The 59,336-nt window shown below is 43.5% G+C and overlaps 2 protein-coding genes across 7 annotated transcripts; one reads left to right on the top strand and one right to left on the bottom strand.

Annotated features, from left to right (window-relative positions):
• Positions 1 to 977: 977 nt before the first annotated feature.
• LOC119241610 (zinc finger protein with KRAB and SCAN domains 1) lies at positions 978 to 49,557 on the top strand. Of its 5 annotated transcripts, XM_054693660.1 has the most exons (10): positions 978 to 1,110; positions 9,058 to 9,126; positions 9,541 to 10,056; positions 10,581 to 10,734; positions 11,399 to 11,490; positions 11,775 to 11,901; positions 14,802 to 15,631; positions 19,972 to 19,983; positions 26,818 to 26,836; positions 37,971 to 49,545. In XM_054693660.1, the coding sequence occupies exons 3-10, from the start codon at positions 9,631 to 9,633 to the stop codon at positions 38,618 to 38,620; spliced, it is 2,310 nt and encodes a 769-aa protein (XP_054549635.1). In that variant the 5' UTR covers positions 978 to 1,110; positions 9,058 to 9,126; positions 9,541 to 9,630; the 3' UTR covers positions 38,621 to 49,545. The 5 variants fall into 5 exon arrangements, with proteins under 5 accessions (XP_054549635.1, XP_037362910.1, XP_037362911.1 ...); XM_037507013.2 differs by lacking the exons at positions 19,972 to 19,983; positions 26,818 to 26,836; positions 37,971 to 49,545 and having other exon boundaries at positions 14,802 to 15,766; XM_037507014.2 differs by lacking the exons at positions 9,058 to 9,126; positions 19,972 to 19,983; positions 26,818 to 26,836; positions 37,971 to 49,545 and having other exon boundaries at positions 14,802 to 15,766.
• Positions 40,660 to 56,602, bottom strand: ZNF3 (zinc finger protein 3). Of its 2 annotated transcripts, none has more exons than XM_037507037.2 (6): positions 56,514 to 56,602; positions 54,677 to 54,793; positions 52,099 to 52,235; positions 50,627 to 50,718; positions 50,209 to 50,335; positions 40,660 to 48,325 (listed from the first exon to the last, which is right to left on the bottom strand). In XM_037507037.2, exons 3-6 carry the CDS (start codon positions 52,151 to 52,153, stop codon positions 47,259 to 47,261), a joined length of 1,341 nt encoding a protein of 446 aa, XP_037362934.1. In that variant the 5' UTR covers positions 52,154 to 52,235; positions 54,677 to 54,793; positions 56,514 to 56,602; the 3' UTR covers positions 40,660 to 47,258. The 2 variants fall into 2 exon arrangements, with proteins under 2 accessions (XP_037362934.1, XP_037362933.1); XM_037507036.2 differs by lacking the exon at positions 56,514 to 56,602 and adding an exon at positions 56,343 to 56,488.
• Positions 56,603 to 59,336: the final 2,734 nt, after the last annotated feature.

The raw sequence follows: 59,336 nt of genomic DNA, 5'->3' as shown, positions 1-59,336 counted from the left end.
GCTGTATAGGTTTCAGGTATACAGTTTCTAGCTCAGCAACTATATAGAACATCCCACACCCACTACCAAATGTCCTCACTCTCCATCACCAACCTATCAGGCCCCTCTTCTTTGTCCTGCCACCCTAATTTTGAGGCATTTAAAAAAATAATCATCTCCCCAAGCAGCCGGGATCCTACTTAGTGCAGTGTCTTCTATGCACTTGTCTTGAAGCTACAGCAAAGTTACAGCCGTGAAAGCCCAGCCGCCCTCGCACGGAGTTGGAACACACAGAGTTGGAGCGTTATTTCTTAGCTCTCAAAAGACAGGTGAAGGTGAAACCACAATTGCAGGTTGTGAAAGCCCCTTGAGGGCAAAAGTGTCGGTTATTACTCTGAAAATTCCTTTTAAACTGCCATAAACTGCTATAATACCATATGCCATATGAGCAAACGCACAGAACCTTATAACTAGCTTGTTTGTGAAGAGCTGTCCTTTGTCCACAGGCCAAGTATTTGAAAATACCACCCACTCCATTGGCAGACATCTCCAGGGCCCCAGAGAAGGTACCACGGTAGTTTTGTGAAACCAGCCACCCCTTCTTCACTTTGATCTTCACTCTGCCTACATTTTTGTTTCATTTTCACCGCCACAGACATACAATTACTACATATTATTATTGCTCGATAATAACTATAATTACAAAAACTGCCTGGGATGGGAAAGAGGAGGAATTATAATATGGACTGGTGTCCGAGCTGAACAATCTGTTTATGTCATGTAAAGCGTGACCCACCCCCTCTCGTTCCACCCCTCGCATTAATTAGGGGCGCTGAAGTTGAGGGCGAGAACCTCAATGCTGCAGGCTGGACCCCCGCGGGGCAGAGGCCCAGCCTAGCGATTCGGGCACCGAGATGCAGAAGCCTCCCGCGTTCCTAGAGAGGACTCGGAAGCGCGGCGCAGCCCCGGAAGGCGAGGTGCTGACACACTTCCGGCCTTTGTGACTCATTGTGTCTGTGTCGAGACGTCGGGAGGGCCTAGGTCCGTGCGCGGCGCCCTTCGGCCGGCCTGAGCCCCAGAGTCAGCTCCCCTTTCTCGCCCAGCGCCCCCAGGCCGCTCCCGGGGCTCACGGTGAGACTTGGGGCCGGCCTCTGGGGAGGGCGGGCGGAGCCGCAGGGGTGCGTGCTGGAGGGGGGGGCTCTGTAACTGCGGCCCCGGGGTCCCCCACCGGCGGCCCGGGCGGAGTGTGAAGAGTCCATGCCCTTGTCCCCGCCCCAGGCCCGGCCGTAGGAGGCGCCGTCCCGCGGAGACACGTCCCCATCCCACCACCGGGTCCTGACGGGCTGGGGGCGAGGGTCTAGTGGCCGGGGGTGCTCGGAGACCTGGAGAGATCAGCTGTCTGCGGGGCCCCTCACCCGCAGTGTCGTCATCGTAGTTTGACGTTTCTGAGCTTCTGAGAACCAAATCTCGAGTGAACCGACCCCTGTCTTATTTTTCTGTCCCCTGGTCGCCATTTGCTTTGATTCCAGAGAGAGATTGTTTTCTGGGTCCTACAGGACCTCGAGGTGAAAGATGTGGAGGACTGGAAAATAGACGTTTTGAGGTGCCGTATAGATGTGTCCAGCTCCGCGGCTTCTCACCCCACCCCCACCACCGAGCGGTGATTACAGTATTTGAAGCCTAGTCAGAGAGGATAAAGAAGTGATGCGGATCTAGTGGAGATAATATACACTCCACACTCTTCCGGTTTTATGGAATATTTTGAAGGCTTTTAAAAATTAACTGTCCTGAAGATTAAGTCTTTGTTTTTTTTGTTTTTGTTTTTTTTTTTCAGTTCTGGGTAGTTACTCTGCTTGACTTGGAGTCGGTGAAAAGTGAAGGGAATTTGTACTGGACAATTAGGAAACTATCTGAGTGACCTTGGATAATACAAGACACTCACCAACTCAACAATAAAATTAACTAGATTTTCTCAAAAGCCTCTTCCAAAGTTGAACGTATTTGATTTGGTCAATGTATTTGGAAAATTCAGCTACAATTTAGCCTGACATGCTTCCTCCCCCTCCCTTTCCTGCTGTGCCTCCAGTACACAATAAGATACTTTCATTATAGAGAGTGGCAGTTACATGGCCGGGGACCAAAGAAAGCATTTATTGTACAGGCCAGTGCTAGGCAGATTGGAGGTGGTCAATAAATACTTGTTGAATTGAATTGTGGAGAAGTCATTGTAACGCAATCAACAAAGCACTGTTAATATATTTGCTGCCCAAATGTGAAGAAATAGCTTTATTCTATAGGGTACCTTAATGAAGATTTGTCCCAGAATGTTTCCCCAAGTTAGTATCTCTGAATTATGCAAAACTCTTGTTCATTATTTCAGGCAGTTTTCACCTATTTTCAACTACCAGCAGGGATGCTAGCTACTCAATAGCTACATAATCTTGCTGATTATCTACTTGATCAACACACTTAAATTTTTTCTAACTTTTATATTGTATGTAAACACAGATTTAGTATGTTAAATCTTACCTTTTCACTGAGGTACTGTCACTATTCTTTGAGCAGCCAGCTGTCTCTTAAAGGTAACATCTTCATATTAAAACTTTTCATAGCTCTGTTCAAAAATGGGAAGGGGGCAATTTATTTAAATTTTTTGGACTGTGCCCTGGAAAAGATACTGCCCTGTTTAGAAGATAGTCTTTGGAATACACTGAGCTTGTAACTCCAAGCCCTTTTGGTGAGAAAGTCATTGGTATTTATTCTTGGTGAGAACTAGTTGCTGGGGGGTAATCTTATCTAAAATTGTCAGGATGTTTTTCAGCTCAAAGGGACCCCAGAGTTACTTTTCTGCTCCTCAGAAGTATTACTTGCCACCTCTCCCATTTGACAGAGGAGGATACTGTATGCCAGAGAGGTTAAATAATTCGCTCAGGGGTGGGTCTCTTATTTGTGGGAAACTATTCAGGTGTTCCAACCTGTGCTACTTTTTACTATCACAGAATTTTACCCATTACTTAATTTTTAAATGAGAAAAAACAGTTCATATCTTAGGTTTATTGAAAAAAATTAAAACATTTCTATAGGCCAACTAAATGCCAGACACTGTTTTAAGTGCTTTATATATTTTACCTCCCTATGACTCAAGGAGTAGCCTACTCTTTAAAACTGTGGCCTAGGTGTGGACACAAATCAAAATTTCTTTATTGTCCATAATAAATATTTTACCTCTAATCATCACAACAACTCTGTGAAGCAAATACTTTTTTTCATTTTACAGATGAGTAAATATGTGTGGAGAGATTAATTTAACCTAAAATAATCAGCTAGTAAATGCAGTAGCACTTTAATGCTAACATGAAATTCTTCCAAGTAACCTATGGTGGGGTAAATTTCAGCACTATATGATGGGCAAAAAAGAGTTACATTTAAATTTGGTTCTTTTGAAAAACTAATGCTTGCAAGGAATCAAAAATGGTCTCAGAGATACAAAGAAGCACACCCTTAACAAGAGTCTCCTTAAGGAGGAAGGCATGAGAAATTAAAGAGAAAGAAATACCATAAGAACTTCCACAGCAAATGCTTAGTGGAGACCATTCAAGCCAGGGGTTAGAGGAAAGAGAATAGATAGTGTGCACAAGTCATCTGGGAAGCCTGAAATAAAATTCAGCCTTTTTCCTGTTGTGACTTTTTAGTCTTTGCTCCAGAGTAGGAACAAAGAAAATATTGCAGGGGGGTGGGGGGGGAGGGGGGTGGAGAAAACCTTCCCTATTTAGGTGAAGAAGGAGTATGTACATGCCCCTGTTCTGTCCCTTTGGGTCTCACTACCTGTTCAGAGACCCTTAACTTTTGATTCCCTGTGACTCAAGGAGTAGCCTTCTCTTTAAAACTGTGGCCTAGGTGTGGACACAAATCAAGATTTCTTTATTGTCCATAATACATAATAGCTGATACAAGAACGAATTTCATAAGAATAGAGATTTATGTTGCACTACTGCTCAGCTCTCCTATTTGAAAGGTTAGATTTTTGGATGACTCCCACTTATATCTCCTGCTGTGCCTCCTTAGCCACATAACTCTGTTGAAGACAGTGGGTGGCAGATGAGGTCCAATCCTGAATGTCCTCCATTTAGAAGGAATCTGTATGCACACAGAAGCCCCTCCTACCCCACATCTTGGGACAGAATGAATTTGGGATGATGGTTAAAGAGCTTGAACTGAGGATTGGATTCCTAATTTCAGACCTAATTTCAGATCCTGAGTGCCATATCATTACTGTGTGACCTGGATATGTTATTTAATGTCATAAAACTCATTTTTGTCATTATAAATGAGACGGTGATTGTTTCTACCACCTACGATTGTATGAAATGCTTAATGTAATACTGGTACATAGAAACTACTCAATAAACATTGGCTTTCACTATTATACATACTAGAAGCTTCTTGAATGATGTTGGGGGCAAATGTTATTTTACCTTAGCTCTGAAAGATAAGTGGGTTTGAGAAGACTGGGAAGGGAGTCCTGGGCATTGAGTACAGTGTGAGGAAAGGAACAAGGCATATTTGGGAAATAACTGAGTAGACTTATTTTGCTGGTTGGAGAAGGTTCCTGGTGGGGCTAGAGAAGATTGCTAGGGAATGAAGCTTGAGAGGAAACTGGGACCATGTACTGGACTGTACTGACTGCAAGACTGTAGTATTTTAGGAAGAAGTATCTGAGAGAAAGGAAGGAAGTGCATTATAGTGGGTATAGAAGGGTAGGGAGAAAATGAAGGCAAGGAAACAATCTGGATTTCACGAAACTAGATAGAAAAATAAATGTGAACCAAGAAATAACTTCTCTGGTTCTTGGAGACTGCGTGCATATAAGGAGAGAGCAGTCAAGTGATTGAAATATTAGTAGAATAGCCAATCACTAGCTGCCACGGAAGACAATAAAAAGATGGCAGGGGGAGCTGTCATAATTTTTTTTTTAATTTATTTATGCATACAAGAACTGGGGTGCAGGCCAGAGGTGGGGGGGTGAGAGGATTCGTCAGAGACAGAGTGGGGAGCAGAACAGGCAGATCTACTGAAATACACTGCTGAGGGGAGCAGCAGGCAAGACAGGAGAGGTCTGCTGGGAGCTGTCATAATTTTAATAGTTCTAATTTCTGTTCAGTTTGACAGAATTAAACTTCCAGGTTCTTTGGGAAGTAAATACAAAGAAGAGTCCCTGTCCTTGAGGGGCTTGAATTTTAGTTGGAAGGTGGAGATAGGAACTACCCAAACAGAAGTACACAAGAATAAAAGTCATAAGAAAATAAAGTACTAAGGGTATTCGAAGGAGGAAGGTATCTTATTTAATCTGGAATGTCAGGAGACATTGCGTCTAGAAGGGTTGAGTAAAATCTTGACCAATAGAGTTGATAATGTGGGAGCTTGTTTATAGCAAAGGATGAAAATGAGCAATCACACCCTATGCTAGGAGAACATTAATGGGCCAGATGGGCTAGAGTATCGGGGGTGCTAGTAGGAAAAGTAGTCTGACGTAAGATGGGAAAAATAGAGTGGGGTATGTTGTGAAGGCCCTTAAATGCTATGTTGGTAGATAATTGGGGAATCAATGACAACCACTGAGGGGAAGAAGGAAATGGCCAGAAGCATACTTAAGTAAAACTACTGTGGAACAGGGGGAAATTGAAGCCAGAGAGACTGTTGGTGACTATGGCGCTAGTCTACCGAGACCAAATGTAAGGAGACATTAGGGTGGTGGGAAGTAATTATGGGAAGCATAGCAAGAAAAGACAAAAGCCCTGGGCCTCCCTGCTGGCACAAGGGGTTAAGATGCAACCTATGAAGCTATTCGCAGCTACTGCAGCACGAGTTCGATCCCCGGCCAGGGAGATACCCACGTGGTGCAGCAGACCTCTCCTGACTCTCCCACCGCTCCCCTCAGCACTGTATTTCAGTCAATCTACCTGTTCTGTTCCCCACTCTGTCTCTGGTGAATCCTCTCACCTCCCACACCTCTGGCCTGTACCCCAGTTCTTGTATGCATAAATAAATAAAAACTTAAAAAAAAAAACCAAAAGTCAAAGCCCTTCTTTTGACTTTCCAGAATAAAATGAAAGAAATCAAAGCATAGAACAATTATTTTGCTTATGGTTGGGAAAAAGTCAATGGAGTGATCTCTTGGACTGCCTACTGGCTGCCTGTGCCTGTAGAGGTCTAGGAAGAGGCTCAAGGGGGCCTCCTAGAAACTGCCTTAATGCTATCAATTATTCTCAGGGCTCTTCTCACTAGTTGGGAACCTTCTTATGTTGAAACCTTAAAACAGTTTGTACTTCTGCTTTGTACTGTAATTTGTGTAAAAACAGGAATCACCCTTCTCATCTTTTTATTCCCCTCAGGTAGGGCACCTTCCATCTTGGAGATAAACAGAAATGTTTAGGATATTGAATAATTGTAGCTGTAAGGACTTTACATGTGAAGCTGATTTGAAGTAGAAAAACCGATATATTTATTTACCCCAACAAGGATGGCATGGTACAAAACAGGTCTGAAGAAATCAAGAGGAAGAGCTACAGTTTATGGTTTGCAGTAGGACTTTACCAGTTGTGAAGTCAAGTTATTGGAGGAATGATTTAATTGCCACATTTTCTTTACAATTTTGTCAAAGCTTTTTTGCGTAATGTTCTTTATTGTTATAGGCTACTATTTTTTTTTTCTGAATAAATGGATTTTATTCTAAACCAGGCATTGGAAATAAAAATATAATGTAGGAACTCTTGAAATAGCTGAGAATTTATACTCTTAGGGAAAATGTAATAATGGTGACAGCTTTTAATTAATAGTATCTCACTAGTAGGTTTTTAGGGCCAAAGGGTTGGGAAGTATGAGGGAGGCAAACTCAGTCATTCCAGTAAATGTCCTTAAGGCACACACTTTATATTTCATTTTAGGCTGAAAAGTCACTTTTTATGGTGTGTTTGTGTGTGTGAGACACTACCACAAATTCACAGGTAAAGGAGATACTTTACTAGTAAGTACTCTTAAGGAGATGATAGGGTTGTGTAGCATTGGAGAAGTGTGGTTAGTTACTTTGAAGTGGGTGATCCTGATACCTCTTTATTTTATTTTCTTTTTTAAAATAAATTTTATTTTTATATTCCCCATACAGTTGCAACCCCCTTATTTTGACCCCAATCCCTCCCTAATAGGACTTCTGTTCTTCATTAGGGACAAAAAAATGAGGTAGAAAGAACTAATACTGATAAAGTTCAGATTAAAATCAGTCTTATTCTTTGTAACTAAAATAACTGTCTCCAAACTTTCCTGTTAGTAAAAACATTCCTATCAATAAAAACAACTAAGAATTAGATATGTACTATTTACCAATATTTTCTATAATAAAAATACATTAAATTGTGCTATTTAAAAGTAACTTTGTGCTATTAAATGCACATGATTCCTTTTCCAACAAAATTACTAATAGTTTTTTAGTGAAAGTCATGTCATTTAAAATTGCTTGCTAGGCCTCCCCGGTGGCGCAGCGGTTGAGTGCTGGGTTGCAAAGCTGCCTGCAGCCTCTGCAGCGCTGGTTCGATTCCCGGCTGCTCCCCGGCCACTGGAGGAGGGTTCCACATGGTGCGCAGACCTCTCCTGCTGCCCACTGCTCCCCTCAGCAGTGTACCTCGGTCCTTCTGCCTGCTCTGCCCCCCGCTCTGACTCTGGTGAATTCTCTCTCCCTCCCGCGCTTCTGACTGTACCCAGTGCTTGTATAAATAAATAAATCTTTAAAAAAAAATAAAATTGCTTGCTAGTTTAAAATTCTTGGCTTAACTCACTGATACAGCAGCTGGATGGTCTGTCTCTAAAACTTCAATTTGATGCTTAATTTTGGTGGTTATAAATGTGAATAAGATACTTCACAAAGATTTCTCCATTCATATGTGAGACGTGCATCACTGACTACCTGTTTGTAAGTCGTGATCGGTCTTATACACCAATAGTAATAAATTTTTGTTGTTGAAATTCATTTCCATTTTCCATGTCCTTAAATCACCCGTTCTTCAAAACTAATCAAAAGGTGTTTTATATTTTTAACAGTTTAAACACCCATTGAAAAATTCTTCATTTGGAAAAATTTTTAAAACAAGGTAAAATATTTGTAAGTTTTAAAAATGTGTAGATAATGACTTTTCCAGGAAACTTAGTATCATTTTTAGCAGTTAAAATTACATAATAACAGAAAATTTCCCAGCATACATCTTTTCCCATGGCAGTTCTTATCTCGTACTTTAAGCAGCTACTTTTTTTTTTTTTTAAGATTTATTTTTATACAAGAACGGGGGCATTTTATACAGATGCGCGGGAGGATGAGAGGATTCACCGGAGAAAGAGCAGGGAACAGAACAGGCAGACCGACGAAATACACTGCTGAGGGGAGCAGCGGGCAAGACTGGAGAGGTCTGCCGCTATGTGGGATTCTCGCTGGCTGGCAGGAATCGAACCCCACGCTGCAGAGGCTGCGGAGAGCTCCACAGTGCGGCGCTCAACCGCCCACGCCACCAGGGAGGCCCTTAAGCAGCTACTTTTTCATGCATTTGATTAACATCTTGTTTGACTTTGATTTTTATCCCCTAATCTAGCTGAGTAAAACTCGCTCTGAATAGAAACTTGAGCTGTGTCATTTTCTTGTTCACATGTGTTTGCATCAATAGTGTTTCCTCTCATTATAGTTTATCTGCAGAAACTATAAATCTGCTTGTCTCTTTTATGAAGGTGAGATTAGTTAAAACTAGACAAAATATTCCCTTATTCCACATAACTGACCTCAGATAAAATGCAGGATAACTCAGTTATCTTGTTTGAAAGTCCCATCACAATGCAGAGAAATAAACAAGTGAATGAGGCAGCCCTCTGTGCGAGAGGAGGGCTTCCATTCTTCCCTCAGGATAGATCACATACCCTGTGACTTGTGACAATTCAGCATCTAGAGCAAGAGGTGCTGGTGTCAAGTTGTACATTAAACATGGTGTAATCTCTCTCACTTTTAAAATACAAATGTATTCTTATATTTTCTTGTTTCCAAAGTGGGCCATCTTGTACTGTGACGCTCAGAGTTTCAGACTGACCAGTGCACCCTTAAAATAATAGAAACAGGTAAGTGGATTAGCAAGTTGGGCTTCAAATATGGCTTCAAATACGGCTTGAATGTTGACTTCACTAGGTAGCCACCTGCTACTGAGCAAATTACATTTTCTCTGCCTCAGTCTTGATTCCTGGTGCTTGCTTGGCACCCTGTTTGCATCAGCTCTCACTGGGCAGGGACTGTAAAGGCATGACATGGTAAACTGAGATCCTAGAAGTCAGGTAGAGTAGAATTCACCTCGTGGAGGTTTTTGTTTGTAAACCTTATTATAGAAAGTGACAGTGAAAATGCTGTGGCTCTGCAGGCTTTTTTCTCCCTTTGAGATCCAGAGGCACGCTTAGTACCTCAATCTGGAGCCTTGTATATCTGTTAGTAATACAGGTCACTTTTTATGAAGGTAATGATAACTTTTTTTAATCCTGCAGAAATAGTTCCAAAATAGATCAGAGAGCATCTCCTGGGTCAGAAAGGAGAGCACAGATCCTTCTTGGATCAACTCAGTTCCCTGCACCTGAATGATGACTGCTGAATCAAGGGAAGCCACGGGTCTGTCCCCACAGGGTGGCCAGGAGAAAGATGGTATCGTCATAGTGAAGGTCGAAGAGGAAGATGAAGAAGACCACATGTGGGGCCAGGATTCCAGCCTGCAGGAGACTCCTCCTCCCGACCCAGAGATATTCCGCCAACGTTTCAGGCACTTCTGTTACCAGAACACCTTTGGACCTCGAGAGGCTCTGAGTCGACTGAAAGAACTTTGTCATCAGTGGCTGCGACCAGAGATTAACACCAAGGAGCAGATCCTGGAGCTGCTGGTGCTGGAGCAGTTCCTTTCTATTCTGCCCAAGGAGCTCCAAGTCTGGCTTCAGGAATATCGTCCTGATAGTGGGGAGGAGGCCGTGACCCTTCTGGAAGATTTAGAGCTTGATTTATCAGGCCAGCAGGTAAGAGGTGAAACCAGTTATATGTGAGCAACCTCACGACCTTTGAGACTGGAACAAGGAGAAAGTTACTGATTTAAAGCTAGTATTAGCAGTCTTTGTGGTGGTCATTTTCCAGCTCTCATCAGATATTAAAAAAATATTCTGGCCTTGGGCCTCCTTGGTGGCGCAGGAGTTAAAGACAGTGCTATCAAGCTATTGCCAGCCACTGCTGCACAAGTTCAGTCCCCCGCCAGCCAGGAGCAACCCACATGGCACAGCAGACCTCTCTCGTCTCGCCCACTGCTCCCCTCAGCAGTGTATTTCACTAGATCCGCCTGTTCTGCTCTCTACTCTCTCTGGTGAATCCTCTCACACCCTGCACTTCTGGTCTATACCCCAGTTCTTGTATGCATAAATAAATAAATCTTCAAAAAAAAATTCTGGCCTTCTCACCCCTGTATCCACTGGGATATTTACATTTTTTTATTTATTTAAATTCCTGTTTAAAAAGTGATTTACCGCAAGTCCAACCTGTTTGTTCTCAGGTTCCAGGTCAAGTTCATGGCCCTGAGATGCTTGCAAGGGGGATGGTACCTCTGGATCCAGTGCAGGAGTCCTCAAGCTTTGACCTTCATCATGAGGCTACCCAGTCTCATTTCAAACATTCATCTAGGAAACCACGCCTTGTACAATCACGGGGTAAGAAGCAAGGACTGTGTGTGTGTTTGTGTGTGTGTGTGTGTGTGATCAAAAAATGGTCATTGTGGTCAAGTGAGGAAAAATTAGAGGGACAAAAAAAAAAACATGGCAAAAACTTATCCAGAGGTGAAAAGGCCCCTTTCCTATCTTGCCTTTCACAATTTTACTACTAGAGATTTTAAAGCTGTGTAGCTTTTTTTTTTTTTTTTTTTTTTTTTTAACCACCATAGCCGTAAACAGGATTCTGATGCCTTTGTACTGGAGAAAATTGTGAATCAGCCCTGAAATCTTGGCCTAAATGATCCCCAGTTGTAGCTGAGAGTAAGATCTAGATTCTGATTCTTCCCTGCCAGTCTTAACTGTGTGATCTTAGTCATGGTCCCTCTCAGGGCCTCAGGCCTCAATTTCCCTTTCTTTAAAATAAAGGGTTAGACCAGGTGATTTTTAAGGACCCATTTAGGACTCCTTGTGACTTTTGCTTAAGAGTAGAATTCTTCAGAAACAAGTCATGCTTCTTTTTGATATTCTCTGTAATTATCTATTCTGTAGTTAAACACTGAACCTTGAATACACGGGTACAGAAAAGAAAGTGCCCCTGGGTCCTTCATTGAGGGAGGCTCAGAATAGAGCTGCTTTTACTCACAGTCTCTTTCTTCTCCCTCAGCTCTCCCTGCCACCCACGTTCCTGCCCCTCATCAGGAGGGGAGTCCCAGAGACCAGGCGGTGGCATCTGCACTATTCACAGCAGATTCCCAGGTGAGCTGTGGGCCCCTCTACCCTCCTGTGTTCCTCCTATTGGCCTCCCTTCCTGGAGCACTTTTAGGAAAGGAATCCCCAGCAGGACTCTTATTCTTGATACCACTGCCCCCAGAGCCCCAAGCCCATTGTGAACCACCCCCCAGTCCTCCAGAGTCCAGCATGGTCACCTTTTCTTTCCCAGCATCCTCACGGTTTACAGTCATCTCTGTCCCTGACTCCAGGTTTGCGCAATGGGATTGTCAGTTCAGGGGGAACTGAGTGTGGGGGTCTCATTATTTCAGGCAATGGTGAAGATCGAGGACATGGCCGTGTCCCTCATCCTGGAGGAATGGGGATGTCAGAACCTGGCTCGAAGGAATCTCAATAGGGACAACAGGCAGGAGAATTATGGGAACGTGTTTTCCCAGGGTAAGACTGATGCAGGATTATTGTCTGATATGATTACTTGCCTCTCTTTGTTCTTGGCTATGGGATCTCTGACAATTCAATTGAATGTTGACAAGGATTTAGAGATTACTGAGGCCCATTCTTCAAGCCAATGGAAACTGAGAATATCTATGTTCATTTAACCCTCAAAGTCTGATATATATAAAAATCCTGATTCCAGGTAGATTTTGTTTTTTACCAATAGGTGGTTTTTGCTGTTTGAAATCAGAGTGTTTTGAATTCTCACCTCTTCAACCACTCTGTTACCCAGGAGGATTCTGCTCTACTCCCCTTGGGTTACAATTTGGGTGCCTCTGTCGTATGGAGGGAGAGTGTATTTCCTAGTACAGAGGACCAGTGGGCATCATTTGAATCCTAACCTGGCACCATGTTTCCTCAACTGCCGCACATTCCTTCTTGCGCTTTTTGTCTTCTTCCTTTCTGGGAGTACTGCTTGCCAACAGCTTTGTGTATTCCATGAACTTGGGCCTGTACCTCGCTTACAATCAGGATTCCCATTTTCCACACCTAATGGTAATCCTTCATGAGGAGTTCTGGGTCCTGGGTTTGTAGGAAGATTAAGAAATTCTAAGAGGCACCAGGCCAATAAGACAAGGTGATACAGTTGGCAAACATTCACTTTGTCTCTGCTGGATCTTAATCCTAAAAAAATAGTCCTGCAAAGAAACCTTGAAATCCATCCTGTCGTAGGGAAGTCCACAGTAAAGAATTCTGCCTAGGGAGGGTGCATGAAGGGAAACTGAAGAAAAGATATTACTAAACAAACCCGGTTTTGCTTGAACCATGGATATAACTGGGGTTTATGGTTTCCTGGTATTTGCACTTTGAACTGGATGAAAATTAAGCCAAAGAACTGAGCTTTATTTATGAAAGAACTGAACATTGTTATTACCTACTCCGAGATAACTTTAAAAAAAAGCACAAACCAACCAACACTGGAAGCGATCTAGCTAAGGATCTTGGCTTGAAATTGAAAAGAAGGGGACCAATTTCCTCTTCCTCACTTATAATCAGTTTAGTACTTATGCCAACTTCATCACTAACGTCAGGGGTTAGCTACTGAACTCTACTAGTAGTTGCTCTTAGGGGCCTGTTTGGGGTAATAGAGACCTACTTGGAAAGGTTTCTGAAGCCTGATAAAGAATAGGATTGGGGTATTTGGTTTTTCGCTAGACAAACATAAACATGTAAAATAGTGTGTGTTTATTGAACATTTCCAATCTGTTTAAAAAGAGTGACAGAGAGGGCCTCCCCGGTGGCAAGGCGGTTGAGTGCTGGGTTGCGAAGCTGCCCGCAGCCTCTGCAGCACTGGTTCGATCCCCGGCTGCTCCCCGGCTGCTCCCCGGCCACCAGAGGAGGGTCCCACATGGCGCGCAGACCTCTCCTGCCGCCCGCTGCTCCCCTCAGCAGTGTGCTTCAGTCCTTCCGCCTGCTCTGATCCCCGCTCTGGCTCTGGTGAATTCTCTCACTCTCCCGCGCTTCTGACTATACCCAGTGCTTGTATAAACAAATAAATAAATCTTAAAAAAAAAAAAGGAGTTGTCATTTAAAAAAAAAAAAGAGTGATAGAGAATATAGCAAACTATAAGAAAAATACATTCCAGTGTTTGAATAAGCTATGCTAAAATGAGAGGATCAGCTCTGCATTTGTGAGATTTTTTCTTCTCTCCTTTGTGGGCTGGCATCAGAATTGTTTTTAGTTTATTTTCTTTCTTATTTTTTTTAATTTTTGTGTAGAAAAACTGGGGTGCAGGCTAGAGGTGCCAGAGTTAGAGGATTCACCAGAGACATAGTGGGAAACAGAACAGGTGGATTTACTGAAATACACTGCTGAGGGGAGCAGCAGGCGAGACAAGAAGGGGTCTCCTGCACCATGTGGGTCAGCTACCTGGCCAGGGATCAAACTCAGGTGGTAGCAGTGTTAGCGCTGAGACTTACCCCTAGGTCATCGGGGAGGCCGGTCAGTTTCGTTTCTTTTCTCAGTTATTCTCAGTTGTCTATCAGTCAAGATTTTAGTTATGTTTGCTGATGTCCCAGCAGACTTCTTTGCCTGCATCTCTTTTACTGAGCATTGTTGTAGAGAGCTCTCGGCTGCTCTCCCTGGTGGAGAGAAACTCTTTCCTTTGTCTGAAGGGCCATGTAACCATTAAACTTTTTTTTTTTTTTTTTTAGAGGCATGAATTTTTATTTATTTATTTATTTGTTTGTTTGTTTATACATGCACTGGGTACAGTCAGAAGCGCGGGAAGGTGAGAGAATTCACCAGAGCCAGAGCGGGGAGCAGAGCAGGCAGAAGGACCGAAGTATACTGCTGAGGGGAGCAGCGGGCAGCAGGAGAGGTCTGCGCGCCATGTGGGACCCTCCTGTGGTGGCCGGGGAGCAGCCGGGGATCGAACCGGCGCCGCAGAGGCCGCAGAGGCTTCGCAACCCAGCGCTCAACTGCTGCGCCACCTGGGAGGCCCAACCATTAAACTTTTAAATACATTAGAAACAGACCATGTTTTTTTAAATGTATATTTGTTTTTTCAAATTAATTACTGGGTGACCAAATAATGGAATTGTGATCTCTTATGTTCTTTGTTCCTCCCCCCCACACACACCTGGTTCTGCTCCCTCTGCTCATTCCCCGGGGTTTCTGTTTATTCCCATCCTGTCTGAATGCTCCCTCTCTTGTTACTCCATGCTTTGCCTGCCCTCCTAGACCCACCTCTACTGCTGTCCCTAGTTTTTTTTTTTTTCCTCTTATCTCTGATTAATATTGTGAAGTGATTTTGCAGGCATGTAGAGGCTTCCTGTCACTTGATTAGCCTGGATATTCAAAAGAAAAAGGTGCTATTTGTATTTTCTATTTATTGTGTCAGGTTGTGAAAACAGGAATGAGAATGAGGAATCTACCTCAAAGGCCGAAATGGCAGAAGACTCAGCATCACGTGGAGAGACAACAGGAAGATTGCAGAAAGAGTTTGGGGAAAAACGTGAGCAGCAGGGCAGAATAATAGAAAGGCAGCAGAGGAACCCTGAGGAGAAGACTGGAAAAGAAAAGAGAGATTCAGGGCCTGTCACAGCCAAGGAAAAAAAAACAGCCACAGGAGAGAGAGGTCCAAGGGAGAAGGGTAAAGGGTTGGGAAGAAGCTTCAGTCTAAGTTCAAACTTTAACACCCCTGAAGAAGTTCCAACAGGAGCAAAGTCTCATAGATGTGATGAATGTGGTAAATGCTTCACGAGGAGTTCAAGCCTTATTCGCCATAAAATAATCCACACTGGAGAAAAGCCCTATGAATGTAGTGAGTGTGGGAAAGCCTTCAGTCTCAACTCAAACCTCGTTCTGCATCAGAGAATCCACACAGGAGAGAAACCTCATGAATGTAATGAGTGTGGCAAAGCCTTTAGTCATAGTTCAAATCTCATTCTACATCAGCGAATCCACTCTGGAGAGAAACCTTATGAATGTAACGAGTGTGGGAAGGCCTTCAGCCAGAGCTCAGACCTTACTAAACATCAGAGAATCCACACAGGGGAAAAACCCTATGAGTGTAGTGAATGTGGAAAAGCTTTCAACCGAAACTCATATCTTATTTTGCATCGGAGAATTCACACCCGAGAAAAACCCTATAAGTGCACTAAGTGTGGCAAGGCCTTCACCCGGAGCTCGACCCTCACTCTGCATCACAGAATTCATACCAGAGAGAGAGCCTCTGAGTACAGCCCAGCCTCCCTGGATGCATTTGGAGCATTCCTGAAAAGCTGTGTGTAAAGTGAGAATTTATCAACAAGCCATTTCCCCCTTTTGTTTCGAAAATTGTTTCAGAGATGTGTGGCCATGGAGGGGAAAAAGAAAGCCTCAACAGATTAAAAGAAAAAAATCACACTTAAGGATCCTTATAGTTACATCAGCAGTGTTCTGCCTTTGTGTAGTCTGTGGGCATGTAATTCTTCCACACAGCCCCTGCAGAGAAAAGGTAATCATATGGCTAATCCATGATATTTCCACTCAAGATGTAAGCATGCACACAGTGAAGCATCCAGCTTTTCAGTAATGAGGATACCTCTAAGGCACTGTTAAACTCTCAGCAACCACAGTGTATAATCGAAAGATTAAAATTGGCTCTGTGAACATGATATCAAGGTCAAGAAGCTGCTTGCTGCAAACAAGCCTGACTTGGCCAACATCTTGCTATACCTTGTTTCTCATGAAAGAGGGACAGTTAAAACAAAAAATTACTTTGGGACCTGCTGCTCAAATTAGTTAAGTTATATATATGATCACTGGTAGCCTACCAAAGCTATAGAAATCTAGGACTGTGCTGATCGGTATCAAACCAAAGATTTCTATCTCTCCCGGAAAGAGAGGGTACGTGCACCAGTCTACAGTTCCAAAGGACTCCAACATGTGTAGATGGTTCTATCCTCATCACTGAGATAAATTCCAAAATGGCAACTGCAATTCAAAACACTTCTTTCCTTCTCAAAATTCCCTAAAGCACTATGGCACTCCTAAATGCAGTTCTCCACAAGTTAGCACTTGATTGTATACTGTCTTATAATCCTTCATTGTTTTATGTATGAAAGTTTTCATCACTCCCAAAAGAGATGGTTTGATCATCAAGGGATATATTTATATCCCCAATAGCACTGGACCAGGTGCTGAACATGAGCGAGGCATTCATTATACCTGACTTCTGACAGGACTTTTACATTTACTATAAAGCCCTGTGCACCAGGAGTACCTGAAATATGGTAGCCTGGCTCAAATTTTGAAGGGGACCTTCAGATGTGGGCATATACATAAAGCTCTAGGGTCTGATTCTATTTTTTTGCCCTAAATATGAAGGAAAGGTGGTGGTTGGCCACCTGTGTAGATTCTAAACACACATCAATGAATAAAAACCCTGGAATGTCAGAAGTTACTCTTGTCATCTTGAAGGATATGAACACTGACTGAGGCCATTTTTTTGACATCTTTCTGTAGTAAAGATCTTAGCCAGAATTCTCTTCAGTCAGCTGCTGAAAAAAGTAATGATTTGAGCACTTTCAGAATCATTTGTAACTTTAGATAATACAGTTCAGAAAATGTGATTTTTTTGGGTCACTTCAGAAAAAGGAAAGTTGTAGGCAGTATTTTTTCCACACTTTCCAGAAACGTCACAAAAGCATTTGACATCATAACGTGTTTATTGCTCTGAGAAGTTCACCAACATGCTAAGATGTGGTTGATTGTATCATAGTTATAGTACACAGTCTCTTTTTTGCTTCTCATCACTAAAGACTGAGGCTGATCTTTTCCGTCATCTGTGCAGGAGGATGCCATTGACTTCCTGGAAGCTAATGATAGAGACTGTTTTCAGATACACATACAGGAGACTTAAGTATTGAGGGCGATATAGGTGGTCATCAGGGACTGGGGAGAAGTGCCATTGCTCATAAGAGCATGCAAATGATGGTGGGCAGCCCCACTAGAAACGTAGAGTAGAACAAACCTAAAGGCTAGCCTCATAATAGGAGAACCTCACATAGAGTTTGAGATTTTCCATCAAGAGACATCATCGTTCAGTTGTTCATTAACCAATAGCTCAAGTCCATGGGACATCATGGCTTTTTGGGGCGCCAATGAGATGGGGACAGATGTGACCAGCTCCAGACCAAACTAAGATTCTACACAGCTGTAATTCTTTGATCTCTGTAACTTGGACCAACCACAGCTTCCTTACAGCTTCTGAACAATTTCATCAGTGTTGCCTGGGAAAACTTCAAGGAAGCCAACTGGTGACCAGAATATTTCTGTACTTCTAATTTAAGAAAAACAGAAGAGATACTCCAGAAGAGTATATCGAAGTAGCTTTTTATAGTAAATGTTGGTAGAAGAATTGCTTTTAAGATTTTCTAGAAGCACATTGATGTTTTATAGGAAACTGCTTGTGCTTTTGAGTAAAGTCTTGCTGCTAAACTGAAAGCAGTGAGGTGCTTAACTCCAGGCACTAATCAAAGAGCTGACTGTTGTTAAGAGGAAATGAACTCCGGTCGGTTCCGCATTGGCCTTTTTTTTAGCCACAACTACACGCTGACATAATATAGCTGTCATTTTGGGGTTTTTAAAATAGAAGTTATATATATATATATATATATATATATATATATATATATATATATATAAAACCTGTGCCCCCACATTTAACTCCCTTTTCACTGGGACATTGTATTGACTATGTGGGATAGCCACTGGGTTCCTTCACATCTTCAGCAGATGCGTTCCTTAAAGCAGCTGTTTGAAGATACGTCTTCTGAAGAAAAGAAGCTCAAGCTGTTTATTAAAACCATTTGCATTGTATTCATTTATCAGATGCTCAGTGCAAAATGTCACTGGATTGAGAGCAAAAAGGCTTACAAAATCTAATTAGCACTCAGGATAGTCATTCAAAAGTTTTGACTGGCTAAAATCTGTTCACAGTTCAAGTACTCTGTAGTTAACCATTAGCATGTTAGTTGACCTAATGAAAGTTTCTGAAGGGTTTTAAAAAATACACCTTAACCTTGCCAGGAAGAGAAGTAAAATTCAAGTTGTGAGATATTTGTTTCTACTCCAACCTGGTAGGCAAGGCTAAAGCCTGAGAATTATATGTCTGAGGCATCTTGATAAGTAAGACACTTAGTGTTTTCTTGAAGGCATACAAATCAAACTTGGCTAAATATATACAGAAAGGTTGACATGTTTGAGATGTGAGACAATTCACATTTACATCAGAATCCATTCCAGAAGGGAACCTCTTGAATGTGATAAGTATGGCACAGCCTTTAATCACATCTCAGCCCTTAGCATCAGAAAGCTTATGCTGTATATAAACTTTATTAATATTATCTGTGAGGAAAACTTTCATGTATAGCGCTCATTGCTTTGGACAGAAAACGAATTCTGTTAGTATGTTCCAATCATGTAATGAATTTCAGAAACACTGCACAGGAGGCTCAATCTTAACTCCAGAGGATCCACAGAAGAAAAATGTGGGGAAATGCTAAAGAAATAGCAAAATCCTAAAGAAATAGCAAAATGTACTTCTTACAGACTTTGTTAATGTGGATACTTCTACATATTTTGTATGATCATATTGTCAGTGTCTGTGTTTTGTATCCCCAACCCCTGTTGTTGTTTTGTATATTCCCTGTAAACAGATAATGTATTTTATTTTTAATCTATTTGATGTCACTCCAAAAGGGCAAAGTTTTGGAGTGAGTAGTGAAGAAGTTGACGTGGTTATAGACAAAAAGTCAGTTCACAGAACTGAGGAGGGGGAAAATGAAAAAAGCTTCATAGTTTGGCACTTATCCAATCAGAGAGGATAAGTAAATTCATTAGGAGAAACAGGTTAATAGGGAACTAAAATGAACAGTTCTTACATCTGCAGCTTCCTGAGAGTTTTCTTTTCAAAGCCAGGAAGCAGACCTCTTAGCTGCCAGGTCATCATTTCAACCACAGGGGATGAGTTTTCTGAGCTTGTTGGGTGGAGACCTCAATGAATCGAGAGTAGGGAGTGTACAGGAAAGGCCAGTGGGACACATGTCCAGAGTCTATAAACCATAGTCCCGCTTCTCTCATCAACTCTTTAAAATGTTTATGCTTAGAGAATGTGAGATAGGGAAACACCAAGAGGGCTATTTCTGGAAAATAGACACAGATGCATCCAGTTTCTGGCATTGCAGAAAGTTCTGATGAGCCCTGAGAAGTGTTTTTGTTTTTGTTTTGTTTTTTTGGCAGTATGCCCTTGGGCTAGGGCTGTGTACCTTCCCTACACCCCTTGCTTTCCCCCCTCCCCCACCCCGGGTTTAGGATTAGTAGAGTGGACTTGGGAAGATTTATAACTGTGAAATAATTTCTTTCTAATTTTGTCTTAGAGTTATTACCTTTGTTCCATGGTCTGGTCATCCTGATGTACTCATCTAAAGCTGGTAACCGCCATCGTTGTAGAAGGTTCATATGTGAATTGGAGCAACAGTATTAACTGTTGTCAGACAGTGATACAGCAATACTTGCCAGAGGAGCCATATTCTTGTGTCCCACTCTGAGCAACTTTTCAGAAATATTTAAGGGGGCCAGGTGTCCCCATCTGGAAACTATATGTAGGTCTGGAGATTGCAAAGCAAAAAAATAGAATCAGAGAAAAGGAAATGGAGTGGTATAAATAGATCTTTTCATTGACATTAGAGTAGATTCTTCTTTGAACTACTACTGGAGAATTTAATAAAAGAATTATTTGAAAGGTTTTCATAACATAGATTTAGGTTTCATTTTTAGAATAGACACTACTATACATGTAAAGGCATTTACTTATTTTGCTATTCAGATTGATTTTTTTATATCTAAAAAATGAAATATCTCTTACTTTTCAAAGCTTTGTAAAACAAACTTGAAGTTATAGGGAGGTAAGCCATCTCCAAATCTGCAGATCAAACAAAAGTTTGGGAAATGCTTTGGACATATAACACGGAATGTCTCAGCATGAGAACTAAGTTTCATATGGTCTGGTTATATTTAATAATGGATGTCACAAATCTCCTTTTTCTGTTATCCTAAAACAGTGGAAGATAGAGTGGGCATTAGGTTGACGTCTAAACAGTAGTCTGCTATTAAAGTTTTGTTTGTTTGATGTTTGAGAGTCTCACCTCCCTTTACTGAGGAATCACGACTCACTTCAGATTCCACATGAAGCAGCTAAGTTAATTGGCCTTGCTTTTTTTTTTTCCCCCTTCAGCAAGCACTCACTAAGCAACAGAGCTGAGTGTTTCAAGATCTGAAGAATGAATGATTGAACAGTGGCATTGAAATGTGGATTTCATTCCAGTTTTAGATTTGGCTCTTAAATTCCTTTGGTTCAGGGGAGGGACAAGGCAGCTACAGTTGCCCAGAATCACCACCATGTAGTTTCCCAACAAGGTTGTGTGGTAGGAAGGGGCAGCCAGGAGGGAAGCTGTGACAGCCCCTGCCTGCCAGCTGAGGAAAAGCGATGAGGCCTGGCTGAGGGAGAGACAAGAAACTGCTAGGGATGTGTTGGGGTCAGTGCCCCTTTGCTTTCCCCTTCACCTCTATCACGTAACAGTTGGTTTTAGTCAGCTGTAATAAGGACAAAGCATATTAGACTTAGAGGTGCTTCTGCTGGTAGTGGGTGTTCTTACATGAAAACATGAGGGGGGTGGGGTGGGAGGAAGCGGATTATGATTATGCAGGAAGATACTGTTTCAAAATGTGAGTTTCGGGATCAGGTATGCAAGCAAAATCAGCAATTATTTTAAAATATGTATTTTTATTAACTTTTAGTTATAGATTATTGCAGCCAGGTCAACATGGTAAGCCTAAATTTATATAGAGAGCTAACTCAGGCATTGTCTTGTTTATCTGTAGACTGAATAAAACAACCTTTTCCTGTTTTCTCAGTTCCTAGTTTCTTAATTTAGAATAAATTAGACCAAAAGAATAAATTTGTCTTTGTATACCTGCAGAATTAAGTTATTGCTGTTAAAAACTGGACTTTTCATTTCAGTAGTCTCCGAAGAGCCCAGATGCTTGGTAGATGTTCAGTAAATGATTTCGAAGTTGAATATGTTCATTTAAAATCCTCATTAACTTTTCTGCAATGACTTCTCAATAAATAGTGGAATCTTAGGGGAAAAGTGGTTTGGTTTTTTGAGAGCTAAGGAACTCCTCCATTAACAATTTGAACTATCAGGGACTGAAGTTTCAATCATGAGAAATGGCAGCAAAAAAATGTATGTGCATTTATTGCAATGGTCCATTTTATGGGACCAGTGTTGTCCGATGAATATTGGGATAGAGAGATTGGAGAAGGAAATTATGGGGATTTGTTATAACTTGTTATTTCTGTTGTTATTTTCTGGGTCATGGTAAAACAATAAATTATCATCTCTAGGTGGCAATACTTGTGTTTATTTTTTTGTTGTCCTTAGTTGCATAAATGCACTTGTTTTGGTATAGAAAGATATATTCTCAAAGTTAAAAACTGGATCTGCACCCACAAACAATCCTCATGCAAACATATTCTAAGTAATTCACAAACCCTCTACCACGGAAGAGCTTTGGGTAGCTTCTTAGAAGCCACAGGATGAACAACCATGGGGTAAAGGAGCTGTTTAATGGAACCCTAAAACATTTTTTTTCATAAGATGCAACCATTGAAATGACCTTTGACCAATTCATGAAACTTAGAAAACGGAGCATCCTACTGATGGTGCAGCATGTGATCTGCTAGCTTCTACCTTCAAATGATGACCTTTAACCTAATTTGTTGTTACTAATATGTTGAAACAAACTATTTGACTTTTTTCCTCTCATTTAAATATTTAACTTACCCTGTTTAGAAACCAGAAGAGATGTGCCAAGTGCTCTGATTTACTTTGATTTCAGTATCCTTAAGATTGGAATACTAACCCTGGCCCTGCCTAACTCTTAGCCTGAGTCCTCCAGAGAGCAGAACCTGAGGACCTGTGTGCAGATGATCTATTAGGAAGTGATTCCAGAGAACAAAAGTGAGGCAGGGTAGATGGAAACAGGAGGAAATCCTACACGGTTATTGAACTTGGCCATGGCAGAGGACAAGAGGCCCTATGAGAGACTATGGTTCTGAGTTAACAATTAGGTTTGGGCATGGAGTGGGGGGCAGAGCCTCATAGTGCCCCAAAAGTAGAGCCCAGGAGTCCCAATCATTCTGCTGATGGAGTTCCTTTGCTTCCTAGATCCTCTGAGGATCTATTATTTCAATTATTTAGAAATGACTGAATAATGGAAATGACTGAACGGTTTGTAGAGGTCTTTCTTTTCCCAAACTATCATGTCCCTTTGCCAGTATTTACCACCCCTGCCTCCAAGCCTCAGATTCCTCGGCATAGCCTCCAGTCGAGATTCTTGACTAGGAGGTGCTAGTCTGACTCTACAATACCTGGGTGATCCATCATTATGTGCCCTGCATTTGGCTCTGGATGCCACATCTTAAAAGAGAGACCTACTTCAACATGGTAAATCAACTGCTGTGTCCAACAAGAACTTAGTGAACTTAATTACTGGGAACTTAGTCTCTACCTTAAATACTTAAGGAATATTTAGTAGGGGGATTTGTTTTGCCTGATTCCAAGAAATAGAACTAAATCCTTTCAGTGAACAAGTGCTGGGTGTTAGGAATATTAGAAGAGATCCAGCAATGAGTGAGGCAGATGAGTAATGCCAGCTCTGCCTGTGGCTGCCAGGATTTTGAACAAATTGGAACAAGGTGTCCCCTCCTCAGGACACTTGACTACCTTTGCTGGCAAATTGTGACTGTACAACTCCCTGATAACTACATTGTGTGATGGCCCCTAGGGTTATGCAGAGCACAAGTTGTACGACCAGAAGTGTCTAGTGAAGGCCACTGGGGATGAAAGAACCTTGTAGAGCCAGCCAGACTGGTGGTTGCAATCAGTTCAGGCATTCAGGTATGGCTGATGGACACTGGGGCATCCTGAGAAGCGATTTTGCACACTAGAGGTCTTAGCTATTCAATAGATGCCAATCTATTGTGATCTCCTACTCTGAAATGAAGCAAATGTCTTCTGGATTCTTTCATGAACAAGGGGGAAAAAGTCAGCAACTTCTCATGTAAACAACTTGACAGGAAAATTTACCTTCTGTTGAGAAGAGGGGTGTTGGGAAAAAAGAATCTTTTCGTTTGTGGGGAGGAGGAGTTGACACTAAAACAAGATCAGAAATAGGGCCTCCCTGGAGTTGAGCACCACATTGTGATGCTGTCCGCAGCCTCTGCAGTGTGGGATTGATCCTGGCCGGCGAGAATCCAACACAGTGCAGCAGACCTCTCCTGTCTCACCCACTGCTCCCCTCAGCAGTGTATTTCGTCAGTCTGCCTGTTCTGCTCCCCGCTCTGTCTCTGGTGAATCCTCTCACCCTCCAGTGCATCTGGCCTGTACACTGGTTCTTATATAAATAAATAAAATCTTTAAAAAAATAAAAATCAAGATCAGAAATAATACTGGAGCCAAGAGTTTTGAATATTAAAAAGCCCTTACTATTTATAAGCTAGTTTACTCTTATGTAATAGCATTTAGTCTTTCTCCAAACGCTGCAGTCAGAGCACATATTATGATGTCCATTTTCCAGAAAACCAAGTTGCAGATCCAAATCTCCCTAGACGCATTAGCAACAGAGCTCCAGCACTCAGCCACAGGATTGTCTGACTGCACCACTTCACTTTTACTGTCTTTTCCTTTCATTTTCTTTAGCAGATGTCTTAGCAGTTTCCCAACATGCTGTACATGTGAGCTCCAGGAAGAAGAAAATGAAGTTTTCAGAGCTATAATGAGCAAGGAGCTTGCCTAGCTAGCTATGTTCTAGTAGACATCTAGGTTTGGTCACCCTCTAGTGGCCAAACATAGTTTGGCAGCACAAGTAAGTGATGGAAAGAATGAGCCAGGAAGATCCAGAATGCAGCCATTTTAGAGAGAACCCTGACCGTCCTGTTGGAAAAGGAGGGAGGGAGCCAAACCTACACCAGCCACTGGTAGTTTTTCCAAGTGAATTTCTGCTACAAATGAGATCAGAATCAGAAACCCATCCTTCTGACTGAGCTCCCCATCCCCGTCCCTCTAAAAAGAGATGAGGATCCAAATAATTGTTTAAGACAAAAGAGAACTGAATAATGAAGGTGGTTTAAATGAGAAACCGTGGCCTCTCAGCACCCAGTGTCTGTTCAGATATTTAAAACCCCAATATTCAGAAGCCACTTTAGTCAGGATCATGAAACGGCTGTGGGCGCTCATTGGGAAAATCATAGGTGATAGTTTTCATATATTTTGAAAGGCTGACAAGGAACAAGGACATGCATTTTATGAGAGAAAAGGATCAACCAAGACTAGGATTAATGAGCTGAAATTCCAGGAAAGCAGATTTTTGCTTTGATTTAAAGAAATTTTAGCAAGTAGAACTCTCCAAAAGAAGGAATTGTTGTCTAAAGTAGTAAGCTCCCAGTCACAGGAACAGTTAGAGACTATCATAGAACAGCATGTTCACATGTTACAATGACATATTCATCCAGTCACCACTTATTTTTTAAGATTTATTTATTTATGCATATAGAACTGGGGTGTAGGCCAGAGGTATGGGGGGTGAGAGGATTCACCAGAGAGAGTGAATCTGCAGAATAGGCAGATCTACTAAAATACACTGCTGAGGGGAACAGCGGGCTAAACAGGAGAGGTCTGCTGTGCCGTGTGGGTTAGCTCCCTGGCCGGGGATTGAACTTGTGCTGCAGTGGCTGCCCATAGCTTGATAGTACTGAGACTTTAACCGCTGTGCCACCAGGGAGGCCCAAGTCAGCCACCACTTACTGATCTAATACCCTGACTACCATGTCTACTTAGAAATACATGTATTTTTTTTTCTTGTGCTTTTACACAATGCCTAACACATTATAGGTTCTCGGTATTTGTTGAATACTTTCTTGGTATTTATTGAATGAATTCATTGGAAGAATATGAGGTTCTTGGAAATCAAAACCATTCTGAAGAAGAGGAAATGCATGACACATCACAGTGAGTGGATTTGTTTGGCCTTGGTTATATTGATGGAAGAAAATAACGAATCTACCTAAGTTAACTTGTTTTAATATAGTACAATTTGAACGGACAGCTAATCTTTCTACAAAATTGTTGACCTTTCTAACAAAATTTTTAGAAATCCATAACATATATAGTAAGGACACAGGATTGAATTAGATTCTCTGAATTCTACTCTCACCCCTACTACTAATTAGCTAATGACTGTGCCTCAGATATGACTTTTGCAGGCATTGGTTTCTTCATCTGAAAATAAGAACTTAACCAGTTTGTCCTTAAGATCTCTTATGGTATTACAATTTTACAATATGGCAACTCTAGGTCCTTTTGCTTTAGACAGAATAACAGGCTTAAAACTAGACAAATTTCCTTTTTAAGGCCTTGTATCACGATTCACTGGTTGCAAAGTCCTTTTGACTAAGAGGCTGGATAGAGGCTGCCAAAACAACACACACATGGCTCTTAGAATTGGTGCAAATTTCCTGGTTTTCCCCTCAACCCTAGTGATTCTGTTCCCTTCAAACATTGCTGCTTTCTCCAGTCTAACCCAGAGGCAATATAGTACTCCAAAGCACACAGGCTTTGGAGAAAGAGCCAAGATGAAATCTTGACTTTCAGGCATATCAATTGTGTGACACTAGTAAAGGTATTTACTTTTCTGAGCCCTAGTTTTATGAGCTATAAAAGGTATTTTAATATCACAGGGGTAAATATTCTCAAGATTCTAATATTTTATAGGATTGATGTAACAAAGACAAATGTGTATAGAAGATTATTTCCAAACAATTTGGTCACATTATCTCCTATCCCACATACTCTTTTACAATATGACCAAGGGATAGTCTTCTCTTCTTTTGAATCTGGCAGAATGATCTGTTATGACAATCAAGTGTGTGGAAATGATACTGTGTAACTTCCAAGACTGGGTCTTAATGTTACAAATTCCACCTTGACCTCTTAAAATGTTCCTTTTGGGAAACTTGGTCATCATGCTGTGAGGAAGTCCAGCCATGAGAACTAAGCCAGAGCACAGACAACCCAGATCAGCATTTCCAACTGAGCTTCTGTCATGGGCCAGCACCAAGGGCCAGCCATCCTAACTTCTCAGTTAACACCACAGGAAGCAGAACATCCCACCCAACCAAAGATTTGTGATATTATGTGAGATATAATTGTTGTGTTAAAGCACTAATTTGGGGGGTATTTTTAATGTAGCAACAAAGAATGGAAGTCAAATGCTAAACTTGGTACCTGGCTCATAGTAAATACTCAAAGGAGGTGTGTGGAGAGAGTGGTAAACTGAACAAGTATTGTAAAAATTAGGTTGAAGGGCAAATGAAAAACTAACAGGAATCTCAGGAAAGCTGCAGGAAGATGTTAAAGGTCATCTAGCACAACAATTCACTCACAAAACCCCTGTCATCATCCCTAGGATTCTCCCACTTCTTCAAAACAGCACACAAGATGATTCAGGAAGTGGCTGGCCATTCTTGGACAAATCCACTAGTAAGTCCGTCCTGTTATTGAACTGGTTGGTTGTTCCCATCATGGGTCTTAGTTCTATCCTCTAGGGTTACCTAAGACAAACATCTCTTTTAAATAATAACACTTCACATATTTGAAAACTAAGACTGTTTTGTCCCTCATTCACCCTGTCTTCTCCTAAGATGAAGGAAAGTTCTCCTGATTCTCAGGCCTCACCCATCACTATTTGTTCGTTTGTGGAAGACCATGGGCTTTTAAAAATTTTGCCTATTCCCTTCCCCCCAGTTTTATGGAACTACAAAACCATTGACTTTTGAATGCTCCTCAACATGAGGCATCCAGAAGTGGGCCATCTTAGATGTCTAATCAGTGCACGGGGGTGTGAAGAAAGCAAGATAGACCATGTGATAATTGTTGAAGCTGACTAATGTTGTAAGGGGTGCACTAGTCTTTCTACTTTTTTATGTATTTGCAAATAAAATGTTTAAATGATCCTAGAAAACATCAGGAGGAAATGCCATATTTCTATAAATTTATGATGCTTTTAGACAGAGAATTTCATGTGCAGATATGTTGCTGTTCCTCGTCAAATTGTTAGGGGGAAATGATGTCCTGAGTTAATCCCATACAGGCTTTGTGGACCCCACCCCCACTCCAGACTAAAGCCATCAGGACACTGGGAAAGACAAATCCCATCACCACCAAAGGGAGGGTGGCTGGGACCTGAGGGTGGAGTTGGGCAGCCAGGTTGGATATAAAAAACCAAACACGTGGGCCTTGGGGTCTCTCTCTCTCTCTGGCTCGCGATCGCTCGCCTTCTGGCTTCACCGCTCCTGGCTGGCGGCCAACTCTGAGAGCGCCATTTTGGGATTCCTGATCGGCGGATCGGGTAGGACTCATTTAAAACTTTGTCTCCCACTTTTCTCCCAGAGCTGTACATTTCCTCATTTCCCCTTACCTTGTAAATAAACCTTTTATTAACCTTTCGCGTGTGCCTGCAGTAGAGCATTGATAAGTCTTTTTAAGCGCTCGGGTGAGGACTCACAGTCAGGCACCCCGTTTTGTATCGGGGTTGCTCTACAACAGTTTGGTGCCCAGCGTGGTTTCCAAGTTACACCCGCGGTTGACCAGCCCAAAGTAACATTCCTTGCGTTGGTCACCATAAGCGCACTAGTTCTGCAGGACTTGTTGTAGAGCAACCCCGATACAAAACAGGGTGCCTGACTGTGGGTCCTCACCCGCGCGCTTAAAAGGACTTATCAATGCTCTACTGCAGGCACACGTGAAAGGTTAATAAAAGGTTTATTTACAAGGGAAGGGGAAATGAGGAAATGTACAGCTCTGGGAGAAAAGTGGGAGACAAAGTTTTATTTTTTTTTTTTTAAATGAGTCCTACCCGATCCGCCGATCAGGAATCCCAAAATGGTGCTCTCAGAGTTGGCCGCCAGCCAGGAGCGGTGAAGCCAGGAGGCGAGCGATCGCGAGCCAGAGAGAGCCCAAGGCCCACGTGTTTGGTTTTTATATATCCAACCTGGCTGCCCAACTCCACCCTCAGGTCCCAGCCACCCTCCCTTTGGTGGTGATGGGATTTGTCTTTCCCAATGTCTTGATGGCTTTAGTCTGGAGTGGGGGTGGGGTCCACAAAGCCTGTATGGGATTAACTCAGGACATCATTTCCCCCTAACAGACTAGCAGTATAATATTTGTATCCCAGCATCCATATGTTTGATCTTCATCACCATGGAAATGGTAGCAAAAAAGTGAAAGGGGGGAATTGTTAGGGGGAAATGATGTCCTGAGTTAATCCCATACAGGCTATGTGGGCCCCACCCCCACTCCAGACTAAAGCCATCAGGACACTGGGAAAGACAAATCCCATCACCACCAAAGGGAGGGTGGCTGGGACCTGAGGGTGGAGTTGGGCAGCCAGGTTGGATATAAAAAACCAAACACGTGGGCCTTGGGGTCTCTCTCTCTCTCTCTGGCTTGCGATCGCTCGCCTTCTGGCTTCACCTCTCCTGGCTGGCGGCCAACTCTGAGAGCGCCATTTTGGGATTCCTGATCGGCGGATAGGGTAGGACTCATTTAAAACTTTGTCTCCCACTTTTCTCCCTGAGCTGTACATTTCCTCATTTCCCCTTCCCTTGTAAATAAACCTTTTATTAACCTTTCACGTGTGCCTTCAGTAGAGCATTGCTAAGTCCTTTTAAGCGCGGGTGAGGACCCACAGTCAGGCACCCCATTTTGTATCGGGGTTGCTCTACAACAAAATGAGTTTTGAGGGACCAGGCAAAAGCAAACCCAGTGGGGGCCAGAGTGGATGCGGCTGAGATGGGAAACTGATTCTTCAGTCTGGTAACCTGCAGCTGAGCAAGTACAGCAGGTAACCCTACATGCAGGTTTACCAAGCTCTGTATGTAGCATCTGGACTTAGGGCAGCTTCTACCATTACTGCCCAGGAATTTTAGAATCCGCAAAAATTCCAACGGCTGGGACTGCCGCCTCAGAGACCCAGGTCTGCGAGTGAGTACTGAATCTCTCTCTCTCTCTCTCTCTCTCTCTCTCTCTCTCTCTCTCTCTCTCTCTCTCTCTCTCTCTCGGTGCGGCAGGCGTGGGGCTCTGCGTCCACAAAGACGGAACGAGACGCGAGGCCTCCGAATTCCTAGAGGGGCACCACGCGGACCGCGGCTGTGACGCACGTCCGGCCGCGCCGGCTCGCCGTGCGCGTCGCGGTGTCCCAGCGCCCCGGGCGGCTCTGACTCACGGTGAGCCTTCTGATCCTCGGTTCGCGTGGCGGGCGAGAGAGGGAGCTTTGGCCGATAGGGTTTGAGGAGGGAGGAGTGGGCTAGGCAGTTGTGGCCCGTGGGAAGCCGCCCCCAGACCTGTCCTGAAAGAGCTGTGGGGAGGAGCCGCCTGTCCCTGCCCGGCCGCGGCTAGTGGAGGCGCTCGCTCCGTGGAAAGTACCCCACCCCCAGGTTTAACAACTTTGTCTTAAAGTCTGGAAACTGCGGCTGAGCAAGGGTAGCGTTGACTCTAGCGTTTTTCTTGAGCCGCGAGGTTTGTCGATTTGACCCGTCTGCTTACCCTCCCACCCCCGTTCCCCCCACCCCTCGACTGACAGTGTAAACTCAGGGCTGAGTGATAGAAGCACGCGCGAGGATGTTGGGGACCCTTTGTGAGAAACTGACCCTCATTAGAAGCTTTAGGTAGTCTCCGATCTAAGGGAGGAAATGGTCCCCTTGGGCTTTGTTCAGGGTAGAAAGTATACTCATAAAGGAAGCATCTCCAGTTTAAAAAACATTTTAAATTACCATCTATAGTTTGCCAAAAGAAAGGTTATCAGGTGGGTGAGGTATTTTGAAACCTGTTATGTGAGGCACTGAAAAGAACTGGGGGGGAAAGAGTGAAGAGGTAAGACACTTGTTTTCAGCTACTGGAAGGCAGCTCCGGAGAAAAGTATTAGTCTAGCACCCGACTAGAGTCAGTGAAGAAAAAAGATAAAAAAGGATGCAGAATTTTGTTCAGGTTAAAGAAAGTCTTGAAACAACTAGACTATCCAATTGTAGAATTTTGTGCCTCAGAAATTATCAAATTGACTGCTTAGAAGTTTTCCGGTACAGAATGAACTATTAAAGGCATTCTAGCATTATTTGTTTCATTAAATTGTCAGAGGCTGTGATAACTTGACTTGTGTATGCCTCAGACTGTTCCAGAATGGATTTGGCCATTTTTTAAAGGGCATATAAACTTTGGGAAATTGGCATAAAGGTGAAAGAAAGAAAGACAAAAAACTAGGAACAGAACAGAGGTCTTTGGCTTATAGTAGATGGTGAACTTTTGCTAGACGGGGCTCTTGAGCTAAACTTTCTAGATAACCTAAAGGAGATATTTTGCTATAGTTGAAGATATTGTGAGTTAGTAATGAAGCCTGATTTCCTACCCACGTGCATTTTGATTTTATGAACATTTAAGAAAAATTCAGAGACAACTAAATGAACCTTAGAGTTAACATGTGAAATTACCAGCTTTGCTCAGGGGGAAAAAAGTTCTTGCCATGGAGAAATTATGTGCAAGGAAGGAGACAGTTTATTAAAAGGCTGGGAAAGGGGGCAGGGGGTGTGAAATATAAAGTATCTGTGTGGTAGTAAGTGATGTAGCAGAAAAGAGTAGATTTGGAGAATAAAATGTTCTGTGCTGCAGGAGGGTAGTGTGCTGGTGGGTCAGAGCTGCATTACCGAGGAGATAACATCTGAGCACAGACCTGAAGGAGGTGAGGGAAGTGAGTCTCTTGTATCTGGAGGAGATTTTAGGCAGAGGAAACAGCACAAAGGCTCTGAGGTGAAACTTGCCCATATGTTTAGGGAGTAGTGTCCTTGGGTAGAATGAGGGAGAGAGAAAGGGGAAAAAAGAGAGGCAAACATGGTCTAGATCTTACGAGTTTTTTTGGCCATCGTAATGGTGTTGGCTTTCTCCTTCTTTGTGAGACGTTGTGCCTTGAAAGGAGCAGAGAATCATGTGATCTGACTTGTATTTTAACTGGGTCACTGGGTGCTGCATTGGGAACTGACCGAGTGGGCAAGGAGGAAGCAATTAGGGGATGATAGCATTCTCCGGGCAAGAGGTGATAGATTGGGATGGCAGTGTTGGAGGTAGTAAGAAGTAATTGAACTCTGGATCCCTTACACATAGAATTAACAAGATTTGCTGATGAATTAATTGTATGTAGAATGTGAAAGAATCAGAAGTGGCCAGGGTTTTAGGCCAAGAAAAAACAGGGGAGTTGTTAACAAAGATGAGCAGCTTTGGGAGGGAAAATGGGAAGGTCAGTTTTAGACATGGTGTGCTTGAGACGCCATTGACATTCTGGTGGCAGTATCAAGTGTGTAGTTGGTCCTGTGATTCTGGAACTGAGAAGATAAATTGAGCAGTTGTGAGTCTAGATGGTAATTAAAGCCTGTCTGTACTGTACTGGAATTCCTCATGGCTTTCTGAGTTTCCTAGGCCAGGTTTTAGAAAGTGGGTGGGCCAAATAGGAATATCTTGTTCTTGCTCTGCCCTCCTCTGGCTAGAGTGGGAAATTTTAGAACCACATCTGTAAAGTTATTTCAGTACTGAGGGGGCCTGCTTTTGTGCATATCTGCAGATGCTGTCAGTATTGCTACATCTGTTATTTTATGGGTAAGGTAGTGTTCAGTGCTAGTGCCTTTACTATAGGAGACTATATGGCAGTGCATCTCCCAGGCTTAGTTTTCAAATAATGTTGAACTTGAGAACTTTAGTAGTTCATTGGGTGCAGAGGACAGCATGAGGAAGTAGACCATGCTGATTTCAGTCCATCCTGTCAGAACACCTGTTGGTATCTCATGGGTTATTTCAGAATTGCGGTACAGTGGAGATGAATCCAAGAATTTGTATCCCTAGAATTCTGAACTAATTAGCAGCTGAGTATTAGTGAATTTCTCATAAAACCAGGGTTACATGTATTTAATGATGTGTGAAACTAAACACCTAATATAAAAGAGATAGCATAAATGTGGGGGGTTCCGTGTGGGTCAGAATTGATGGTTTTTGTTTGAGCTTTTCCTCTTTTTAAGGAATGAAATTGTGTTGGCAAAAGAATATAAAAAATGGAAGTCATCCATAATTCTACAACCCAGAACTACCACTGTTAATGGTTTGTCCTTTTTCCTTCATTGTGATTATGTGTATATTATGTGTGAGAGGGACTTACGATCTTTCTAGTGCTTACCCAGTCAGATCTATGGAAACTGATGTGCATGTTAGAAATTAGCATATGCGGGTTTTTATTTATTTTTATTTTTTTTATTTTTTTAAAGATCTATTTATTTATTTATTTATACAAACACTGGGTACAGTCAGAAGCTCGGGAGGGTGAGAGGATTCACCAGAGCCAGAGTGGGGAGCAGAGCAGGCAGACTGAAGTACACTGCTGAGGGGAGCAGCGGGCGGCAGGAGAGGTCTGCGCGCCATGTGGGACCCTCCTCTGGTGTCCGGGGAGCAGCTAGGGATCGAATCGGCGCTGCAGAGGCTGTGGGCAGCGCCACCAGGGAGGCCCTTATTTTATTTTTTTTAAAGATTTATTCATGCATACAAGATTTGGGGTACAGGCCAGAAATGTGGGGGGTGAGAGGATTCACCAGAGACAAAGTGGGGAACAGAACAGGCAGATCGACTGAAATACACTGCTGAGGGAGCAGCGGGCGGGCGAGACAGGAGAGGTCTGCTCCGCCAAGTGGATTTCTCTCTGGCCAGCCGGGGATCAAACTCGCAGCAGAGGCTGTGGATTGCTTCATAGTGGTGCTTAACCCCTTGCACCACCAGGAAGGCCCAGCATACTCAGGTTTTTAAATGCCCTAAGTTTGGAGTATCTGTAATTCCTGTTGCCTCATCTTCAGCTTTAAGAAACCATATTAACATTTTTATGGTCTCTACTATTGTTATAATTTCATATGACAAACACACATGTAAATTATTATCTATTTGACTCTGTGCTACTGGAATTTTTATGCTCTGGATTATCCAAATCCAGTATGGGGGCATTTATGTGATATGAAAAATGCAGCTTAAGGTTTGAAAACTTGCTCAGGAAGGCCAGCTACAGGCATGTATGATTAATTAATTTGTATTTTTCTTTCAGAATATCTTTATGAATGCCAATAATGATAGGCTTATTCTGTTGTCTGTTTAGTTTATTTCTGTCTTTCCCATTAACTTAAAAACCCCCATGAGGGGAGCGGGGTAGGGCTGTCTTACTCATCATTGAGACCATAACAAGCATTCAGTAAATGGTGAATGAACAGATTTCGTTATTTACTACAGGTGTTTTCTGTATTCTAATGCATTAAGTGATCAAAAATATTTGAAAGATTTAAAATTCAAGAGAAAAAATACTTTCTGTGAAAGCTAGAGGTAAAAAACATTTAAAAACTTAAGTATGGCAGATCTTGTCCTTAAGACTACTCCCCTGGGTCTATGTAAGCATTTTTCTTTTTCTTTCTCTTTTCCCTTTATAAACTTACTGTGTGAATAGAGGTATGGGTGAATGGATGGATGATAAAAACTTGAGTATGCCCTACTTAAAATGGATCTAGTGAAACTCAAAATTATATCACTAATTGTATTCAGTCACTTAAATATGCTAGTTAGTTCCAGTCCTCTAACATGACACCTGGTTACGCTGACCAAGCCAGTCATTTGATGAGTAAATTTTTAACATTGAAGTTAACAGTCTTAGGATTAGACAATAATTAATTAGACAATTAGATTAGGTCAATAGATAGTCTGTTGAAATCTCAAGAGTCATAAGATTCTGAAACAATTTTGAGAGCAGAGTTAATTTAAAGTTAATTTTTAGGGCCTCCCCGGTGGCGCAGCGGTTGAGCGCTGGGTTGCGAAGCTGCCCGCGGCCTCTGCGGCGCCGGTTCGATCCCCAGCTGCTCCCCGGCCACCGGAGGAGGGTCCCACATGGCGCGCAGACCTCTCCTGCCGCCCGCTGCTCCCCTCAGCAGTGTACTTCGGTCCTTCTGCCTGCTCTGCTCCCCGCTCTGGCTCTGGTGAATTCTCTCACCCTCCCGCGCTTCTGACTGTACCCAGTGCATGTATAAACAAAACAAACAAACAAACAAATAAATAAAACATGCCTCTATTAAAAAAAAAAAAAAATAAAAAAATAAAAAAAAAAAATAAAGTTAATTTTTAAATGATAATTATACTTCAAAGATTTATTTCTATCTATTTATGCATACAAGACCAGGGCTGTAGGCCAGAGGTAGGGGGATCTGGGGGAGAGGCAATGAGAGGACCTACCAGACTGGGGAACAGAACAGGCAGATGGACTGAAATACACTGCTGAAGGGAGCAGCGGGTGAGACAGGAGAGGTCTGCTGCGCCATATGGGTTAACTCCCTGGCCAGGGATTGAGCCCAGGCCACCACAGATAGCACTGAAACCCAACCCCTATGCAACCAGGGAGGCCCATAATAATTATACTTTTTAGAGAATGGAGACAAAGTAAAATCAAAGTAGGAGATCCTGAGCTGACTCCAGAGATTTTGAATAGTAATTTCTATATAGTAGTTTTATGGTAGCCATAATTTTCACAATTTCTTGTGCTAAAAGTTTGTCTATAAAGATATTTTAAAATATTTTTTTTTTTTTTGGTAATTTTATGGTAACCATATTTTCTTAGGTTTAAGGTGTAGAACCAGCAACCCAGAGGAACCAATATTACTGCTATACAGAGCCCCATCTTTAGTGAAGGGTGTATTGATGACCAAGGTACTGGGCATGGCTGCAGCTCTGGGTTCTAGGCCTCCTCAGGAGCTGAAAGTCGAGGAAAAAGGGAGGTGCCATCCTAGCCTGGAGATGTTCCGCCAGCGCTTCAGGCAATTTGGGTACAATGACACCCCCGGACCACGGGAGGCCCTGAGCCAGCTCCGGGTACTCTGCTGTGAGTGGCTGAGGCCTGAGATCCACACCAAGGAGCAGATCCTGGAGCTGCTGGTGCTGGAGCAGTTCCTCAGCATCCTGCCCCAGGAGTTGAAGGCCTGGGTGCAGGATCACAGCCCGGAGAGTGCTGAAGAGGCCGTCACCCTCCTGGAAGATCTGGAGCAAGAACTGGATGAGCCAGGACAGCAGGTATGCTGGAAGGCTTTAGTCTGTGAGAGTGGGAGGAATGCAGTCGAGGCAGGAGTGGGCTTGTCCATACAATAAGAACGGCTGGGTAGAAGTTTTCACTGAATGACACCAGGCTTCCTCTATTGTTCTTCTATTTAAACTAACCCGTAGCCTTTGGAATTAAAAGGGATGGATGTTTTTCTTTTCTTTTTCCTAGAGATTTTATATAACTCTCCTGAGATTTTCTTTCATGCTAGTCCTTAAATGGACTGTGCATAAACCAGGCCCTGCCTAATTGCTTCCAGGTCTCACCTCCAAACAAACAGAAGCCTGTGTGGGAGGAGATGTCATCTTCAGGAACAGCAAAAGGATCCCCAAGTAGCACACAGACAGAGTCTATAGATACCACTCACAAATACGAATCTTGGGGACCCCTGTACATCCAAGAGACTGGCGAAGAGCAGGATTTCACTGCAGAGCTGAGAAAGATTCAAGGTAGGGACCATCTCTCAGACCTCCACTCAGTGCACCAGGCCTTTCAAGCAGAGTCCCCTCTCCTCTTCAGGTGCGTTTCAGACAGAATCAGAAGATGTGCTCTTAAAGGGTCCCTTAAAGTGAGTTTAATAAAGGAACTGCTTATGGAGGTGTGGACAGGTTGAATGAGCCAGGAAGAGGTAATGCATGTTCATGTTAATGGTTTACAGAATGTTAGCGTCAGCTTTGAATTATATAGAAATTGTCCCTGGTGAATTCTTTCTCAACTTCTGCCTCATTAAGCTACTTTAAACCTAACTTTTATTTATTTTGTTTAATTAATTTTTATTTTTTATTGAGGTAATGTAACTTTATTTTTTAAGGATTTATTTTTATTATACAAGAACTGGGGTGTAAGCCAGAGGTGCGGGGGGTGAGAGGATTCACCAGAGACAGAGTGGGGAGGCAGATCTACTGAAATAATACTGCCGAAGGGAACAGCAAGCAAGACAGGAGAAATCTGCTGCAACATGTGGGTCAGCTCCCCACCAGGGATCGAATCCATGCCCCAGTGGCTGGGATAGCCTGACAGCACTGAAACTTCAACCTCTCACGCCCTTGCTACTTTTATCATCAAGTTATCTATTTCCCACATGTTTATGGCAACTAGAAGGGAAGTCAACTTGAAGGGAAGTCTGCATGTAGCCAAGTGATTGCTCATCATGGGGAAAGAAAGGGATTTTTGCTGCTGTGTCTGCAGTCATCAGCAGGCAGGCAGCTAGTAGGGAGTGGGCCTGGAAGCAGCTGAGTATTGATCTCGGCAGAGAAAGGAAATGGATAGTGGATGGAGAAAGAAAAAGGGGCCTGGAAGAAAGCGCCATGTTGATGAGGCTCCTGTACTCCTGGAGGGTGACGGTTCTCAAAGGGATCCCTTTCCAGAGTGAATTTCTCTTCCTCCCCTTTTCTGTGTATGTGGATGCTTATATGACTTTTAAGAAGTGTGACTGCCTAGTAAGGAATACAGCTTCAGTCTGATTCCAGCAGTAATGTTCCTTTATCACTAGGGTTCTGAGACATTATTATGTATGTTACAGCGTAACAGTTAAACCCTCATTGGAGCTAAGAGCTTTCATTCACATGAAATAAGTCTCTGCGACTAGCATAAATGGACTGAATAACTTCTTTTATTGCCTTTATGTTTAGCTTTTGTGGGAACACAGATTTTGTGAGTTTACCATGAGCCCTTTTCCCCTTAATTACCTTTTTTATTCCTTAATCAACTTTAACCCTTCAGTAATCTTTCTTGCTTATTTCTTTCTGCCCAAGCACATCTCTCATTTCCTTTGCTGTTGCCCTAATATGCTTGGTTTTACCTCATGGCCCTGTATATGGCCCTGTATATTCTTCTCCTGGCAGAAAAGCCACATAGTCATTTTACCAAAGCAGCCTCTTATAGGGGCTTGTGTGAAAGTGGTATGATAAGCTGAGTTGACTTACGTGGATCAATGTGCTGTTGTGACCTGTCATGGGAAGTAATGGGCATCCTTCTAAACCATTTATATGACCTGATGATTGTATTGCCCCTTTAAGTTTCTTCTCAGCAGGAAATAACTGACATGTCGTTATTCTACTTACTGTTTCAGATTGTAAATCGAGCACCCAGAATGAGGAATCAGCAGATAAGCAGGAAAGTTCTGGAGAATCTCATGCAGAAGGATTCCAGAGGGATATTGTTCCCATGAGTACTGCCAGTAAGTGTGAGGCCAGGTTAGAAAGGCAGTGGGTAAACCTTGAAAAGGAAAGAGGAACAAAAACCCCTCTACAAGACACAGGTTCCAAGAAAGGTAGAGAATTAATTTCTACTAAACCAACCCCAGGAGAGAGACGTTACATCTGTGCTGAGTGTGGAAAAGCCTTTAGTAATAGTTCAAATCTTACTAAACACCGGAGAACACACACTGGGGAGAAACCTTACGTATGCACCAAATGTGGGAAAGCTTTCAGCCATAGCTCAAACCTTACCCTTCACTACAGAACACATTTGGTGGACCGGCCCTATGACTGTAAGTGTGGAAAAGCTTTCGGTCAGAGCTCAGACCTCCTTAAACATCAGCGAATGCACACTGAAGAGGCACCATATCAGTGTAAAGATTGTGGAAAAGCTTTCAGTGGCAAAGGCAGTCTCATTCGACACTATCGAATACACACTGGGGAGAAGCCTTACCAGTGCAATGAATGTGGGAAGAGCTTTAGTCAGCACGCAGGTCTTAGTTCTCATCAGAGACTCCATACTGGGGAAAAGCCATATAAATGTAAGGAGTGTGGGAAAGCCTTCAACCACAGCTCCAATTTTAATAAACATCATAGAATTCATACTGGTGAGAAGCCCTATTGGTGTAATAATTGTGGGAAAACCTTCTGTAGTAAGTCAAATCTTTCCAAGCATCAGAGAGTCCACACTGGAGAGGGAGAGGCTCTTTAATTGAAATATGCATTCTGTGTTTTTGTTTTTTAAACTTTAGAATATGAATGATAAGGAGAAGCCCAGTAATTGTGATTTAAACCCTGGTGGTAGATTTTGTTTCACTTGACATCAAGGAATGTCTGAGGAATGAGAGCTCAGGGCTCTGAGCACCTCAGAGCTCAGGACTCTGAGCACCTCAGTAGGAGGGAGGTGCTGGATTTCCTGACAGGTCTGTGGATTCCTCACTCTCCTCCTAGCTGGGGCAGGTTCCCCTCACCACACTTCCAGTCCTATAAATCATGCTGGCACTGCCTTTTGTATAGTGTACCCAGTATAACTAAGGAAGAAACATTAAAACTGTTTAACTGTTTTAACATATATTCAAGAATTATGATTTGTAAAGAATTGAGCCACTTTGAACAAAATTTAATCTGACTGAGAATAAACTCACGACATCTTAGAATGCCTCAGGACTGTTATTATAAGTAGTATATTGGTTATTGAACACTATTCTAGAGAAAGAACTATTCCAGCTGGTTTAACTTTTGGAAAATGTGGATTTGGGGTAAATAGTACTTGTATTACTCGTGAACATATTAGGAAATTGAGCTAAAGTGTGTAGAGTAGCTGCATCTAGATCTACATTGTGGTTATTTTCCCTACATACTGAGTATGGGTTTTCTCCACCACTGGGAACATTTGGTCAGCATCGGTTGATTTTGGTAATGTATGTTCTCTCTCTGCCAAAGTCTGAAAATCTGACTTTAGAAGCTTCCTTCTTCTAAGTTCCAGAAGTCAGTAATATGGCAGTCCATCCTGTCTTTTCCCATCGACTGCAGTCTCTGATGTCTTCAGCTCCTTCTCGCTATCCGATAATGTCTCTTGGCCAGTAGTTCTTCCTGTTTTCTAGAAACCCAACTGTTCTGCTCCATCCTCCTTTCACTCTTTTTCTTCATACTATGACCATTTTTTTTCACCTCTGATTAGGAGTCACTGAGGTCGCCTTTTTGTCTACTGCTGCAGCCAGTTGACAGGCAGACCTGACCTATCAGAATTAGGAACAGCAAGATGTCGTATACCAGTTCTGATCTCTGCGACTGCCCTATATGTTATCCAGGGATCAGATTAAACTACAGGTAATAAGTCTTTATGCACCAACCAGATAGATTAGAGAAAGGCTCATTACTGAAAAAGCATTGTTCTTGAAATTTGAAATGTTCTTAATCAGGCTTCCCAGTGATCTGAATATTCTGCCAGCACCTCAGACATTTCATGTGAGCTATCCTATTTGGATATTTACCATGGTGAATGCCCCTTCAGAATTTAGTAACTGGGCAGCAGCTGATTATCTTTGTATAGTGCCCGTGCTGGAGCTGCTCCAGATGAGGAAAATGAAGCAGGCCTCCTACTTTGGTGAGGTGGATGGGCCCCAGGCTGTGCTGCCTCTTCACTTCCTGACACCTAGCAGTGGGCATTGCTAATAGATGTTGCTATAAGACACAAAGATCTAGGGCCTCCCTGCTGGTTAAATCTTAGTTTGATCACCACTATGGCCCGAGTTCCATACCTGGCCAGAGAGCTGACCCACATGGCACAGCAGACCTGTCTTGTCTCCCCACTCCTACCCTCAGCAGTGTATTTCAGTAGATCTACCTGTTCTGCTCCCCTCTGTGTCTCTGGTGAATCCTCTCACCCCCCACACCTCTGGCCTGCACCCCACTTCTATACACACACACACACACACAAAACCCAAACACAAAGATCTATACGTTGTTTTAGCTCCCATAGGTCTATCTGTCAACCAAAGTCATCCTCAGGTCTTGTCTCCGGACTTTCAGCCTTCTTTGCAGGCCACTTGTGTAGGCAAGTTGTTTGCCATGGCTCAGGAGGCTGTGAAATCCTTAGGTCACTTCTCACTCCACACGCAACTGGTGCCAGACAGATTGCTTCTGCTCTGCTCACCGGATTTCCCTTCATGCTGGTCTGTAGGGCCACTCCTTAGTAAAACCACAGGATTGTGTGTGTTTTCTATGATGGTAATGAAATAACACAAAGAGGTACTTTTTTAAAACAATATAACTTTATATAGATTCAAATTTTAACATGGTCTGACTGGTCTAAAATCAAGGTGATAGCCCCAGTTTGTTCCCTTGTGAAGTTCTTAGAATCAGATTCCCTGCCTTTTCTAGCCTCCAGAGGCTGTATTGCCACTATCCCAATAATGTTCAAGTTACAGAACTATTGCAATAAGCTATATACTTCTACCCATGAGAAGTGAGACTCATAGTAATTGTCATGCTACATCATGTGGGGTGGCCATTACTGCACTTCTTACCAGGCTCCCTTTCTTACCATCCGAAGAATGGCCTTTTTTGGAATCCCATACTGAAAGCACAGTTCCTAGGGCCACTTCCATACCAACTGTCATAATTTGGATTTCCCCCAGAAACAGCCCACGACAAGCATTTGGGGGCAGATAGCTCATGCAAGGAGGTGACTGGAGGGAGTAGAATCGAACACTAGTTGCACAGTAAAAGATCAGACATGATTAATAACTGTCCAGTCTCAGAAGGTGGAAGCAACCAGGCTTGGCTCCAGAATCACTCCTCAACAGTTTGGGGTTAGTCTGAGCCCATGCAATGTTTTATAAAAACATGGCCATTCCTGATTGCTAAATTTTGTTTCTTTGAAGTTTCTTGTAATGAGAACTCTAGTGGTAGTTGGTAGAACTAAATGTCAAATATATAGTCCATACAGACATTTTTTTTTTAAGATTTATTTTTTTATGCATACAAGAATTGGGGTGCAGGCCAGGGGTGGGTGGTGAGAGGATTCACCAGACAGAGTGAGGAGCAGAACAGGTGGATCTACTGAAATACACTGCTGAGGGGAGCAGCAGGAAAGGTCAGCTGTGCCATGTGGGTCAGCTCCCTGCCTGGGGATTGAACTTGTGCTGCAGTGGCTGGCAATAGCTTGATAGTCATATCTTTAACTCCTGCACCATGGGGGAGGCCCCATGAACACATTTTTATCACATGGCAATACAATGGAATCAATCCTGTAGGAGTGTTTCCTCCCACTCCGTTACTGCTCTAAGATCGCCCGAGGAAGGTGGCTCAGCGCTAGGGGTGGTGTGTGTGAGCTTCCCGGCTCTTCCTCCTTCCTTCTCTTTTTCGGACCCGCCTCTCCCAGCCCCTCCCTGCTAAAAGAGCATGAGAACCATCGAGTTGACTAAACCTCCAAAGCCCCAGAGGGACCGAAAGCGAGGGGCGGGGGGTTGGTTACTCCCCAAGCAGGGGTCTTGCCGGAAATGATCGTGGAGCCATTGTTTGTGCTTGTCAGGCAGCCACGCCCGCAGACAGAAAGCCAGTTTGTCCTGCACTTTGAGTGCCCCGAGGCATGTAGAAAAGGGGGTGCTGGCCTGTGGTGCTGTCCGGCCGGGGTCTGACGGGGTGGGGTTGAGGCCTGTGCTTTCAGTGCCAGCGGGCCCCGCCCACCCATGTGGTTGCTGCGGGTGCCTTTGTGCCCGAGCTCTGGGCTGCTTAGGAGACCCCTGGGTTTTATTGATGAATTTTTGCTGGCCAAGGCCCCATCTCCACCCGAACTGAGTTGAGAGTTAGGGCCTGCATTTTAAATATTGAGGTTGAGCCCAGTGGTGGGTCGAGTCATTTAAATCATAATTATCAAGATTCTGAAATAGCAAAATCCAACCTGTGACGAGAAAGTCCTAAAGCCAAATCTGGACCAACTGGGACCGGTTTCAAGACTTTCAGGACTCCTACCTGTCAGATGTTCATGGTTATAAAAATTAGCTCCTAAAACTTGTGTTAGTATGCTTATTTAAAGCCATAATTTTTTTCTAATTTAATGCATGCTGACTTTAAATTAGTAGCAAGGAAATAGCGTTACAAAGTAAACACCCATCATAATTTTATACTTAATATTTGCTGCTGACTCTTAAATTTTTTTTAGTATAATCTATATTATATATATACATAGATAGACGTGTATGCCAGTGATTGTGCTAATGTACTGGGATAATGGGATTATGCTGTTCTGGACTCTGCATTTTCGAAATATAACTGTATCTTGGGCCTTTTTCCATGTCAATGAATACGTAAGAACCAAACATTCTGATGATCACAGGGTTTATTTAGGTATCTTATGGTTAATATTTGGAATTTTCTAATTATTAAAAACACCAATTTGTACATGGTTCTTTGCAGGCTTATAGAAAGAAGCATTTCTGTATGACAAATTCCTAGAAGTGGAGTTGCTTTAAATAGTGTACACTTTTGTGTTGCCAAATTGCCTTCCAAAATATTGAGTCAATTTACACTCCCTCCACAAGTGGCTTGTGCTTAGAAAAGCATCTTGTGCTGAGAAAAGCCTTCCCCATTCTAAAATTATTTAAATTGTACACTAGTAATTTTTAGTGACTTGTGTCCTTGTTTTTCAAAATATTGTGAAATACATTATTGTCTTTTATCTGTATGCTTGAAATAAATGCCTACCACCTATTTTTGCCAAACCTTTCCAGATAAGATTTACAAAGTAATTATTTGTGCAATTCAGGGTACAAGTCAGCAGATGCAGGAGCTTTGAAAGCATTGTTTTTCATCACTTCCTACTCACCATGACTTCACTGATAGTACATCAGTTTCTTCCTACTAGTTGATCTGAGCATTATTTTCATGGGACCTTTTCATCCAGCCATCTATACTAGGATGAACCAGGCAGAAATGGGAGGGAGGGGTTGCAGCAGTATTTCATGTTACTGGCTAAATAATTACATCTTACTGATTCCTTCTGACCCAGCCCCAGTAATTTTGTGACTCCCTGTCTTTGCTTCCACTGTTCCCTTGGTTTGTGCTGCTCTTGCCTCCCCCCTCAAATAGTGAAATCATGTTCACTAGGTGAAATCGTCATCTAGGAGTCCTTCTATCACAGCCCCACCTTAGGCTACACTCCCCTTATCCCAATCAGAAATGTCTTTTTATCTTCCCTGACTACCAGACCCAGCTAAGATCTGCTCTTCCAAAGACTTATTTCTTAACAGACCTTTAGCTTCATAAACTTAAGATAGGATTGTTTGCAAATTCTTGAGATTCTAAGCATTTCCTTATGTTGTCTCAATGAGGTGGTAAATTTTCTTGATAGGAAACTATATACTTTTGCTTGCCCTTATACCATCTAGCACAGATCTGGGAGCACAATCATTTGATAATGCTTGCTGGGGCCTCCCTGGTGGCACAAAAGGTGTAAGTCTCAGCACTATGAACTATCCACAGTCATTGCAGCCCTCTCCTTTCTCGCCCGCTGCTCTCCTCAGCAGTGTATTTCAGTCAATCAGCCTGTTCTGTTCCCCACTTTGTCTGATGAATCCTCTCACCACCCTCCCCAGTTCTTGTATGCATACATAAATAAATCTTTAAAAAAAAAATATGCTTGCTGACCCACTGCTAGAAAAGCCAGAGTAGGCGTGACTACTAAGCCCTTGACCTCAGTGTCCTCATCTGTAAAATGCTCAGGCATCCTGGATCCTATTAAGGCCTCTGAAGGTCCAGGTGGTGGGAGACCTGCATTCCCAGGTAAGAGACTTGAATGGCTATTTTGTCTGACCCCCAGCTGGCTATATTGTCTGATGCAGCTGCAGCACCGATGTCCTCTGGAATTCCAGACCCCTAAAAGGAAACCTTATGTAATTATGCTGTGGGGAAGTCAGTTAAGCCCAGCTAGGCTCTTAGAGGGCATATCAGAGCCATAGACTCTGGAACACTTTAGGACCTTAACATCTAAGCTGGGAGAAAAGATGTGAATGACACTTAAGAGAAAATGCAAGATGGTACAGACTTGTGAGATACCTGAAAGCAGATCCCACCTGTCTGGCGGGAAACCACTAAGATCTCTGGCTGTAACATTTCAGTTTAGTTCCTGTTTCTATTATTCTTAGCTAATGACGTCTGTTCCTAGTTCTGTTATCACAAAGTCCAGTATCTAAAAATAAATGCAAATTATTTGCAAGTTTTGCCTTTAATGGTCTTTTCAAGGCCTGAGCATTTGGGAGAAGCTGGCAGAGAATGTCAATGAGCAGCCCCCAGATTGAACTTCTGGAGAACAGGAATCATTTCATGTATCTTTGGACCCCACCACAGGGCTGTGCCCTGCTCTATAGAAAAATTAGTGGCTGTGTGCTTACGTGATCACATGTGGCTGTGTAACAGGTGAAGTCTGTGGGTGTACATGTACATTTGTCACCAGTGGCCAGGCCTTGAAGATTGTGCCTGGCCTGTTAAACTTCCAGGAGGAAATGCCACTAAACCTCATTAGTTCAGTTCTTCCAGAAACACCTTCATGAAGCCCTGTATGTCTTTCTGGCATTCATGAAGGATCAGAAACTAGAAACCAGAAAATGTTACTTGAAGGTATCCAAATCTGATGAAGAGCTGCTGTCTAGGCCAGTGCTAGGGTCACAGGAATAGAGAAGGTAGGATGGGCTAGACATGCTGACATACTATAGGAGGGATGGAGACGCAAGCCATGCAATCCACAGGTTTTTGGCTTGGCTGGCTGGGAAGCTGGTGATTCCAGTAACTAAAGCAGGGAAGACACAAGGTCAAAGGGGCAGAAAAGGGGCTGATCCTTCATGTAGTGACTTCTTCACCTAGTAATTTTACCTGTTTTAAGGTCTTTTCCAGAGCTATCCATGAACCTCCACATAGATGGCCATGCTCACCCCCACCCCAAACTGTCCTACCTGGAGCCTTCTCTCTTTTACTACAGATCACATCCTCCTAATGTGAGCCCAAACTGATCTCCAGGAAGTTTTCTCCAATCACTTTTCCTTGACCATTTCTTTCTTCTTTGTGTAAACAGTTAGGCTCTCTCCTCAGAAGTCATTTTACAGGTCTGCCCTGGGTCTAAGAAGCAGGCACTACTACTAAGTGGCCTAGTGAGTCTATTATGGATAGTTCATGGACTACAGTTTTGTGAAATTAAGTCACCTGTAAATATGTAGTGATACCAAAGAGCACAATTTTGTTAAGTTTCATTCTAGCTTTAAGAAATTGCAAACTACTAGGTGGTCAATTACAGTATGATTCAAAAATTTTCAGAGACCAAAGTTCCAGATCATGCTCTCATTAGGTTTTCATAACCATAACATCCTCCATTAGCAGTAAAAAAATACAGTCTAAATGTACCCATTGCCACCCAACATCCAAGTACACGCTTGTCAGGGGCCCCATACCCTATACTGTTCTAGTTTTGGTCTCTGCCTTAAGTATCATTCTGTGCAGAATGATATGCAGCACATAAAATCCCACATGTGATTATGAAGGTGGGAGAGACTGTGAGGATGACTGTGGAGTCTGGCAGTACTAGAGGAATACGATGGAGTCCTGAGGGAAAGAGAAATCACATTTGAGTAAGAGAGCAATGGTTGTGTGTAAAGATTCCATCGACAACCAGTTTCCTGTTTAAACTGAAATTAATTTGGCCCCTGCACAAAAACACAATCTTTCCTTCTGAAAAACTATTTTGTTTAATAGTGCACTTCGTTTATGCTACAGGATGAGCAGGATTGGAAAAACATAATGAGAGGTCATCCCCTCAGTTGGGAAAATTCGGGGAGCTCCAGCCTAATTGAGCAAGGAGCCCTGATACCAGCTGCAGGTCACGGCTTTCCTTTTCTGGGATTTGCTCTGTTTGCATTCATACTCGGCCGTTGAAGAGTCAGAGGCAGGGTTAGGAGAGGTCTGGCTGCCAGGACCCAGTGTCATTAGGTTATAGGTGAGAGGGCAAGGCAAGCTGAGTGAACTCCTTAGGAGGATTCTTACCAAGGGGTTTACATTAAGCTGCTTTTCATCACAGGAGTGGCAAAAGGGGAAGAGGAGGTGCCAATGCTAACTACTTCTGATCCTCTCCCTAATGTTATACTCATGGATTCGATGGATTTCCCAAATAGTCCTATCACAACAGAGGAGAGGTCCTCCAACAAAACTGCGCGACTGCTCTTGGAAATGTAGTCTTGCTGCTCCAGGAGCCCTAAACAATAAAATCATCACAGATAACCTCTCTTGGGGTCTACCCTTGACTCCAATAAAATAACAAATCCCTCAACACCAAGTCTTTATAACCAATAAAGTCATGAAACAAAATGCATATCCCTTATCAAACCTTAAAAGCTGGATTAGGAACAGACTCCATTTGAAATACAACCTCCATTCCCCCTCCACAGCAAGTAACAGGTCCCAGAATGTTGTTTCCACTGTCTTTCTGTGCTGACTGTACTGACTCCAGCTACAGGAATCCTTGGAATTTTATTCCTACTGTGCTTCCAACCCCACCGTGGGAAGGATCCTCTGGTCTAGTGCAAACTCCCTTCCAAGATGGAAGGGGGTTGGTCCCAGAGCTTCCCTCTACTCCCAGCACTTGATATGCAACTTGCCTCTCAATTTTTCAAGCTGGTACCATTCCTGGGAAAATTGACTAGGTTGCTAATCAGTATACCAGCACGAATTGCCCAGTATGCCCCATTCTCTAAAGTGAAGGGTTTGAGCTGGAAGGACACATCCTAAGTTGTTCATCCTTGTATAGTAAGGCAGGAGCTCTTTAGACTCAGAGGAAATGAGGAAAATAGGTATGTGGCTCTCTTTCATGTAGACTCTCTGATATTTAATTCAGCAGAGACCCTGAGAGAACTTTTGCTCATGCCCATTACATTCAAAGGCTTCTCTCCAGTGTGAATTCTCTGATGGCGAACAAGAGCTGAGCTGTACCTAAAGGCTTTCCCACACTCACTACATTCATAGGGATTCTCCCCTGTGTGGATTCTTTGATGCTGAATAAGGCCTGAACTATAGGTAAACTTCCCTCCACATTCCATACATTCATAGGGTTTCTCTCCAGTGTGGATTCTCTGGTGTTGATAGAGGTGTGAGCTCTGGCTGAAGGCCTTCCCACACTCATTACATTCATAGGGCTTTTCTCCAGTGTGGATTCTCTGGTGATGAATAAGAGTGGAGCTCCGACTAAAGGCCTTCCCACATTCATTACAAGCATATGGTTTCTCTCCAGTGTGGATTCTCTGATGGTGCGTAAGGGTGGAGCTCCAGCTAAAAGTTTTTCCACACTCATTACATTCGTAAGGTTTCTCCCCAGTGTGGATCCTCCGATGCAGAATGAGAGCAGAGCTGCAACTGAAGGTCTTCCCACAGTCGTTACATTCATAGGGCTTTTCTCCAGTGTGGATTCTCTGATGCTGGATGAGGTGTGAGCTCTGGCTGAAGGCCTTCCCACACTCACTACATTCATAGGGTTTTTCCCCAGTGTGGATTCTCTGATGTTGAATAAGGTCTGAAGTTCGATTAAAGCTCTTGCTACATTCATCACATTTGTGGGGTCTGTCTCCCACAGGATGTCTCTGATGTGAAATAAGGTTGGGACTCACAGTGAAGCTGTTCCCAAAATCATATTTCTCACTTCTCTCCCCCATGGATGTGAGCTTTTTCTCAACTGTCACTGGACCATAACCTGGTATCTTCCTATTCAGTCTTTCCCCAGAGGAGTTCCCCAGCTTCCTCTTTAGACTGACTTCTTGTTCATAGGCTTCTTCAAACTTAAGACCCTTAGAAATGTCCTTTTGGAATCTTCTCAATAGCACCCCATGTGATCCTGCATCTTCAGAAATGTCTTGATCATGCTCAGTTCTGGTCTCACCATCTAGCACAATACAAAATACAAACATCACCTGCTCCTTGTGGAAGACAAAAAGTCAAAACCAGAGCAGGAAAACCATGTAACTAATGTTTAATGGGCAAATCCACACGCTTCTTATCTATCTGCATGCAAAGAGGCTGCCTAAGCTGTGTGCACCTAAGGCAGAGTGAGAGAACTGCATTGAAGAAATAGGAGGGGAGAAAGGAGGCAAAATCCAGGTTAAAAGAACGAGGGTATAGAGAAAGCTGGGTATGTAAGGAGAGGAGGATGGATCAGGGAGAGGCAGGGAACCAAAAATGGAAGAGAAAGGACATGTTTGATGAAGCAACAAAGTCCTCAGAGAGGCCAGAGAATAGAGATATTGCTGGGGAGATGATGATTGCCACTGCAGCTGAAAAATGACAACAGAAAGCAAATACAAGAAAATAAGCATAGACAGGTGTTGACAGAAGTGGGGAAGGGAGCAGAGCAGGAGGAAGTAATCAGGTGAAGCCATAGCGAGCCCTAAGGCCCCAGGCAAAAGGAGCAATCACATGTGCAGTCAGTCATGTGGGCCCAATCTGGGGATGTGGCGCGTGACAGCTGCTCGTCTCCGGGCCCGGGCTATGCTGAGACATGAGCATGTGTATTAACTTTCATGCCTGACCTTTCTGTCTCCATGTCTTTGGGGTTTTTTTCCAACATTTAATTTTTGGGATTGGCTTTGGGTTTCTAAAGGGAACTTTAGGCAGAGAACATAACTGTGAATTGTTCAGAGAGTGAATGTATTTAGTTTGTCAGTATTTTAAAGATAAAGACAGGCCAATGAGAGTAAGGAACAGAGATAGCCATTTTCCCCTCACCTGAACAGGCACCTGTCAGTTCTCATCTCCCTTCAAACCCAGGACCCTCGGCTCTTCCTTTCACTTGATCACTCCAGTTAAGAGATCAGATCAAAATTCAAAATGAGAAGCCTGCTCATGGGGAAAGACATGGAACAAGGAGGTTTATCCTGCTTATACCAAGCAGTCCAGGCCTCAATTCCAGACCCAAGATCTGCAGGGGACAGAAAGGAAATGCACAGGAGGCCTCAAAGGGAGTTAGAAAGACCCGCTGGTACTGCACAGGAAAAAGTTCTCAGTGAGGGCCTCCCTGGTGGCCTGTTTCCGGTAAATCCTCTCACCACCCTCTCCAACACTGCACTTCTGGCCTAAACCCCTGTTCTTCTATGCAAAAAAGTAAGTAAATTCTTAAAAAAAAAAAAAAAAAAGAGGATGTTCTCACTGAGAATGGGAAAGATGAGGAATAGCCCATAAAACAAATGTTAAAATGTGAATTGCTGCTACAAGAAGTTGAAATTTCTGTTAGAGCAGCAGCTGCACCAGGTCCTGCACAAAGCAACTGGTTCATGGAGGTAGTTCAACAGAGAAGGGGAGGAGCTAAAGAGTTCCAGAATGTTCACTCGGGCAGAGAGTAGTACCTTACAGGAACAGAAATCCCAATACGTTAATCTTTTGGGTAAGTCTGGGTTATTAAGTCCTAAGATTAACATAGAAAAAAGTATAAAATTTGGACTTACAAGACCACAGGGTTAGAGTTTTGCCATTCACTAGCTACATGACTTCTTATAAAAGCACATAAAACATTTGGCTTCTCTTTCCTCACCTACAAAATGAGGATAATACTAGCTATCTCCATTGCTTTGTTGCTTTGGGGATCAAGTGAGAGACTAAGTGGGAAAGTTCTTTACCAGCTGCAAAGTACCATTACTATTAGTATTACTGTTAGAACTTTCTGAGACTCAGCCAATACTTAGCTTATTATTTTCAGTGACTCAACTGTTACTAGCCAACAATGAAGCATATAAAGCCAAAGGAGTTATACATTGAGCGAGCGTAACTGCTTACCCAGTGAGAACACATTCCCGTAATTCTCCAGCATCACATCCCTATAGAGGTCCCTCTGAGCAGGCTCCAAACGCTTCCACTCCTTCCGGATGAAGTACACAGCGACATCCTCAAATGTCACCAACTCCTGAAACAAGATATTCTCACATGCGATATCAGGGTGAGAAGCAGGACTGGCAGCGCCAAAGTGTTAGTTGGATGGGGTTGAACAATGCTTATTTGGGAAGTGGGGAATGGGTGGTTTAGGTAGGGAAGAGAAATGAGAGATTGGGACAGACAGTAAAGATGATTATTTAGTAGGAAAGGACATTGTTCTGACGGGAGGAACTGTGGTTTAGGGTACTGAATGGGATGTTACTACACAAAAAATTTCTTGTACATAATGGGATAGAAAGGGAAAAAGGGAACCACAACTCACCTGGGACTTGGCCTTTAAGAGTGCAGCTGCCAACATCTCATCCCCCAAGCTGTCCTTGTTGGAAAATGCAGGAACTTTTGAGGAAGGAAGAGCTGAGGACAATAAAGCATCCATGAATGACTATCTGCTCTCTGATCACCTAACCTCCCGAAAACTCATGGGATCCTGAAACTCCTGCTTACTTCCCTAAGTTCACTTCCTCTCCGGCTACTACAGGTGCTTAAAACAGGCACATTCAGTGTGGGTCCAGCCTGCATGAGGAGACATGTCCAAAGTCCTAGTAATTCATGGTCTCCAAATTTGCCCCTTTCTCTCCAGTCACTGTACTCTCAATGAAATGTGCTCCATTCTACCATTAGTGACATGTGCCTTTGTGTCCGGTCTCCCAGCTTTGCCAGAACCATAGGCCATCCTGTTCATGTGCCTCCCAATCACTCTCCACATCTCTGAACTCAGACTCTTGCATGAAGTTCCTTTTGGCCTCAGGAAAAACAACAGTTTCGCGCAACCCTGCTGAAAACATAACACCCATAGCTCTTCTCTTCCTCTATCCCCAGATACAATTTACAAATCACGAAACACTACAAATGTTTTCTGTTTCCAAGCTTGATCACATATTGTTCTAACTCTTTTAAGATTATAGATTTGTCCCCTGGAGAATCTAAATCCCTAAAGACAAAAAAGTCCTTAAATACTTTTTCTGGTAAGCATGGCAATAATAACCATTAAGACAAAAACTGGCACCAAAGTCAGTGGGACAGTTTATAAAGCAAAATATAAATACCTTGTGGCTTTCCACCTATTTTATCCTTTTGCTGTGACCTGCAAAATAATTCCCTAAAGCCTCCTCTAAAGAGCATCTAAAGAGCACACAGTAGGACTATGAAGCTGACTTAACAGTTACAAAGTATGTATAAAATGGAATTCAGTGACTGTCACAGTTTTCTTAATCCTACATGAGGTACCTACAACCCTCAAAAATACCTCAGCTATAAAAGTGACCAAGCTGTACATTAATGATTGGCTTCAGCCAACCTTCCCCACTAGGCTGTGAGATACTGAATGTGAGGACTGTGACTTATCCATGTCTAGCTCTAGTGGCTAAGCCTAGTGCCTGGTGAATAAGATTCTTCAACATGGGCCTCCCCGGTGGTGCAGCAGGTTAAGCGCAGCACTGTGAAGCTGTCTGCAGCCTCTGCAGTGTGGGTTCGATTCCCAGCTGGCCAGGGAGATTCCCACATGGCATGGCAGACCTCTCCTATCGCACGCACTGCTCCCCTCAGCAGTGTATTTCGGTCGTCTGCCTGTTCTGCTCCCCACTCTGTCTCTGGTGAATCCTCTCACCCTCCCACGCCTCTGACCTGTACCCCAGCTCTTGTATAAAAAATAAATAAATCTTTTAAAAAAAAAAAAAAGATTTTTCAACAGATGTTTTGCTGACCGAATAAGAATGAATGAATCCCATTCCTTACCACCCTCGAGCAGGGCCTGAGGTTCCTGAGATACACAACCAGCCTGAGTTTCCATGGGTGGGCTAGAAGTCCTGGGTCTCTGGTCTCCTATTTGCAGACTCAGCAGAGCACAGATTTTGAATGAAAATAAGGAAGTACTGTAGAAGCAAAAGTTTCAACAGTCAAAAATATTAATTAAAAAAAAAAAACAAAAAAAAAACAGTACCTGAATACAGAAAGAGAAGAACTAGCATTTTAGTTAGTATTCAAGAACAGTAAGAGGAAATGCAGCAATTGGAACTAGTCTTTTATAGTCTGGTGAATATATAGTCCTGTGTCCTTAGCAATGGAGATACATTCTGAGAAATGAGACACTAGGCAATTCTGTTATTGTGTAAAATTATACAAACCTAAAATGTTACAGCTTACCACCCACCAAGGTTACACACAGGGACCACCACTCTAGATACAGTCTGTTGGAAATGTGGTTTTCTGGTGCATTATTCCCTGTAATGTGACTTCCTGTAAGGATCACAAAAAGGGTGCAAGTTCCTCAATATCCCACCTTTGCCCCACCAGCACCCTGAGTGTGTTTATAACAACAGTGCCACATGATGACATGAACAGGATGATACTGGCTTCCAACTCTACATAAACAACTAAAGAAACGAAGAAAAATCAGAAAAATGAGTGTGCACAGATAGATTGTCAAATGTGTATGGATCCCATCAACTGTCATGAATATTTGGGAACATGGATAAGCTAATCATTTACACAGGGGAGAGAGGGGGGAACTCATAAACATTAGAATTGATAGGAGAAAAAAACATACGTAGGTTTCTAGCTACTAAATTTAGGTTTCATGCTTAGAGGAAGAGGGGTCAGGACAGAGCACCCAAATCCCAGACAGCAAAGAAAGTTCACATGAGTTCTGTCCCACTTTAAAAACCGTGAAGAAACAACATCTCTCACAGAACTAGGCCAAAGAGCTCAGAATCTTACCTCCCTTTTCTTTCTAAGACAGTTTTTTGCTTCCAGTGTCAGTCAAAGGTGAGCTATTATACAGGAACTTGGGCCCTTTCCTCGAGCAGATGCATTACAGAGAACAGGTGTATATGTTCACCAGGGTCTAAAAGCCTAGTCCAGGTTGCTTTGTTTCTTCTCATTTATAAGATATCAGACAGCCTGTATTTTATTTCCCTTTATCATAAAATATTTCACTAGATCAGAATGTAAATCCCTGAAATGGGAGTTTTTTAAAAAACCGTAAGATGATTTATTTCTCTGTATTTTATCTCTATTGACATCCTTCTACCCAGTTGCTATGGTAATAAAGAAATCTGTTCTCTTGACTCCAGTGAATAAAAGGCAACATTAATACTTAGATTACGGTTTGGATCTCAAAGTTTCTCCTTCACACCCTAATGCTGGAGGCTGGAGCAAAACTCAACAGACCTAGAACAGGTTAGGAAGCCACCAGGGCATCCTTCCTCAAAGGCAAGGGCAGAAGGAAAACCCCCCCGGGCATTGTCCACCTCTGTTCTTTCTTTATTTGCTCATATAACAAAGTTTTGCTGAGTACCAATTATATTGCAAGGCCCTATAGCAAGACCTGTTTTTTTTTTTTTTTTTTCATACATACATACATACATACAAGCACTGAGTACAGTCAGAAGCACAGGAGGGTGAGAGAATTCACCAGAGTCAGAGCAGGGAACAGAGCAGGCAGAAGGACCGAAGTACACTGCTGAAGGGAGCAGCGGGCGGCAGGAGAGGTCTGCGCTCCATGTGGGACCCTCCTCCGGTGGCCGGGGAGCAGCCGGGATCGAACCAGCACTGCAGAGGCTGCGGGCAGCTTCGCAACCCAGTGCTCAACCGCTGCGCCACCGGGGAGGCCCAGCAAGACCTGTTTTTATTACACTTTTCATTTAAAGTCCACGGTGTTAAGTGAGGATTTACTATATAGAAAGGAACAAAAAAAATCAGGAAAACAAAAAGTATCTGCTTCATCATTACAGATCTTGCATTCACAAAAGACTTAAAAAGGGGAGGAGCTCTATCTGAGAGCTGTGAGATCAGAGTGTGCTAGTCTTTGGCAGCAAGGGGTAACAGAGTGCCAACACAAGTGCCTCCACAGTGAAAGCACTGAATCAGGGGTAAGACCCACTGACAATCACAGTGCCATACCCACTTGCCACCATCACCCTCCCAGCTGGGTCCCTTCAACTCTTTTGTTTCTATCAACCAATTCACAATATCCAGGACTGTTTATAAGTAGACACCCCCAACAAATCAGCTCTTTGTCCAAACCCTCCTCAGAAAGGAAAAGTCAGAGACTCTGACTCCTGAAGAAAAGCAAAGCTCTCTCCTCACAACTGGATTAACCGAAGCTGAAACTCAAAGGCATATTGTTGAGAACAAGTGCCCAGTGTCAGATCAGTAAACAATGTTTCTCATAGAAAGAAAAAAATCTTCACTGTGCGCCCACAGCTTCAGGTCCATGCACAACTTGCCCTGCTCCAATGCCAACCTCTGGCCCAGGATCTGCTCTGGGGACAGAGAGAGGTGACCTGACAGAACAAGTCACAGAAAGCTTTACCTGCTGGACTCCTTCCCTCCTTCAAGTTAGTCCTCAGAAAGCCAGCGTAGCAATTACTGGGAATTTGGTAGCCTCTGTTCAAGTTTCTTGGAATTCTGACTTTAGCTGATGCAAGTGCTGTGTGATTAAGGGGGGGAAAGGGAAATTTTTAGTGTTTATGTAAACTTTACTTCCTAGTCATTTAGAGGTAAGACAAAATGGGGCATATACTAATAAATACCAATTAAAGACCAAAACTGGTAATAACTGCATTGTACCCCTGAAGAGAGCTAAAAAGGAATTGAAGATTATCCAGATCAACCTCTACCCTGTGTAAGAAACCCTTTGTCAAGTTCCTATCTGCTTGTTGATAGCCTGCTAGATACTCAACAACTTCTGCAGCTTAGCATTAGAGAGGTGTCCCGACAGAAAACTGAAAATCTACCCCTGTGGACCTTCACCTCAGAGGCCCAGTGCCCATGAAATGTGACAGAACAGTCTCTTTCTATGCCGCCATCCGTACAATACTTGAAACCAAATGTCACCAACTTATCACAAATTTCTCTTCTTGAGGACAAATACCGTTTCTCTAATCATTCCATAGACTTCCCGTTCATCAGCCTGCTTGTCCTCTGCTTACACGTGCCCACAATGCATAAACACCGGTCTGTGTTCAATGCCACTTCAAAAGTGGATCAAACAAGGTGTCTAACACAAATGAAAATGAGAGCCACAGTTTTGTACCACTCCCCAACCAAGATTCGACTTACTGGGTGCCAGGGGGATTATTCCCGAAATCTGAGTTTGCACTCCCTTCTAGAACGAGTTCTAACTGCGTACACCTCGTACAACTCATTCTCCGATCCTTCTCTTCTGCCTCGGGCACAAATAAATCTGTTAACATCAAATAAAAGCGCCTCCGAGATCTACCAAGTTAGGCTCACTGTCAACATCTGTTTCAGAAGGACGCCTCTACAGTCACATAGGAATTGATGAGAATTAAATAAAACTAAAATTAAAACTGGGACTGGCACCCCGTTAACACCCTAACCACCGGCAATGTTTCCAGTAAGCTGGTGCCCATCCCAACGCTTCAACCACCTACCATATTTGCTTACCCACAGCCTTAATAAAAAGCTTGCTTTCTTTTTTCCCTGAGAACTAAAGTACCCAGCACTTGCTAAACTGAGCAAAAAGAAACCACAAAGCAAAGGAAACTAAAGTATAAAAGCTCGATTCTAGCTCCTGTCACTTTGCAGTCACTGACTTCTGCAGTCTGCCCGACTTCTGGCCTTTCCTCCCTTGGAACGTACTTTCAATAAACTTTGCTTTACTTCTAACCTCTGTGGATTCTTCCACAAACCGCGCCGAGCTAACCTGGACCCCTGTTCACCACAGCGGGAACTTTTAAGTGCTCGCCCCGGACGCTGTTTAAGTCACAAAATCAGAGCCAGGGCCCCTTTCCTTGCCCCCCACTCCCATCCCCCAGCGAAAGCCCCTTTTGGGGGCGGGATGTCCCAGGGGAAAAGGCGTCGGGGACCGCTTCGGGGGAGGGAGCGGAGCCTCCCGGGTCCCTGCTCAGAGCGGGCCTGGGGACCCCGCGGGCCTCGGCGGCACGGACACCACCCCCATCCCGGGCGACCACAGCCTCCGTGTCACCGCGAGCCCCGGGGGCGACCGGACTCACCCTGGGGGCAGGGACGGGAGATTTGGGGGGCCGGACACGGACCAGGCCCCGTTGGACCCTGTCACAGACCTACACACCAGGGACAGAACAAAGAACGGAAGTTCCCCCAGTTTCGCTTCCGGGTCGGCACTGCTCACCACCCACCCCATTCCCGAGCCCCCTCACGCCCACATGTTCTCTCTAGGAACATGGGAGGACTTCGTCTCTCAGTGGTTTGCTGACTCCGGGGTTCGGATCGGTCGCAAGGGCGCAGGGCCCGAGCGCTGACGCGGCACCGCGGGACTTCCGCCCCTGCCGCCGCCGAGTGCGCGTGCGTCCTGCCCACCCGGCCTGGCGGGGCGCCGGCGCGTCGGCCTCAGCGCGCATGCTCGGGGGCTCGCGGCTGGGGGACGCCCTCTCTGGAGACACCGCGGGGCTGGCGGCAGCGTTCTCGAGCCGACGCGCCGCGGACAGGTGTCTTGAAGAATTCATCAGTGTGAAAAATTCACCCTTATTTGAAATTGCCAAAGCAAATATGCATGCGCTTCGTGTACAAATGCACCCTTTAAATGACCACTCTGAGGAAAACATTCCAACCCATCGAGAGAGTTCACACGAAGACACAACCAGTGCAAGGGGTAAAATGCTTGAGGGAGTGAGGATAGCCGCTTGCACGGTGATGCCCTTCCAGGAGGCACTAGTCGGTGTCGGGAATCAAATCCTTACAGATGATAGACCAAAGGGGACTAACACGGGAATCCCGACTCCCCTCTGGTTTGACTTCAGGTTTGGTTTTTTTTTAAGGTTTATTTATTTATACAAGAGCTGGGGTACAGGCCAGATGTGCGAGTGGGTGAGAGGATTCACCAGAGATAGAGCAGACAACAGAACAACCAGACGGACCGAAGACACTGCTGAGGGGAGCAGCAGGTGAGACAGAGGGCGAGTCTGTCGCACCATGTGGGTATCTCCCTGGCTGGCCGTGAATCGAACCCACGCTGCAGAGGCTCCAGACAGCTTCACAGCACTGTGCTCAACCCACTGCAGACCCGGTTTGATTCCAGTTTTACCGCATACACCCGTGGATGTGTATGTGCAGCCACTCAGCTCCTCCAGTGCAACGGCCCTTACTCTTCCGGTAACTTCACTCTGTTAACCAAAGCTAGCAATTAAGTGGGTACCCCTCTCCCTGGGCAGAAAGACAGGAGTCCGAAATCAGCTTTGGTCCTGAAGAAAGTACCCAGGAAAAATGCTGTCTTTGTGAAAAAGCAGCATTTTGGAAACTACTGCCTCCAGACAAATCACTAACTTCAACGAGCATCAACTCCAAACTATGTGACATAGCTAAAACTTCCAGTTCCCAAAAGAGATAATTTGAAATAAGTAGGGTGAACTTTAACAGCCCTCTTTGTTTGGGAAGCTTTCCTAGAACTATCTGGAGGCTATTTTGGGGTTCACATCTTTAGGCTTGATTCTTTAATAAACTCACTTATTTCTGTTTCAGTTTAGTTAATACAAAATCTGTAAGGAGAGAAATTTAAATAACCAATTCCAACAAAATGCGGTATATATTAGGAAAAGATAAGAAAACCCAGGCTCTGTGGGGAGGCAAGATGACTTTCCAAAAGTGATGCAGGGGCCTCCCTGGTGGCCTAGGGGTTAAATCTCAGTGCTTACACCACTATAGCCTGAGGCCTGAGTTCCATCCAGGTCAGGGAACTAACCCACATGGCACAGCAGACCTCTCCTGTCTTGCCTGCTCCTCCCCTCAACAGTGTATTTCGGTAAATATACCTGTTCTGCTCCCCACTACGTCTCTGGTGAGTCCTCTCACCCCCACAACTTCTGTCCTACACTCCAGTTATACTATGCAAAAATAAATAATTTTTTTTTTAAATGATGCAGGCCAGTGAGGGGAGAGAGGAATGTTCTAGGTAGAAGCATCCCATGCAAAGGTCCTGAGGCAATAGAGACCAACGCACAGGTAAGTAACTCGAGGGTGGTCTGCGAAGTGTGGATGTGTGATCCGCCTCCTGTGCTGGACCCAGTGAGACTTTGATCAAATACCACATAAACTCTAGTCCTCCCTCAGAACTGGGCATTTAATCCTTTTTCTTCTGTTAATTCCTTACCCTTCTAATTTTCCACCAGGACTAGAACAGAAATAAAGCGGCAGAGGCAAGAAGAGGGGAGGGTGGAGTTAGAGTAATGCTCCTCCTCAAAGGGGGATTGTTTTTTTTTTGTTGTTGTTGTTTTTTTAAGATTTATTTATTTATTTATACAAGCACTGGGTACAGTCAGAAGCGCGGGAGGGTGAGAGAATTCACCGGAGCCAGAGCGGGAGCAGAGCAGGCAAAAGGACCGAAGTACACTGCTGAGGGGAGCAGCGGGCGGCAGGAGAGGTCTGCGCGCCATGTGGGACCCTCCTCCGGTGGCAGGGAGTAGCTGGGGATTGAACCAGTGCTGCAGAGGCTGCGGGCAGCTTCGCAACCCAGCGCTCAACCGCTGCGCCACCAGGGAGGCCCAAAGGGGGATTGTTTTATAAAAGTTCTTCTGGTGGTCCTCAGTGAACTCTCAGCACCTTCAATACAATCAACTGTAATTACTCTGGTACTGATTAGTCAATTTTCAGTTTACCATTGATCTTTGCCCCAGAACCCACCCACTAAATCCTGGCAACTTTTCAACAGCCATGCCATTGGTGATTATTCTGAGTCTATGGTCTCTCTCCATTGTGCCATGACTCACCCAGGGCAATGCTCAAGGCGGTCCATGGGTGTGGGGAAGAAAATATTTAAAGTTCCATATACCTGTCTAAAAGAAAGGGAAAAAATAGAATTAAAAATGTAAGCTGTGCCAAAAGTCTGTAGAAGCTGGTGGTCTCATGGCTCTATCCAGACTAGCTCTGCAGACAAGCTATGACTACAGTTTTATTTCTTTCCCTACTTATCTGCTTATTTCTGTGAACAGGATTTCTCTACACTTACATCTATGAAAATGGAAATAGAAATAGAT

The sequence above is a fragment of the Talpa occidentalis genome, unplaced genomic scaffold, assembly GCF_014898055.3.
Source record: "Talpa occidentalis isolate TD23 unplaced genomic scaffold, MPIMG_talOcc4v2.1 talOcc4.12, whole genome shotgun sequence".
Classification (NCBI taxonomy): Eukaryota; Metazoa; Chordata; class Mammalia; order Eulipotyphla; family Talpidae; genus Talpa; species Talpa occidentalis.
Note: the sequence above shows the minus strand (reverse complement) of the source record. Positions and strands in the feature narration are given on the sequence as shown.

Coding starts and splice junctions, on each gene's coding strand:
- LOC119241610 (XM_054693660.1), top strand. CDS start 9,631: ATGATGACTGCTGAATCAAGGGAAGCCACGGGTCTGTCCCCACAGGGT. Junction 10,735..11,398: donor ACGCCTTGTACAATCACGGG/GTAAGAAGCAAG, acceptor CTTCTCCCTCAG/CTCTCCCTGCCACCCACGTT. Junction 11,491..11,774: donor TATTCACAGCAGATTCCCAG/GTGAGCTGTGGG, acceptor TCATTATTTCAG/GCAATGGTGAAGATCGAGGA.
- ZNF3 (XM_037507037.2), bottom strand. CDS start 52,153: ATGGAAACTCAGGCTGGTTGTGTATCTCAGGAACCTCAGGCCCTGCTC. Junction 50,336..50,626: donor TCTTAAAGGCCAAGTCCCAG/GTGAGTTGTGGT, acceptor ATCTTGTTTCAG/GAGTTGGTGACATTTGAGGA. Junction 48,326..50,208: donor CGGGAATGTGTTCTCACTGG/GTAAGCAGTTAC, acceptor GTATTGTGCTAG/ATGGTGAGACCAGAACTGAG.